Consider the following 71936-nt stretch of genomic DNA (forward strand, 5'->3'; position numbering starts at 1 on the left):
GCAACTCAAATCCCTGCAAAGGTATCTCCAACGCTGCCTCCGCAAGATCCTGCAAATCCATTGGCAGGATAGGCGCATGAATGTATGTGCTCTCGCTCAGGCAACAGCCCCAGTATTGAAGCTTTGACCACGCTCGATCAGCTCCGATGGATGGGCCACATCGTCCGCATGCTCGATACGAGACTCCCAAAACTAGCGCACTACTCGGAGCTCCGACACGGCATGAGAGCCGCAGGTGGGCAGAGGAAACGCTTCAAGGGCACCCTAAAAACCTCCTTGAAAATTTGCAACATCCCCACCGACACCTGGGAATCCCTGGCCCAAAACCACACAAAGTGGAGGAGAAGCATCCGGGAAGGCACCGAACACCTCGAGTCTCTTCAACGGGAGCAAGCGGAAGCCAAGCGCAAACAGTGGAAGGAGCGCACGTCAACCCAGGCACCACACCCACCCACCCCTTCAAGCACTGTCTGCCCCACCTGTGACAGAGACTGTAGGTCCTGCATTGGACACATCAGTCACTTGAGAACTAATTATCAGTAATGAAGCAAGTCATCCTCTGTTCCAAGGGACTGCCTAAGAAGAAGTGAGAGTCTGACAGAGACCGTGTGTGAGAGAGAGACCCAGAGGCTGTGTGTGAGGGAGTAAGTCTGACAGAGACAGTGCGTGAGAGAGTGAGTCTGAGAGAGACAGTGTGAGAGAGAGAGAGTCTGAGAGAGACAGTGTGAGAGTCAGAGAGAGTGTGTGAGAGAGTGAGACTGAGAGAGAGAGTGTGTGAGAGTGTGAGTCTGAGAGAGACAGTGTGTGAGAGAGAGTCAGAGAGACAGTGTGTGAGAGAGTGAGTCTGAGAGAGACAGTGTGAGAGAGAGTCTGAGAGAGACTGTGTGTGAGAGAGGGTCAGAGAGACAGTGTGAGAGAGAGAGTCAGAGAGACAGTGTGTGAGAGAGTGAGTCTGAGAGAGACAGTGTGAGAGAGAGTCTGAGAGAGACTGTGTGTGAGAGAGGGTCAGAGAGACAGTGTGTGAGAGAGAGTCAGAGAGACAGTGTGTGAGAGAGTGAGTCTGAGAGAGACAGTGTGAGAGAGAGTCTGAGAGAGACTGTGTGTGAGAGAGAGTCAGAGAGACAGTGTGTGAGAGTCAGTCAGAGAGATAGTGTGTGAGAGAGTGAGACTGAGAGAGAAAGTGTGTGAGAGAGTGAGTCGGAGAGAGACAGTGTGTGAGAGAGAGTCAGAGAGACAGTGTGTGAGAGAGTGAGTCTGAGAGAGACAGTGTGAGAGAGAGTCTGAGAGAGACAGTGTGTGAGAGCGTGAGTCTGAGAGAGACAGTGTGAGAGAGAGTCAGAGAGACAGAGTGTGAGAGAGAGTCAGAGAGACAGTGTGTGAGAGAGAGTCAGAGAGATAGAGTGTGTGAGAGTGAGTCTGAGAGAGACCGTGAGAGACCAGCTATTCACAATATAAATAAATGAGCTAGACGAGGGAACTAGATGTAATATCTCCAAGTTTGCAGACGACAAAAAGCTGGGTGGGCATGTGTGCTGTGAGGAGGATGCCGAGAATCTCCAGTATGATTTGGACAGGTTGGGTGATTGGGCAGAAGCATGGCAGATGCAGTACAATGTGGAAAAAAGTGAGGTTATCCACTTTGGTGGCAAAAACAGAAAGGCAGATTATTATCTGAATGGCAATAGATTGGGAGAAGGGGAAGTGCAACGAGACCTGGGTGTCCTTGTGCACCAGCCGCTGAAGGTAAGCATGCAGGTGCAGCAGGCGGTTAAGAAGGCAAATGGTATGTTGGCCTTCGTAGTGAGAGGATTCGAGTACAGGAACAAGGATGTCTTGCTGCAGTTGTACCGGGCCTTGGTGAGACCACACCTTGAGTATTGTGTGCAGTTTTGGTCACCTTACCTGAGGAAGGATGTTCTTGCCATGGAGGGAGTGCAGTGAAGATTCACAAGACTGATACCTGGGATGGCAGGAATGACGTATGAGGAGAGATTGGAGCGATTGGGCTTATACTCACTGGAGTTTAGAAGAACGAGAGGGGATCTCATTGAAACATATAAAATTCTAACAGGACCGGACAGACTAGGTGCAGGAAGATGTTCCCGATGGCCAAGGAGTCCAGAACCAGGGGTCACAGTCGAAGGATAAGGGGTAAGCCATTTAGGACTGAGATGAGGAGGAATTTCTTCACCCAGAGAGTGGTGAACCTGTGGAATTCTCTACCACAGAAGGCAGTTGAGGCCAATTCATTAAATATATTCAAGAAGGAGTTGGATATATTTCTTAAGGCTAAAGGGATCAAGGGATATGGGGAGAGGACAGGGACAGGATACTGAATTTGGATGATCAGCCATGATCTAATTGAATGGCGGAGCAGGCTCGAGGGGCCGAATGGTCTATTCCTGCTCCTATCTTCTATGTTTCTATGTGTGTGAGAGAGAGAGTCTGAGTGAGACAGTGTGAGAGAGAGTGAGTCTGAGAGAGAGTGTGAGAGAGAGAGTGAGTCTGTGAGAGAGTGTGTGAGAGAGTGAGTCTGAGAGAGACAGTGAGTGAGAGAGTGAGTCTGAGAGAGACAGTGTGTGAGAGAGTGAGTCTGAGAGAGGCAGTGTGTGAGAGTGTGAGTCTGAGAGAGACAGTGTGAGAGAGTGAGTCTGAGAGAGACAGTGTGTGAGAGAGTGAGCCTGAGAGAGACAGTGTGTGAGAGAGTGAGTCTGAGAGAGACAGTGTGTGAGAGAGTCTGAGTGAGACAGTGAGTGAGAGAGTGAGTCTGAGAGAGACAGTGTGTGAGAGAGTGAGTCTGAGAGAGACAGTGTGTGAGAGAGTCTGAGAGAGAAAGTGTGTGAGAGAGTCTGAGTGAGACAGTGAGTGAGAGAGTGAGTCTGAGAGAGACAGTGTGTGAGAGAGTGAGTCTGAGAGAGATAGTGTGTGAGAGAGTGAGTCTGAGAGAGACAGTGTGTGAGAGAGTGAGTCTGAGAGAGATAGTGTGTGAAAGAGTGAGTCTGAGAGAGACAGTGTGTGAGAGAGTGAGTCTGAGAGAGACAGTGTGTGAGAGAGTGAGTCTGAGAGTGAAATAAATAAAAGCGGTAGGGAGGTAGTGCAACTCTGCCGAGCCTTAGGCCTGTACATAGTTAACGGTAGGTTCAGAGGGGACTCCCTAGGGAGACTCACATACTCCTCAACTCTTGGGTCTAGTGTGGTGGACTATACAATCACTGACCTGGACCCCTGCGATATCAACGCATTCACTGTCAGGCAGCAATCCCCCCTCTCAGACCATAACCAAATAAATGTGTACCTTAAACTTTCTGCCCAAACTACAGACACAAAAAAGGAACCCAGTAAGCTACATAAAATAAACCAGACATACAGATGGGCCCCAGACAGTGGAGATAAATTCATCACAGCACTAAAGTCACCTGATCTCACAAGTAAAATATCAAAATTTAAAGAAAACCCATACGAGATCACCAGAGATGGTGTAAACATGGCCATAGAGGATATAAATATGATCTTCCATGAGGCAGCTGTAAAAGCCGACCTTGTGAAACAGAAGAGGAAGCGTCACAAAAGACAAAATAAAAATAAGAAATGGTTTGACCACGAATGCAAAAATGCCAGAAAAGACCTGAGAAAAATATCAAACCAAAAGCATCGCCAACCAAACAATCCGGACCTACGTACTAGATACAATGAAACCCTCAAAAGATATAAACACACCATTAGGAACAAAACACAAAACTATACCCACAAAATACTCGAAGAAATTGAAAACTCCACCAATCCAAAACAATTCTGGGAAATGTGGAATAACCTGAGTACAACACAACTGCAAGCATTACCAATCCAAGATGGCGACATCTGGAGAACACATTTTGAAAACCTCTACAAAGACATCCCAATAAACGAAACAAACCCAAGTCAACATCAGGTCACAGAAAAACTCCACACATTAGAAGCAACAATTAAAGACAACCAAAACCCTCTAGACTCCCCAATCACATGGAAAGAACTGGCCACAAAAACAAAATCTCTCCACCTAAAGAAAGCCTGTGGCCCAGACAACATCAAAAATGAAATGCTCAAGTTCAGCAATATGGAGATGCAGGGTGCGGTACTCAAATTATTCAACATCATATTACGTTCAGGCTGTTTTCCCGATATCTGGTGCCAAGGACTAATCTCCCCCATATATAAAAGTGGAAACAAATCAGACCCAAATAACTACCGCGGCATCTGTGTCAACAGTTGTCTAGGGAAGTTATTCTGCAGTATTCTAAATAGTAGATTACTTGATTTTCTTAACAAACATAATATCCTCAGAAAAAAACAAATAGGCTTTCTTCTAAAACACCGCACCGCCGACCATATCTATACCCTTCACACCCTCATTGAAAAACATATACACCAAACAAAAAATGGGAAAATATTCGCCTGTTTCATCGACTTCAAGAAAGCCTTTGACTCTATATGGCACGAAGGGCTCTATTATAAACTTCTTCAGTGTGGAATAGGGGGCAAAGTCTATGACCTTATTAAATCAATGTATCTGAAAAACAAATGCGGGGTCAAAATTGGAGACAAACGCACCGATTTCTTCACCCAGAGAAGAGGCGTCCGGCAGGGCTGCAATTTGAGCCCGACCCTGTTCAACATATACATAAATGAATTAGCAGACATGCTGGAGCAAAGCAAGTCACCAGGTCTCCGTCTCCTGGATGGAGAAGTGAAATCCCTGTTCTATGCGGACGACCTGGTTCTGCTGTCTCCCACAGAACAGGGATTACAGCAACAACTAGACCTACTCGACAAATACTGCGTAAATTGGGCTCTAACAGTAAATCTAAAGAAAACCAACATCATGATTTTTCAAAAAAGGCCCAGATGTCAGGAAAACAAATACCAGTTTACCCTCAGTGATACCACTATAGGACACACTATGAGCTACACCTACCTTGGTCTAACTATTACAGCATCAGGGAGCTTCAGCATAGCAGTGAATGCACTAAAAGAAAAAGCCCGAAGAGCCCTATATGCAATAAAAAGAAAATTCTACAACATCCAAATCCCAATCAAAATCTGGCTCAAAATATTTGACAGCATAATCCTGCCCATTGCACTGTACGGTAGTGAAGTATGGGGCCCGCTAAATCACCAAAGCTACACTAAATGGGAAAAACACACAATAGAAGCCCTACATGCAGAATTCTGCCGAAGCATCCTTCGCACCCAAAGAAAAACGCCAACAAATGCATGCAGAGCCGAACTAGGCAGATACCCACTGATAATAAACATCCAAAAATGAGCACTAAACTTCCTAAATCACCTCAAATCTAGCTCCCCAGACACCCTTCATTTCAGAGCCTTTCAGACCCAAGAGCTAAACCCAGAAAAGAGTCCCCTGAGTCAGCTGCTACTGAAACTAAGTACTCAGCCGGACCCTGACCAGCCCCAGACCAACACAGCCGTCCAAACACCAATCCGAGTGAACCAAATCATTAAAAAATGCAAAGAAACCTACCTGGAACATTGGAACAAAATAACTGAAAGCCAAAGCAGATTAGAATGTTACCGGGCCCTAAAAAGAGAATATAAACTGGCAGACTACCTCACGACCATCAGGGACACAAAACAGAGACAGACCCTCACCAGGTACAGACTAAGCGACCACCAACTGGAAATTGAAAAAGGCAGATACAAGAAATCCTGGCAGCCTAGAGAGAATAGAATATGCGATCAATGTCTGGCCGGCGAGGTTGAAACAGAGATGCATTTCCTCCTAAAATGCGAAAAATTCAACACATCAAGAAACATATTATTCAACAAGCTAAGCCAAACAACCCCAGATTTCAAGGAATTGGATGACCTGTCAAAATTGAGATTAGTCCTAGGAGAAGGAGACAGACCATACCTTGGGGCCAAATATGTAACAACATGTCACAACCTGAGGACTGTTTAAAAATTAAGACTGTTTAAAATTAATATTGAGCGTACCAAATGAAGTACAAAGACTGTTTAAAATTAATATTGTTTAAAAGTAATATTGTATGTAACCAACAAATGTCAAATCGATTGACACCTACAGAATGTTGGAAAACTGTACCTTTTTGCTATGTAAGCTTTGGCAATATGCTTCTCTGTAAACTTTCATGCCAATAAAGCATTTGAATTGGAAATTGGAAATTGGTGTGAGAGTGAGTCTGAGAGAGACAGTGTGTGAGAGAGTGTGTCTGAGTGAGACAGTGTGTGAGAGAGTGAGTCTGAGAGAGACAGTGTGTGAGAGAGTGAGTCTGAGAGAGACAGTGTGTGAGAGAGTGAGTCTGAGAGGAACAGTGTGTGAGACAGCGAGTCTGAGAGAGACATTGTGTAACAGAGTGAGTCTGAGAGAGACAGTGTGAGAGAGAGTCGGAGACAGACAGTGTGTGAGACAGTGAGTTTGAGAGACACAGTGTGAGAGAGTGAGACTGAGAGAGACAGAGTGTGAGAGAGTGAGTCTGAGAGAGACAGTGTGTGAGAGAGTGAGTCTGACAGAGACAGTGTGTGAGAGAGTGAGTCTGTGCGAGACAGTGTGTGAGAGAGTGAGTCGGAGGGAGTGAGATGGAGGGAGAGAGTCGGAGGGAGCGAGTCGGAGGGAGCGAGTCGGAGGGAGCGAGTGGGAGGGAGCGAGTGGGAGGGAGCGAGTGGGAGGGAGCGAGCGAGTGGGAGGGAGCGAGTGGGAGGGAGAGAGTTGGAGGGAGAGTCGGAGGGAGCGAGTCGGAGGGAGAGAGTCGGAGGGAGAGAGTCGGAGGGAGAGAGTCGGAGGGAGAGAGTCGGAGGGAGAGAGTCGGAGGGAGAGAGTCGGAGGGAGCGAGTCGGAGGGAGCGAGTCGGAGGGAGAGAGTCGGAGGGAGAGAGTCGGAGAGACAGTTTGTGAGAGAGTGAATCTCAGAGAGACCGTGTTTGAGAGAATGAGTCGGAGAGACACAGAGTGTGAGAGTGTGAGTCTGAGAGAGACAGTGTGTGAGAGAGTGAGTCTGAGAGAGACAGTGTGTGAGAGAGGGAGTCTGAGAGAGACAGTGTGTGAGAGAGTGAGTCTGAGAGAGACAGTGTGTGTGAGAGTGAGTCTGAGAGAGAATGTGAGAGACCAGCTATTCAAAATATATATAAATGAGCTAGACTAGGGAACTAGATGTAATATCTCCAAGGTTGCAGATGACACAAAGCTGGGTGGGCATGTGTGCTGTGAGGAGGATGCTGAGAATCTCCAGTATGATTTGGCAGGTTGGGTGATTGGGCAGAAGCATGACAGATGCAGTACAATGTGGATAAAAGTGAGGTTATCCACTTTGGTGGCAAAAACAGGAAGGCAGATAATTATCTTAATGCCAATAGATTGGGAGAAGGAGCAGTGCAACGAGACCTGGGTGTTCTTGTGCACCAGCCGCTGAAGGTAAGCATGCAGGTGCAGCATGCGGTGAAGAAGGCAAATGGTATGTTGGCCTTCACAGCGAGAGGATTCGAGTACAGGAACAAGGATGTCTTGCTGCAGTTGTACCGGGCCTTGGTGAGACCTCACCTTGAGTATTGTGTGCAGTTTTGGTCGCCTTATCTGAGGAAGGATGTTCTTGCCATGGAGGGAGTGCAGCGAAGATTCACCAGGCTGATACCTGAGATGGCAGGAATGACATATGAGGAGAGATTGGGTCGATTGGGCTTATACTTGCTGCAGTTTAGAAGAACGAGAGGGGTCTCATTGAAATTTATAAAATTCTAACAGCACTGGACCGACTGGATGCAGGAAGGATGTTCCCGATAGTCGGTAGTCCAGAACCAGGGCTCACAGTCTAAGGATAAGGGGAAGGCCATTTAGGACAGAGATGAGGAGGAATTTCTTCACCCAGAGAGTGCTGAACCTGTGGAATTCTCTGCCACACAGGGAAGTTGAGGCCAATTCATTAAATATATTCAAGAAGGAGTTGCATATATTTCTTAAGGCTAAAGGGATCAAGGGATATGGGGAGAAATCAGGGACAAGGAACTGAATTTGGATGATCAGCCATGATCTCATTGAATGGCGGAGCAGGCTCGAGGGGCCGAATGGCCTACTCCTGCTCCTATCTTCTATGTTTCTATGTCTCTATGTGTGTGAGAGAGTGAGTCAGAGAGAGGCAGTGTGAGAGAGTGACTCAGAGACAGTGTGTGAGAGAGTGAGTCTGAGAGAGACAGTGTGGGAGAGAGAGTCTGAGAGAGACAGTGTGTGAGAGAGTGAGTCTGAGAGAGACAGTGTGGGAGAGTGAGTCTGAGAGAGACAGTGTGTGAGAGAGTGAGTCTGAGAGAGACCGTGTGTGAGAGAGCGTGTCTGAGAGAGACAGTGTGTGAGAGAGTGAATCTGAGAGAGACATTGTGTGAGATAGTGAGTCTGAGAGAGACAGTGTGAGAGAGAGTGAGTCTGAGAGAGACAGTGTGTGAGAGAGTGAGTCTGAGAGAGGCAGAGTGTGAGAGTGAGTCTCAGATAGACAGTGTGTGAGAGAGTGAGTCTGAGAGAGACAGTGTGTGAGAGAGTGAGTCTGAGAGAGACAGTGTGTGAGAGAGAGTCTGAGAGACAGTGTGTGAGAGTGAGTCTGAGAGAGAGAGAGTGTGTGAGAGAGTGAGTCTGAGAGAGACAGTGTGTGAGAGAGTGAGTCTGAGAGAGACAGTGTGTGAGAGTGTGAGTCTGAGAGAGACAGTGTGTGAGAGAGTGAGTCTGAGAGAGTGTGTGAGAGAGTGAGTCTGAGAGAGACAGTGTGTGAGAGAGTGAGTCTGAGAGAGACAGTGTGTGAGAGAGTGTGTCAGAGAGAGACAGTGTGTGAGAGTGAATCTGAGAGAGAGTGTGTGAGAGTGAGTCTGAGAGAGACAGTGTGTGAGAGAGTGAGTCTGAGAGAGTGTGTGAGAGAGTGAGTCTGAGAGAGACAGTGTGTGAGAGATTGTGTCAGAGAGAGACAGTGTGTGAGAGTGAGTCTGAGAGAGTGTGTGAGAGAGAGTCTGAGAGAGACAGTGTGTGAGAGTGAGTCTGAGAGAGACAGTGTGTGAGAGTCAGTCTGAGAGAGAGTGTGTGTGAGAGTGAGTCTGAGAGAGACAGTGTGAGAGAGTGAGTCTGAGAGAGACAGTGTGTGAGAGAGTGAATCTGAGAGAGACAGTGTGAGTGAGTCTGAGAGAGACAGTGTGTGAGAGTGAGTCTGAGAGACAGTGTGTGAGAGAGACAGAGTGTGAGAGATTGAGTCAGAGAGAATCAGACAGAGAGAGAGTCTGAGAGAGTCTGAGACAGTGTGTGAGAGTGAGACTGAGAGAGACAGTGAGACTGAGAGAGACAGTGTGTGAGTGAGTGAGTCTGAGAGAGACAGTGTGTGAGAGAGTGAGACTGAGAGAAACCGTGTGTGAGAGTGAGTCTGAGAGAGACATTGTGTGACAGAGTGAGTCTGAGAGACAGTGTGTGAGAGTGAGTCTGAGAGAGACAGTGTGTGAGAGAGTGAGTTTGAGAGAGACCGTGTGTGAGAGAGAGAGTCTGAGAGAGACAGTGAGAGTGTGAGTCTGAGAGAGTGAGTCGGAGAGAGTCTGAGAGAGTGTGTGTGTGAGAGAGTGCGACTGAGCAAGAGTGTGTGTGAGAGAGATTCTGAGAGACAGTGTGTGACAGATTGTGTGAGAGTCTGAGAGAGACAGTGTGTGTGAGAGTGACTCTGAGAGACATTGTGTGAGAGAGACAGAGTGTGAGAGAGACAGTCTGTGAGAGAGTGAGTCGGAGAGAGACAGTGTGTCCATTGAGTCGAATTGTTTCTGGGACAACTTGAAAACACTCCACAAAAAACAACACGACAATTTGTCCATTCAAAATGGGGACACATGGGTAAACCACTTTGAAAAATTATACCAGAAAAACACACTAAGGCCAGAGCAACACCAAATACGCAAAAAACTGGAAAAGCTTGAAATGGCCATAAAAGATAACCAAAACCCGCTAGACGCCATAATAACAGAAAAAGAACTTCTTGAAAAATTCAAGGACCTGCGACCAGGAAAAGCTTGTGGGACAGACGGCATACTAAATGAGATGATTAAACACGCAGACGACAAACTGAAACTGGCTATCCTAAAACTCTTCAACTTGGTTCTGAGTGTCGGTTATTTCCCTGACATCTGGAACAAAGGACTCATAACACCCATATACAAAAGTGGGGACAAAATCGACCCAAACAACTATCGAGGCATCTGTGTAAACAGTAACCTGGGGAAGGTATTCTGTAGCATCATAAACAAAAGACTTATAAACTTCCTTGAAGAGCACAATGTCTTGAGTAAAAGCCAAATTGGATTCCTGCCAAACTATAGAACATCCGATCATATCTTCACCCTACAGACCCTAATTGACAAACACGTTCACCATAACAAAAGCAAAATCTACGCATGCTTTGTAGATTTCCAGAAGGCTTTCGACTCCATCTGGCATGACGGTTTATTCCTGAAACTTATCGAAAGCGGGGTAGGAGGGAAAACATATGATGTAATTAAATCAATGTATACAAACAATAAATGTGCAGTTAAAATTGGAGACAAACAAACAAAATACTTCCCACAGGGGCGGGGGGTGACGCAGGGCTCGCCAATCTCACTGACACTCTTTAATATTTACATTAATGGATTGGCAAAACTACTTGAACAATCTACAGCACCCGGCCTCACCCTATATGAATCCAAGGTTAAATTCCTCCTCTATGCCGACGACCTGGTTCTGCTGTCACCAACTAAGGAGGGTCTACAGCAGAACCTGGACCTGCTGGAGTCATACTGCCAGACTTGGGCCCTGACAATAAATCCCCCAAAAACCAAAGTCCTTGTGTTCCAGCAAAGATCCAAACAACATGGACCCACAATAAATTTCACAGTAGGAACAACCAAAATTGAACAATCCACTCACTACACATACTTGGGCTTAAAAATCAGTTCTACGGGAAACTTCAAACTGGCTGTGAATGAACTGAAAGAGAAAGCAAGAAGGGCTTTCTATGCCATCAAAAAATCAATCCAAATAGAAATCCCAATTAGCATTTGGCTCAAAATTTTCAAATCAGTAATTGAACCAATTGCACTCTATGGCAGTGAGGTCTGGGGACCACTAACACAACAAGATTTTGCAAAATGGGACAAACACCCAATTGAGATCCTACATGCGGAATTCTGTAAAAGTATCCTCCGGACTCGAAGGAAAACAGTAAACAACGCATGCAGGGCGGAACTAGGCCAATACCCATTAATAATCTCTATCCAAAAAAGAGCCACCAAATCTTGGAATCACCTACAAATGAGCAACCCCCAATGCTGTCACTACGACGCCCTGAAATGCCAAGTGCTGACCATAAAGAAGAATACCCTCAGTCAACTAGTCCTGGGACTCAATAAAGTAACTAATAACAATACTAACAATAACCAGTCCCAGGACAGTGACAGGGTAACACAAAGAATTCGACCCAACACAATCGTCGCTAAGCAAAAGGAAAAATATCTGTCATATTGGGCAGAAACAACAAAAACCCAAAGCAAACTCAATTGCTACTTGGCCCTAAACAGACAATACAACATAGCTGATTACCTGACCATGGTAAAGGATAACAAACTGAGAAGAACCTTGACAAGGTACAGACTTAGCGAACATAGCCTAGCGATCGAAAAAGGCAGACACAGGCAGACCAGGCTGCCAAGAGAAGACAGGATATGCTCTCACTGCAGTCAGGGAGTAGTTGAGACAGAGATGCACTTCCTCACAGCCTGTGGAAAATATCAGGGCATCAGAGAGAATTTCTACCAAAAATTCTCACAAATATGCCCTGAATTCAGAAATCTGACTGACAACCAAAAACTCCCATTCCTACTGGGGGAGGAGAGAAGCTGTGTAACACTGGCGGCACACTATGTTACAGCTTGCCATGAACAGAGGGACAACCAGTAAACTAAGACAAGAGTATGTATAAACAAGGCGAATGTATATTTATAAACTCAGGGATATACCTGTTTATACACTGTATGAATGGAACCGCGTTTATGTGTTCAACCATAAAGGTATTTTGATGCTTTGCAAACATAAGATGTACCTTATCATGCCAATAAAGCGATTTGTATTGTATTGTATTATTGTGTGAGAGAGTGAGTCGGAGAGAGACAGTGTGTGAGAGTGAGTCTGAGAGAGACAGTGTGTGAGAGAGTGAATCTGAGAGAGACAGGCTGTGTGAGAGTGAGTCTGAGAGAGACAGTGTGAGGGAGAGTGACTCTGAGAGACAGTGTGTGTGACAGTGAGTCTGAGAGAGACAGTCTGTGAGAGAGTGAGTCGGAGAGAGACAGTCTGTGAGAGAGTGAGTCGGAGAGAGACAGTGTGTGAGAGTGAGTCTGAGAGAGACAGTGTGTGAGAGAGTGAGTCTGAGAGAGACAGTGTGAGAGAGAGTGAATCTGAGAGAGACAGGCTGTGTGAGAGTGAGTCTGAGAGAGACAGTGTGAGGGAGAGTGACTCTGAGAGACAGTGTGTGTGAGAGTGAGTCTGAGAGAGACAGTCTGTGAGAGAGTGAGTCGGAGAGAGACAGTCTGTGAGAGAGTGACTCGGAGAGAGACAGTGTGAGGGAGAGTGATTCTGAGAGCCAGTGTGCAAGAGAGAGAGTCTGAGAGACAGTGTGTGAGAGAGTGAGTCTGAGAGAGCCAGTGTGCAAGAGAGAGAGTCTGAGAGCCAGTGTGTGAGAGAGTGAGTCTGAGAGACAGTGTGTGAGAGAGGGCGTCTGAGAGAGACAGTGTGTGAGAGAGTGAGTCGGAGAGAGACTGTGTGTGAGAGAGAGTCTGAGAGAGACAGTGTGTGAGAGAGTGAGTCTGAGAGAGAGAGTGTATCAGAGAGTGAGTTTTTGAGAGAGACAGTGTGTGAGAGAGTGAGTGTGAGAGAGACTGTGCGAGAGAGAGAGAGTCTGAGAGAGACAGTGTGTGAGAGAATGAGTCTGAGTGACTGTGTGTGACAGAGTGAGTCTGAGAGAGACAGTGTGAGAGAGTGAGTCTGAGAGAGACAGTATTTGAGAGAGTGAGACTGAGAGAGACAGTGTGTGAGAGAGTGAGTCTGAGAGAGACAGTGTGTGAGAGTGAGTCTGAGAGAGACAGTGTGTGAGAGAGTGAGTCTGAGAGAGACAGTGTGTGAGAGAGTGAGTCCAAGAGAGACCGTGAGAGACCAGCTATTCACAGTATATATAAATGAGCTAGACTAGGGAACTAGATGTAATATCTCCAAGTTTGCAGACGACAGAAAGCTGGGTGGGCATGTGTGCTGTGAGGAGGATGCCGAGAATCTCCAGTTTGATTTGGACAGGTTGGGTGATTGGGCAGAAGCATGGCAGATGCAGTACAATGTGGATAAAAATGAGGTTATCCACTTTGGTGGCAAAAACAGGAAGGCAGATAATTATCTTAATGGCAATAGATTGGGAGAAGGGGAAGTGCAACGAGACCTGGGTGTCCTTGTGCACCAGCCGCTGAAGGTAAGCATGCAGGTGAAGCATGCGGTTAAGAAGATAAATGGTATGTTGGCCTTCGTAGTGAGAGGATTCGAGTACAGGAACAAGGATGTCTTGCTGCAGTTGTACCGGGCCTTGGTGAGACCTCACCTTGAGTACTGTGTGCAGTTTTGGTCGCCTTATCTGAGGAAGGATGTTCTTGCCATGGAGGGAGTGCAGTGAAGATTCACCAAGTTGATACCTGGGATGGCAGGAATTATGTATGAGGAGAGATTGGGTCGATTGGGCTTATATTCGCTGCAATTTAGAAGAACGAGAGGGGATCTCATTGAAACATATAAAATTCTAACAGGACTGGACAGACTGGATGCAGGAAGGATGTTCCCGATGGCCAAGGAGTCCAGAACCAGGGGTCACAGTCTAAGGATAAGGGGTAAGCCATGTAGGACTGAGATGAGGAGGAATTTCTTCACCCAGAGAGTGGTGAACCTGTGGAATTCTCTACCACAGAAGGCAGTGGAGGCCCATTCATTAAATATATTCAAGAAGGAGTTGGATATATTTCTTAAGGCTAAAGGGATCAAGGGATATGGGGAGAGGACAGGGACAGGATACTGAATTTGGATGATCAGCCATGATCTCATTGAATGGCAGAGCAGGCTCGAGGGGCCGAATGGCCTACTCCTGCCCCTATCTTCTATGTTTCCATGTCTCGATGTGTGTGAGAGAGTGAGTCAGAGAGAGACATTGTATGAGAGAGTGAGCCAGAGAGAGACAGTGTGAGAGCGAGAGACTCAGAGAGACAGTGTGTGAGAGAGTGAGTCAGAGAGACAGTGTGTGAGAGAGTGGGTCTGAGGGACACAGTCTGTGAGAGAGTGAGTCTGAGAGAGACAGTGTGTGAGTGAGTGAGTCTGAGAGAGGCAGTGTGTGAGAGAATGAGTCTGAGAGAGACAGTGTGTGAGAGACTGAGTCTGAGAGAGACAGTGTGTGAGAGAGTGAGTCTGAGAGAGACAGTGTGTGAGAGAGTGAGTCTGAGAGAGACAGTGTGTGAGAGAGTGAGTCTGAGAGAGACAGTGTGTGAGAAAGTGAGTCTGAGAGAGACAGTGTGTGAGAGAGTGAGTCTGAGAGAGACAGTGTGTGAGAGAGTGAGTCTGAGAGAGACAGTGTGTGAGAGAGTGAGTCTGAGGGAGTGTGTGAGAGAGTGAGTCTGAGAGACAGTGTGTGAGAGAGCGAGTCTGAGAGAGACAGGGTGTGAGAGAGTGAGTCTGAGAGGGACAGGGTGTGAGAGAGTGAGTCTGAGAGAGACAGTTGGTGAGAGAGAGAGTCTGAGAGACAGTGTGTGAGAGAGCGAGTCTGAGAGAGACAGGGTGTGAGAGAGTGAGTCTGAGAGAGACAGTGTGTGAGAAAGCGAGTCTGAGAGAGACAGTGTGTGAGAGAGTGCGTCTGAGAGAGACAGTGTGTGAGAATGTGAGTCTGAGAGAGACAGTGTGTGAGAAAGTCAGTCTGAGAGAGACAGTGTGAGAGAGAGTGAGTCTGAGGGAGACAGTGTGTGAGAGTGTGAGTCTGAGAGAGACAGTGTGTGAGAGAGAGACAGTGTGTGAGAGAGTGAGTCTGAGAGAGAGAGAGTGTGTGAGAGAGTGAGTCTGAGAGAGACAGTGTGTGAGAGAGTGAGTCTGAGAGAGACAGTGTGTGAGAGAGTGTGTCAGAGAGAGACAGTGTGTGAGAGTGAGTCTGAGAGAGACAGTGTGTGAGAGTGAGTCTGAGAGAGACAGTGTGTGAGAGTGAGTCTGAGAGAGACTGTGTGAGAGTGAGTGAGTCTGAGAGAGACAGTGTGTGAGAGTGAGTCTGAGAGAGACAGTGTGTGAGAGTGAGTCTGAGAGAGACTGTGTGAGAGTGAGTGAGTCTGAGAGAGACAGTGTGTGAGAGTGAGTCTGAGAGACAGTGTGTGAGAGAGACAGAGTGTGAGAGATTGAGTCTGAGAGAGAGTGAGTCGGAGAGAGAAAGTCTGTGTGTGAGAGAGAGTCAGAGAGAGAGTCTTAGAGAGTTTCAGAGAGAGAGAGTCTGAGAGAGGCAATGTGTGAGAGAGACAGTGTGTGAGAGAGTGAATCTGAGAGAGACAGTGTGTGTGAGATTGAGTCTGAGAGAGAGAGTGTGTGAGAGAGTGAGTCTGAGAGAGATTGTGTGTGAGAGAGTGAGTCTGAGAGAGAGAGTGTGTGAGAGAGAGAGTGTGTGAGAGAGTGAGTCTGAGAGAGATTGTGTGTGAGAGAGAGAGTCTGAGAGAGACAGTGCGGGAGAGAGAGTCTGAGAAAGACAGTGTGTGAGAGATTGAGTCAGAGAGAGTCAGAGAGAGAGAGAGTCAGACAGAGAGTCAGAGAGAGAGAGAGAGAGTCTGAGACACAGTGTGTGAGAGTGAGTCTGAGAGAGACCGTATGTGAGAGAGTGAGACTGAGAGAGACAGTGTGTGAGTGAGTGAGTCTGAGAGAGACAGTGTGTGAGAGAGTGAGACTGAGAGAAACCGTGTGAGACTGAGTCTGAGAGAGACATTGTGTGACAGAGTGAGTCTGAGAGAGACAGTGTGTGAGAGAGTGAGTCTGAGAGAGACAGTGTGTGAGAGAGTGAGTTTGAGAGAGACCGTGTGTGAGAGAGAGAGTCTGAGAGAGAGTGAGAGAGTGAGTCTGAGAGAGTGAGTCGGAGAGAGAGAGTCTGAGAGAGTGTGTGTGTGAGAGAGTGCGACTGAGCAAGAGTGTGTGTGAGAGAGATTCTGAGAGAATGTGTGTGACAGATTGTGTGAATCTGAGAGAGACAGTGTGTGAGAGAGTGAGTCTGAGAGAGACATTGTGTGAAAGTCTGAGACAGTGTGTGAGAGAGTGAATCTGAGAGAGACAGTGTGTGAGAGTGACTCTGAGAGACATTGTGTGAGAGAGACAGAGTGTGAGAGAGACAGTCTGTGAGAGAGTGAGTCGGAGAGAGACAGTGTGTGAGAGCGTGAGTCGGAGAGAGACAGTGTGTGAGAGTGAGTCTGAGAGAGACAGTGTGTGAGAGAGTGAGTCTGAGAGAGACAGTGTGAGGGAGAGTGAATCTGAGAGAGACAGGCTGTGTGAGAGTGAGTCTGAGAGAGACAGTGTGAGGGAGAGTGACTCTGAGAGACAGTGTGTGTGAGAGTGAGTCTGAGAGAGACAGTCTGTGAGAGAGTGAGTCGGAGAGGGACAGTCTGTGAGAGAGTGACTCGGAGAGAGACAGTGTGAGGGAGAGTGACTCTGAGAGAGCCAGTGTGCAAGAGAGAGAGTCTGAGAGACAGTGTGGGAGAGAGTGAGTCTGAGAGAGATAGTGTGCAAGAGAGTGAGTCTGAGAGACAGTGTGTGAGAGAGTGAGACGGAGAGAGACAGTGTGTGAGAGAGTGAGTCAGAGAGACAGTGTGTGAGAGAGAGTCTGAGAGAGACAGTGTGTGAGAGTGAGTCTGAGAGAGACTGTGTGAGAGTGAGTGAGTCTGAGAGAGACAGTGTGTGAGAGTGAGTCTGAGAGACAGTGTGTGAGAGAGACAGAGTGTGAGAGATTGAGTCTGAGAGAGAGTGAGTCGGAGAGAGAAAGTCTGTGTGTGAGAGAGAGTCAGAGAGAGAGTCTTAGAGAGTTTCAGAGAGAGAGAGTCTGAGAGAGGCAATGTGTGAGAGAGACAGTGTGTGAGAGAGTGAATCTGAGAGAGACAGTGTGTGTGAGATTGAGTCTGAGAGAGAGAGTGTGTGAGAGAGTGAGTCTGAGAGAGATTGTGTGTGAGAGAGTGAGTCTGAGAGAGAGAGTGTGTGAGAGAGAGAGTCTGAGAGAGACAGTGCGGGAGAGAGAGTCTGAGAAAGACAGTGTGTGAGAGATTGAGTCAGAGAGAGTCAGAGAGAGAGAGAGTCAGACAGAGAGTCAGAGAGAGAGAGAGAGAGTCTGAGACACAGTGTGTGAGAGTGAGTCTGAGAGAGACCGTATGTGAGAGAGTGAGACTGAGAGAGACAGTGTGTGAGTGAGTGAGTCTGAGAGAGACAGTGTGTGAGAGAGTGAGACTGAGAGAAACCGTGTGAGACTGAGTCTGAGAGAGACATTGTGTGACAGAGTGAGTCTGAGAGAGACAGTGTGTGAGAGAGTGAGTCTGAGAGAGACAGTGTGTGAGAGAGTGAGTTTGAGAGAGACCGTGTGTGAGAGAGAGAGTCTGAGAGAGAGTGAGAGAGTGAGTCTGAGAGAGTGAGTCGGAGAGAGAGAGTCTGAGAGAGTGTGTGTGTGAGAGAGTGCGACTGAGCAAGAGTGTGTGTGAGAGAGATTCTGAGAGAATGTGTGTGACAGATTGTGTGAATCTGAGAGAGACAGTGTGTGAGAGAGTGAGTCTGAGAGAGACATTGTGTGAAAGTCTGAGACAGTGTGTGAGAGAGTGAATCTGAGAGAGACAGTGTGTGAGAGTGACTCTGAGAGACATTGTGTGAGAGAGACAGAGTGTGAGAGAGACAGTCTGTGAGAGACTGGGAGAGGAGAGAAGCTGTATAACACTGGCAGCACGCTATGTTACAGCTTGCCATGAACAGAGAGCCAACCAGTAAACTAAGAAAAGAATATATATAAACAATGCGAATGTATATTTATACACTCAGGGATATACCTGTTTATACACTGTATGAATAGAACTGCGTTTATGTGGTAAACCATAAATGTATTTTGATGCTTTGGCAACATAAGATGTAACTTATCATGCCAATAAAGCGATTTGAATTGTGAATTGTGAATTGAGAGAGTGAGTCGGAGAGAGACAGTGTGTGAGAGCGTGAGTCGGAGAGAGACAGTGTGTGAGAGTGAGTCTGAGAGAGACAGTGTGTGAGAGAGTGAGTCTGAGAGAGACAGTGTGAGGGAGAGTGAATCTGAGAGAGACAGGCTGTGTGAGAGTGAGTCTGAGAGAGACAGTGTGAGGGAGAGTGACTCTGAGAGACAGTGTGTGTGAGAGTGAGTCTGAGAGAGACAGTCTGTGAGAGAGTGAGTCGGAGAGGGACAGTCTGTGAGAGAGTGACTCGGAGAGAGACAGTGAGGGAGAGTGACTCTGAGAGAGCCAGTGTGCAAGAGAGAGAGTCTGAGAGACAGTGTGGGAGAGAGTGAGTCTGAGAGAGATAGTGTGCAAGAGAGTGAGTCTGAGAGACAGTGTGTGAGAGAGTGAGACGGAGAGAGACAGTGTGTGAGAGAGTGAGTCAGAGAGACAGTGTGTGAGAGAGAGTCTGAGAGAGACAGTGGGTGAGAAAGTGAGTATGAGAGAGACTGTGTGTGAGAGAGTGAGTCTGAGAGAGACAGTGTGTGAGAGAGTGAGTATGAGAGAGACAGTGTGTGAGAGAGTGAGTATGAGAGAGACAGTGTGTGAGAGAGTGAGTCTGAGAGAGACAGTGTGTGAGAGAGTGAGTATGAGAGAGACAGTGTGTGAGAGAGAGTCTGAGAGAGACAGGGTGTGAGAGAGTGAGTCTGAGAGAGACAGTGTGTGAGAGAGTGAGTCTGAGAGAGAGAGTGTGTGAGAGAGAGAGTCTGAGAGAGACAGTGTGTGAGAGAGAGTCTGAGAGAGACAGTGTGTGAGAGAGTGAGTATGAGAGAGACAGTGTGTGAGAGAGTGAGTCTGAGAGAGAGAGTGTGTGAGAGAGAGAGTCTGAGAGAGACAGTGTGTGAGAGAGAGTCTGAGAGAGACAGTGTGTGAGAGAGTGAGTATGAGAGAGACAGTGTGTGAGAGAGTGAGTCTGAGAGAGACAGTGTGTGAGAGAGTGAGTATGAGAGACAGTGTGTGAGAGAGTGAGTCTGAGAGAGAGAGTGTGTGAGAGAGAGAGTCTGAGAGAGACAGTGTGTGAGAGAGAGTCTGAGAGAGACATTGTGTGAGAGAGTGAGTCTGAGAGAGACAGTGTGTGAGAGAGTGAGTCTGAGAGAGACAGTGTGTGAGAGAGTGAGTCTGAGAGAGACAGTGTGTGAGAGAGTGAGTCTGAGAGAAACATTGTCTGAGAGAGTGAGTCTGAGAGAAACATTGTCTGAGAGATTGTCTGCTAGAGTCGTTCTGTCAGACCTTGGCCCTGACAATAAACTCCTAAAAAACCAAAGTCCTTGTGTTCCAGCAAAGATCCAGACATCAGGGACCCAGAATAAATTTCACACTAGGAACAACTAAAATTGAACAATCCACTCACTACACATACTTGGGCTTAAAAATCAGTTCTATGGGAAATTTTCATCTGGCTGTGAATGAACTGAAAGAGAAAGCAAGAAGGGCTTTCTATGCCATTAAAAAATCTATCCAAATAGAAATCCCAATTAGCATTTGGCTCAAAATGTTTAAATCAGTAATTGAACCAATTGCACTCGATGGCAGTGAGGTGTGGGGACCGCTAACACAAAAAGAATTTGCAAAATGGGACAAACACCCAATTGAGATCCTACATGCAGAATTCTGTAAAAGTATCCTCCGGACTCAAAGGAAAACCGTAAACAATGCATGCAGGGCAGAACTAGGCCAATATCCATTAATAATTACTATCCAAAAAAGAGCCACCAAATTTTGGAATCACCTAAAAATGAGCAACCCCCACTGCTATCATTACGAAGACCTGAAATGCCAAGAGAGGACCATAAAGAAGAATACCCTCAGTCAACTGGTCCTGGGACTCAGTGAAGTAACTACTAACAATAACCAGCCCCAGGACAGTGACATCGTAGCACAGAGAATTCGACCCAACACAATTGTCATTAAGCAAAAGGAAAAATTTCTGTCATATAGGGCAGAAACAACAAAAACCCAAAACAAACTCGATTGCTATTTGGCCCTAAACAGACAATACAACATGGCTGAATACCTGACCACGGTAAAGGGTAGCAAACTGAGAAAAACCTTGACAATGTACAGACTTATTGAACATAGCCTGGCCATCGAAAAAGGCAGACACAGACAGACCCGGCTGCCAAGAGAGGACAGGATATGCTCTCACTGCAGTCAGGGAGTGGTGGAGACAGAGATGCACTTCCTCAAAGCTTGTGGAAAATATCAGGGCATCAAGGAGAATTTCTACCAAAAATTCTCACAAATATGCCCTGAATTCAGAAATTTGAATGACGACCAAAAACTCCCATACCTACTAGGGGAACAGAGAAATTGTGTAACCTTAGCGGCACACTATGTTACAGCTTGCCATAAACAGAGGGACAACCATTAAATCTAAGAAAAGAGGATATACAAATTATACGAATGTATATTTATACACTCAGGGATATATCTGTTTATACACTGTATGGATAGATCTGCGTTTATGTGTTCAACCATCAATGTTTTTCGATGCTTTGGCAACATAAGATGTACCTTGTCATGCTAATAAAGCGATTTGAATTGAATTGAATTGAATTGAGTCTGAAAGAGGCAATGTGTGAGAGAGACAGTGTGTGAGAGAGTTAGTCCGAGAGAGACAGTGTGTGAGAGAGTGAGTCTCAGATAGACCGTGTCTGAGAGTGAGTCTGAGAGAGACAGTGTGTGAGAGAGTGAATCTGAGAGAGGCAGTGTGAGAGAGTGACTCAGAGACAGTGTGTGAGAGAGACAGTGTGGGAGAGAGAGTCTGAGAGAGACAGTGTGTGAGAGAGTGAGTCTGAGAGAGACAGTGTGGGAGAGTGAGTCTGAGAGAGACAGTGTGTGAGAGAGTGAGTCTGAGAGAGACAGTGTGTGAGAGAGTGAGTCTGAGAGAGACAGTGTGTCAGAGAGTGTGTCAGAGAGAGACAGTGTGTGAGAGAGTGAATCTGAGAGAGAGTGTGTGTGTGAGAGAGAGTCAGAGAGAGAGTCTGAGAGAGAGTTTCTGAGAGAGAGAGTCTGAGAGAGGCAATGTGTGAGAGAGACAGTGTGTGTGAGAGTGAGTCTGAGAGAGACACTGTGTGTGAGAGTGAGTCTGAGAGAGCCAGTGTGTGAGAGTGAGTCTGAGAGAGCCCGTGTGTGAGAGAGTGAGTGTGAGAGAGTGAGTCTGAGAGAGACAGTGTGTGAGAGAGTGATTCTGAGAGAAACAGTGTGGGAGAGAGCGTCTGAGAGAGACAGTGTGTGAGAGAGTGAGTCTGAGAGAGACAGTGTGTGAGAGAGAGTCTGAGAGAGCCCGTGTGTGAGAGAGTGAGTGTGAGAGAGTCTGAGAGAGACAGTGTGTGAGAGAGTGAGTCTGAGAGAGACAGTGTGTCAGAGAGTGAGTCTGAGAGAGACAGTGTGTGAGAGAGAGTGTGTGAGAGAGAGTGAGTCTGAGAGAGACAGTGTGTGAGAGTGAGTCTGAGAGACAGTGTGTGAGAGAGTGAGTCTGAGAGAGACAGTGTGAGAGAGTGAGTCTGAGAGAGACAGTGTGTGAGAGTGAGTCTGAGAGAGACAGTGTGTGAGAGTGAGTCTGAGAGACAGTGTTTGAGAGAGTGAGTCTGAGAGAGACAGTGTGTGAGAGAGTGAGTCTGAGAGAGCCAGTGTGTGAGAGTGTCTGAGAGAGACAGTGTGTGAGAGAGGGTCTGAGAGAGCCCGTGTGTGAGAGAGTGAGTGTGAGAGAGTGAGTCTGAGAGAGACAGTGTGTGAGAGAGTGAGTCTGAGAGAGAGTGTGTCAGAGAGTGAGTCTGAGATGGACAGTGTGTGAGAGAGTGAGTCTGAGAGAGAGTGTGTGAGAGTCTGAGAGAGACAGTGTGAGAGAGAGTCCGAGAGAGCCCGTGTGTGAGAGAGTGAGTGTGAGAGAGTGAGTCAGAGAGAGACAGTGTGTGAGAGTGAGTCTGAGAGAGACAGTGTGTGAGAGAGTGAGTCTGAGAGAGACAGTGTGTGAGAGTGAGTCTGAGAGACAGTGTGTGAGAGAGTGAGTCTGAGAGAGACAGTGTGTGTGAGAGTGAGTCTGAGAGAGACAGTGTGTGAGAATGAGTCTGAGAGACAGTGTGTGAGAGAGTGAGTCTGAGAGAGACAGTGTGTGAGAGAGTGAGTCTGAGAGCGACAGTGTGTGAGAGAGAGAGTGTGTGAGAGAGAGTCTGAGAGAGACAGTGTGTGAGAGAGAGTCTGAGAGAGCCCGTGTGTGAGAGAGTGAGTGTGAGAGAGTGAGTCAGAGAGAGACAGTGTGTGAGAGAGTGAGTCTGAGAGAGACAGTGTGTCAGAGAGTGAGTCTGAGAGCGACAGTGTGTGAGAGAGTGAGTCTGAGAGAGAGTGTGTGAGAGTGAGTCTGAGAGAGACAGTGTGTGAGAGTGAGTCTGAGAGACAGTGTGTGAGAGAGTGAGTCTGAGAGAGACAGTGTGTGTGAGAGTGAGTCTGAGAGAGACAGTGTGTGAGAATGAGTCTGAGAGACAGTGTGTGAGAGAGTGAGTCTGAGAGAGACAGTGTGTGAGAGAGTGAGTCTGAGAGAGACAGTGTGTGAGAGAGTGAGTCTGAGAGAGACAGTGTGTGTGAGAGTGAGTCTGAGAGAGACAGTGTGAGAATGAGTCTGAGAGACAGTGTGTGAGAGAGTGAATCTGAGAGAGACAGTGTGTGAGAGAGTGAGTCTGAGAGAGCCAGTGTGTGAGAGTGTCTGAGAGAGACAGTGTGTGAGAGTGAGTGTGAGAGAGATAGTGTGTGAGCGAGTGAGTGTGAGAGCGACAGTGTGTGAGAGAGTGAATCTCAGAGAATCAGTGTGTGTGAGAGAGTGAGTCTGAGAGAGAGTGTGTGAGAGAGTGAGTCTGAGGGAGGCGGTGTGTGAGAGTGAGTCTGAGAGAGAAAGTGTGTGTGAGAGTGAGTCTGAGAGAGACAGTGTGTGAGAGAGTGAGTCTGAGAGAGACAGTGTGTGAGAGTGAGTCTCAGAGAGACAGTGTGTGAGAGTAAGCATCTGAATGAGGGAGGATCAGAAAGGGAGGGAGTGCGAGAGATGGTGTGGATACAAGAGTGAGAAGGAGCGAGACTAGGGGCGACAAAGGGGAGAGACTGTATAATTGAGAAGGACAGAGAAAAGGGGAAAAGTGTCTGTTTGTGTCCGAGAACTAAGTGATAAAAAACGTGAGAGTTTGGATAGGAGGGACAGGGAGAGGGAGAGAGAGACAGAATGGGTAAATAACAAAAAACTGAGTTGTGGTTAACAGCTGTTATTTGCACTGGAATGATTTAAACAATAGTGATCCCCAGGGGTCAGTGTGGGCACCATTACATACCTCAATATATGTGGATATGATTGACCTGAATTTGGGTGTTTGGAGCACAATATCAAACATTGCAGCTTCCACAAAGATAAGGAGTGAGGTTAACCATGAAGAGGACTGTAGACAACTTCAGGAGGAGGGAGACAGGTGAGCAGATTGGACAGGTCGATGTCAGATGGAAATTAATGCAGAGATGTGAGGTGAGAAGAATGAGAGGAAATAGACACTATACGGTAAAACTGTAGAAGGAGTGGAGGAGCAGAGAGATTCAGGGATTCAGATACACAAATCTTTAGAAGTGGGAGGCAAGTTGATAAAGCTGTTTTGCAAAATTCCACATGGAATACAAGGAATTATAAATAAGGACACAGAGTATAAATGGAGAGTTAATGCTACACCTGGGCACATCATTGTTTGGGCCACAGTCAGAATATTGTCTCCAGTTTTTGGTGCATTACTTTAGTAAGAATGTCGGGGCCATGGAGAGGTGCAGAAGAGATTCACTGAGATGATCCCAAGGACGGGAGACTTCACAGAACTTTTCTTATGAGAAGAGAAGTTGAAAAGGGGTCAGATAAAAGGGTTCAAAATTTTGAGGGTGTTTTTGTTCAATTAACTGATAAAAAAAACTATCCCCACTGGTTAGTGAGTCGGTAACCAGAGGATATCAATTTAAGACCAAAATAATTAAGTGCCAGGTTGATTTTTCCTTTTCTACACAATGTCTTCCTGAACACATTTACAGTCTCATTACTGTTTGTCAAACCTTCTACTTTTGTGCCATCAGCAAATGTTGAGATTGTGAAAATCCGAACAGTCTCTGCATAGGGAGAAGAAAAGTGGGCCCAGCACTGAGCCCTGGGGTAACCACTTCCAACCCTTCACCAATCTGAGCAACTCCCATTAACACTGAGCCTCTGCTTCCGATCCTCAGCCAACTTTCTCCCCGCACTGTTCCACTTCCTTTTAAACTGCCCACCTGAACAGAGTGGCCATTACCCCGGGGATCCCCAGTTACCTGAACAGAGTGGCCATTTACCCGGGGATCCCCAGTTACCTGAACAGAGTGGCCATTACCCCGGGGATCCCCAGTTACCTGAACAGAGTGGCCATTACCCCGGGGATCCCCAGTTACCTGAACAGAGTGGCCATTACCCCCGGGGATCCCCAGTTACCTGAACAGAGTGGCCATTACCCCGGGGATCCCCAGTTACCTGAACAGAGTGGCCATTACCCCGGGGATCCCCAGTTACCTGAACAGAGTGGCCATTACCCCGGGGATCCCCAGTTACCTGAACAGAGTGGCCATTACCCCGGGGATCCTCAGTTACCTGAACAGAGTGGCCATTACCCCGGGGATCCCCAGTTACCTGAACAGAGTGGCCATTACCCCGGGGATCCCCAGTTACCTGAACAGAGTGGCCATTACCCCGGGGATCCCCAGTTACCTGAACAGAGTGGCCATTACCCCGGGGATCCCCAGTTACCTGAACAGAGTGGCCATTACCCCGGGGACCCCAGTTACCTGAACAGAGTGGCCATTACCCCGGGGATCCCCAGTTACCTGAACACCGTTGTTTGCCATGTCCCTGATTTCACTTTACGTCCTTCACAGTCTCATCGAATTGTCTCGGTGCCGCCTGGCCATGTGATGATCCAAAGCGGTTTCCAGTCGGAATTAAGTATTTTCCAGAACATTTCTTCAACACCGGTGAAAATTCCTTCTCAAAATTCCTGGAAGTTTCAGCAAGACTTCTCCTGTGGAAAAAAATAGACATTGGGTTAGGGGACGGAACAATTAAGGACCGTTCTGAAGTACTCGGTGTCGGCCTTGGCTCATTGGTAACACTCTCTCGCTTCTAGAATCATAAAGGTTGTGTGTTCAAGCCCCCCTCCAGAGAGTTCAGCACAAAATCCAGGCTGACACTGCAGTGCGGTGCTGAGGGAGTGCCGCACTGTCGCAGTTGCCATCTTTTGGATGGGACATTAACGCGAGGCCCTGTCTGCCCTCTCAGGTGGATGTAAAAAATCTCATGGCATCATTTCGAAGAAGAGTGGCCGAGTTCTCCCCGGGGTCCGGGGCCAATATTTCTCCCTTGATCAACATCACTAAAGTGGATTATTTGGCCATTGGCCACAGTGTTGTGTGTGGGACCTTGCTGTGCCCACAGTGCTGTTTGTGGGATCTTGCTCTGCCCACAGTGCTGTGTGTGGGATCCTGCTGTGCCCACAGTGCTGTGTGTGGGATCCTGCTGTGCCCACAGTGCTGTGTGTGGGATCTTGCTGTGCTCAAAGTGCTGTGTGTGGGATCTTGCTGTGCCCACAGTGCAGTGTATGTGATCCTGCTGTGCTCACAGTGCAGTATGTGGGATCTTGCTGTGCTGACAGTGCTGTGTGTCGGATCTTGCTGTGCCCACAGTGCTGTGTGTGGGATCTTGCTGTGCTCACAGTGCAGTGTAAGGGATCTTGCTGTGCTCACAGTGCTGTGTGTGGGATCTTGCTGTGCCCACAGTGCTGTGTGTGGGATCTTGCTGTGCCCACAGTGCTGTGTGTGGGATCTTGCTGTGCCCACAGTGCTGTGTGTGGGATCTTGCTGTGCTCACAGTGCAGTGTAAGGGATTTTGCTGTGCTCACAGTGCTGTGTGTGAGATCCTGCTGTGCCCACAGTGCTGTGTGTGGGATCTTGCTGTGCCCACAGTGCAGTGTATGGGATCCTGCTGTGCCCACAGTGCTGTTTGTGGGATCTTGCTGTGCCTGCCACTTTTCCTGGAGTGAGCTCCCTTCACAAGGCTTCCGTTGTGTGTGAGGCTCTGGGCCGGGCTGAGGCTGTGAAAGACGATGGGGAAATGCAGGTTGTCCCGGGCTCCCGCTATCCGGGCCGCCCTCCCTCTAATCTCAGCGCCCGCTCTCTCTGGCCGGAGACTGGAGCCGCCCCCTCACCCCTGACCTTCGGCCCCGGGACAAACCGCCAATCAGCGGCCTTCTGACGTCAGCCAGCATTGTGGCGTCACTCGCCGCCCGGTCGCCATCTTGCTGTGACCCAGCTCACTGCGCAGGCGCGCTGTTGCGGCCATAAAACCGCGCGATTAAAAGGAAAAGTGTCGTCAGTTTCCTGCAAAATCACCGCTCGCTCTTAACGGAGAGACTGAAAGTTTGTCCCGCGCCGCAGAGAGAAAGTGGCGGCTCATCGGGTGCCTCAGGTGCGCATGTGCGAGCTCTGCCCCCAGAGTGCAGTGCGGCCTGTGTCACAGAGATAGGGACCTTTCGCTGTCGCTCGGCATTGTGGGAGTTGCAGTCCGCCATTGCGCACCGGCTACAATTCATTGCGAAAGCATTGGACTGCAGATCTAAAGGTCCCTGGTTCAATCCAGTGTCTCGCCAATTTTGTTTAATTTGTTTCTGCTTCACCATAAGAGGAGAGATTTTCCGATCTCGAATCCGGCCTCCCAGACCAATAGGAATTAATTTGGTCCCCTCATCTATGATTTGGATGAGGGGACCAAATGTTGTACACAAAGCTGGATGGGAATGTAAGTTGTCTGTAAGCTGATGATACAAAGTTGTTAGGAGGATGCAAGTAGGCTTCAGGGGGATATAAACAGGCTAAGTGAGTGGGCAAGAACATGGCAAATGAATATAATCTAGAGAAATGTGAAGTTATCCACTTTGGTAGGAAAAACAGAAAAGCAGAGTATTTTTGAAATGGTGAGAGATTGGGAAATGTTGTTGTTCAGAGGGACCTGGGTGTCCTTGTAAACGAATCATGGAAATTTAAGCAAGTAATTAGGAAAGAAAATGGTATGTTGGCCTTTATTACAAGAGGATTTGAGTACAAGAGTAAAGACTTCTTACTGCAATTACATAGGACCCTGGTGAGACCATACCTGAAGTATTGTGTACAGTTTTGCTCTCCTTACCTCAAGAAGGATATACTTGCCATAGAGGGAGTGCAACGAAGGTTCACCAGGCTGGTTCCTGGGCTGGGTTTATTGTCCTTTGAGGAGAGATTGAGTAGACTAGGCCTATATGCTCTAGAATATAAGGATGAGAGGTGATCTCATTGAAACATACAAAATTCTTACAGGGCTTGACTGGTTGGATGCAGTGAGGATGATTCCCCTGGCTGCGGGAGTCTAGATCCAGGGGCAACAGTCTCAGAGTAAGGTGTTGGCCATTTAGGGCTGAGATGAGGAGACATTTCTTCACTCAGAGGGTGGTGAATCTTTGGAATTCTCTACCCCAGGGGGCTGTGGAAGCTCAGTCGTTGACTATATTCAAGACAGAGATCGATAGATTTTTGAATATTAAAGGAATCAATTATGTTCTTATGATATGAGGATAGTGCAGGAAAGTGGAGATGAGATAGAAGATCAGCCATGATCTTATTGAATGGTGGAACAGGTTTGAAGGGCCAAATTACTACTCCTGCTCCTATTTCTTATGTTCTTACATGTAAACCACATCTGACCCTCTGGATCCGGCTCCAGCCGCCCGCTGCGTGTTCGAGTCCGGTTGTGGTGACAGCGGCTCAGGGTCGCGCTGGCTGGTTTTATATCAGGACCATGTTTGAGGGGGGGGCGGCTGTTCAGCGGTGGTGTGATACTAACTTTCAGAATTAAGCTTAATAGATTAAAGAGCTCTTTTTCTATTACTTTCGATTTACGCTCTGCCCAGTTTTATATTCAAACAGTTAACAATGTTTAAGCGATGTGGTGTGTTGATTGTTTGTGCAGTAACTCTGCCACCCAGTGTGAGCCTGAAAGACAATCACCCAGCCTGGGCTCGAACCTATCCAAGGGGCACTTGGTTGCCGGTTACCTCAATTGCTGAGAGTGTGGTGCTAATAACGCCAAGGTTGCGGGTTTGATCCCTGCCCGGGTCACCAGAATATTTTCAGCAATTTACGGTTTTTCATGAAATTTAAAATACAAACTTTATAAGGAAACAAATCCACACCGAATCTCAATGGGGAATTATTTGGATGAACATCCATTGCATCTTCGACCCCGGGGCGGAGAGACTCATAGACCATGAAATTATAGATAGATACGGCACAGAAGGAGGTCTTTCGGCCAATCAAGTCAGCGCTGGCACATTGAAAGAGCTCTCCAATTAGTCCCACTCCCCTGCTCTTTCCCCACAGCCCTGGAAATTTCTCCTTTTCAATAGTAAACCAATTCTCTTTTGAAAGTTACTATTGAATCTGCTTCCACTGCCCTTTCAGGCAGCACATTCCCGATCACAATAACTCGCAGTGTAAAAAAATTCTCCTCATCTCCCCTTTGGTTCTTTTGCCGGTTACCTTCAATTAGTGTCCTCTGGTTGCCGACCCTCCTGCCACTGGATTCTCCTTATTTTGAAAACCTCCATTAAATTTCCTCTTAACCTTCTGAGGAAAAGAATCCCAGCTTCTCCATTCTCTCCATATACCTGAAGTCCCTCATCCCTGGGCCCACTCTGTGAGACGTCAAACTGAGGATCTCGCTCTGCGTGTCCCTCTCTCTCTTTGTCTCTGTCTCTCTCTTTGTCTCTTTCTCTCTCTATGTCCGTCCCTTCTGTCCGTTTCTCACTCTGTTCACAGCTCGACTGTTGCTCTGACAGATTTTATATTTGTTAGTTCTCCTTAGTAGAGTTGTGAGTATCTTTGCCTGTCACGATAGAGACCGGGCTTCATAATCCCCGATGGAAAGGATGCTTTTTAACATCCCCAATTTTAAACCTTTTGGATGCTCCTTGGAATAGTTAACAGAAAAAATGAATAGGGGACACAGATTTAAGATTTTGGGCAAGAGATATAGGGGGGATGTGAGGGGAAACCTTTTGACGCAGCGAGTGGTGAGGACCTGGAATTCACTGCCGACGGAAGTAGTGGAAGCGGAGACACTCAGTTTTCAAGGGAAGGCTGGATAGGCACTTGAGGGAAATAAACTTGCAGGGATACTGGGATAGAGCGGGGGAATGGGGCTGATTGGATTGCTCTACAGAGAGCCAGCACAGACTCGATGGGCCGAATGCCCTCCTTCTGTGCCGTGTGACTCTGTGACTCTATGATTCTATTACTTGCATTTGTAGACTGCGGTTCTCTTCTGTGATGTTCCAGTGACAGCTCACGGAGCAGAGTTTCCGCAGTGTAGTGGTTATCACATTCACCTAACACACGAAAGGTCCCGTTAGAAACCGGGCGGAAACATTTTGTAAAATATTTCCCATTAAAACTGAATCAATATGAAAAAGTTGAAATAATTTTGTGATTAAATATCAATAAAGCAAAATATCTCATAAAACACGTGTATTTTCTCTGTACAATTCTGGACCATCAGCAGCAGTAGAATTGTATTCAACCACAATCTGTAGCCTCCTAGCCCGGGAGATCCCTCACTCTACCATTACCGTCAAACCAGGGGAACAAACCGGGGTCAGTGAGATGTGTAGAAGAGCAGGCCAGGAGCGGCACCAGGCGCACCTAAAAATGAGGCCATTCCAAACTGGTGAAACTGGATATGGAACAAAGGCGGGCCAATGCAGTTGAGATACAGGTTATCCAGGATCTAATTGAATGAAGGAACAGGGCTGAGGGGCTGAATGGCCTCCTCATGTTCCTATTAGTCTGTCACCAATAAGAGAATGTTACGAAACGGTTTTTTCGGGTCCCAGTGGATGATCTCATACTCACCGACATTGTACCCAGTGCTACAGTTTATCCCATGATCTTGCAGCCAAAATGCACATTTTGAAAACCTGGAAATGTTAAAACACAGTCTCTGGGTGGGCTCGAACCACCAACCTTTCGGTTAACAGCCGAACGCGCTAACCGATTGCGCCACAGAGACCTGTTGGGAAATTAATTACAACATATACTAAAGCCGGAGATTACAGAGATAAAACCTCAGGTCAGAGAGAGCAAGATAGCGACTGTCCAGTCTCCGTTTACTTGTCCAAATTAAAGAATGTAACATTCATTGTCGGAACATGGAAATAGTCGCTGAAAGAAAATCCGTTAAACAAATTGTTTTGAAAACCCGCTTTGAGCCATTAGATCGGTTCATCAACCAATGGTGACGGTGAGATATTAACATGGTGTCTGGGTTTCTCACAACTGTTGGAATCTTCCCACGAGTTCTTTTGCTGTTGTATTTGTTCATCAATGTGGAGATCAGATATACACGTGGTCGTTTCACTGGGTGCCCTGGGAACCAGATACACCAGAGCACAGGCCAATGATGGGACTCTGCCCTGTCTGCTCTATATGGGGGTCAGTAACACACCGAATGCAGAACAACGAACCTACCACAGACCGTAAAGCCGAAACAGCTTAGTTGGGCGAGCGTTAGGTTGACGATCCTGGGTTTCGGCAGGTTTTAGTTACTTTTTGTCTCTTTCACTATAAGAGGAGCGAATCAGGAAAAAAAATCGCATCTGAACCCGCGTTTACTAAAGCAACCAGCGTGAAACCACATCCTGAGTCGGGGATTCGGCTCCAGCCGCCGGCTGGGGATTCTAATCCAGTCGGGGTCCCGCCGGCTGTTTTTATACCGGGACTGAGTGAGGGGCTGTTCAGCGGTGGTGCGATCATAATTTTTAGAGTGAGGTTTGTTAAACTAAAGAGCTCTTTTTCTGTTACTTTGGATTTACACTCTGCCCAGTTGTATATACGAACAGTTAACAATGTTTAAGCGATGTGGTGTGTTCAATGTTTGTGCAGTAACTCGGTCACCCAGTGTGAGCCTGAACGATAATTCCCCAGCCTGGGTTCAAGCCTGGCCAATATTCCCTGACAATGTTTTCAGACCAAACACTGACCGATCGTTCTTACCACCAAAGTGGATGATCTGACACTTGCCCACATTGAACTCCATTAATCGCAGTTCAGGGGAGAATTAATAGAGGTGATCGAAATTATGGGGAAACAGTTTTCACTGGCAGGAGGGTCAGCGAGGCTATGGGGGAAGAACAGCGGAGTGGGACTGATTGGATAGCTCTTTCAAAGACTCTACATCAATTGCTCATTTTAATCTGCGATTGATAGATTTTTGTTAACCAAAGGTATGATGGGATAATTCAAGTCAGTGAGACTCTTTATAATTGTTTCAATCATCATTAATCAACCCACAACATTGTGTTGCTCACTGAAGGAATTGCTAACAAGTTTACTGGCTGACAGACAATATGTAATAACTTAATATAGAATCATAGAATCAGACAGCACAGAAGGAGACCATTCGGCCCATAGTGCCTGTGCCTCTTTGAAAGAGCGATCCAATTATTCCCACTGCCCTGCTCTTTTCCCAAAGCCCTGCAAGTGTTTCTTTTTCAATTTATTTCTCTTTTGAAAGTTAATATTGAATCTGATTTTACCACCATGTCAGGCAGAAAAATATTGATATTAATGTTATCCAAGTCCCATTTCACACAGTAATTTCCCTGCTTTTACCACTTCTGATTTTACACACTCTATTTTAGGAGTTTGCTTAAAAATGCTTGTGACATCAGCCATTGTTGGATTTAAAATGATTGCAGCCCCTTTCCTTGGAAATCTCTGCCCCAAAGTGCTGTTGATGCTCATTTGTTGAACATATTCAAGGCTGAGGTCGATTGATTTTTGGACTGTAGTGGAATCAATGGATATGTGGATAGGCAGGAAAGTGGAGTTAAGGTCGATGATCAGCCATTATCTGATTGAATGGCGGAGCAGGCTCGGGAGCCATATGGCCTACTCCTGCTTCTAATTCTTTCGTTTTTATGTTCTTATGTCCTTTCACAGGAGAGCAAACTCACCCCTGGACATGCATAAGGAGCAAGTTCCAACAAAATGTTTCCGCGTACCTGATAGCTCCGACACTGCGGAAACGTCTCCACTTTCAGCACCAGTTCAGATGGGAATGTTAAGCGAGCAGGTGAACCGCTGAATCCCACTTTTGAGGGATGTCCCAAAGCGTTTCACAGTGGCGTCAAAAGAAATGAGTTGCACTTAGTAATTAAATATAAGCAAAGTGAGATTTGAACGCACGCTCCCAGAAGAGACTGCGATTTGAACGCAGCGCCATAGACCTCCCGACCAGCCTGACTGTTGGAAAGCTCCCTTGCAAGTTCTCACTTCCGCATTTAAAATGTTTCAGTCCGGGTGCTTGTTTAATGCTGCTCGAAGGCTAAGTGACCGGGTTATAATCTCCCCCGGGGTTTTCCTGAGCCTGTGCTCGGTGTATGGGGAGGTTTGGCCCGGGTCACTGGGATGGACAATAACAACCTGAGCTGTGAAAGAGCGAATAATTAATGGGTTTGTCTCCGTGCCTGAAATGCGGCTTAGATCTGTTGGTGTTAACCGAGGCCGGGGCTCCGAGATATTGCATTTTGTTCACGTTTAATCAGAGGAATATCCGGTCAGGAGCTGAAAAGGACCAAGAGCTGAAAAAACACAAGAAAAAAGATAAGAAATATCAGCAATTGTGATAAACTCTTTAAAGTGTTATCTGGTAGTTTAGTGGTTTAATTCTTTTAATCACCATTCATTAACCGATAGCGTTGATTTAGCAGAATGAAAGAAATGCTCACACTGAGGGACAGTCGAAAATAAATAACTTAACTTTAATAATTTGCGAAACTTTTATTCATTGATGAAATTTTATCACCTATCTGATTTTACACACTGTATATCAATTTACTGTACGTAAATAATACTCTCGACCATAATGTTTCCGCCCGGGATCGAACCGGGGATCTTTCGCGTGTAAAGCGAACGTGATAACCGCTACACTACGGAAACTACTGATGCACGCCGCTTCCAGAAAAATCTGTTCAGGGAGAAGGTGAAATGCTGACTCCCAGATTCTGACTTAATTTCCCATCACTAACATTCTCTGAACAAAACTGCACACTTCAACAATGTTCCTTTCTAACTCATTAAAGTCCCGAAATGTCTTCCCTCGAATCTCCTGAATCTGATGCCTCGAGTTTTCCCACTCAATCAATGTCCCTTTGCAATTTCCTGCGCCCATCTGCACTACTTACTCTGCCACTAACTTAGTGTCGTTAAACTTGGTAATATATGCCTATAGAAGACTTTGGGATTACCTTTTATGTTAGCTTCCATTCTATTCTCAGACCCTCTCTTTGCCCCTCTTATTTTCCTTTTCACTTCTCCTCTGAACTTTCTATATTGAACCTGATTCTCAGGTATATTAGGATAGTTGAAGGCCCCATTATCACTGCCATAGTCATAGAGTCATAACGGCACAGAAGGAGGCCATTCGGCCCATCGAGTTCGTGCTGGTGTTCTGTAGAGCAATCCAGTCAGTCCCATTCCCCCGCTCTATCCCCGTAGCCCGGTAAGTTTATTTACCTCAAGTGCCTATCCATTATTCACTTGAAAGCAGTGTTTGTCTCCATTTCCACCACTTCTGTCGGCAGCGAATTCCAGGTCCTCAACACTCGCTGCGTAAAAAATGTTTTCCCAACGTTCCCCCTGTATCTCTTACCCAAAACGTTAAATCTGTGGCCCCTAGCCCTTTTAACATCAACTAGTCGGAACAGCCTTTCCCCGTCTAGCCTATTCAAACTCACGATAATGTTGTGCACCTCCATCAACTCACCACTCAACCTCCTTTGTCTTAAAATACACCTGTGCCGCGCCTTGGGACGTTTTACTATGTTAAGGGCGCTATATAAATAGAAGTTGTTGTTGTAATGAAAACAAATGCAGCTTCTCCAACCTGTCCTTATAGCTAAGATCCCCCATCCCCAGAACCATTCTGGTAAATCTCCTCTGCACCCTCTCAATGGCCTTCACATCCTTCCTAAAGTGTGGTGACCAGAACTGGACGCAATTCTCCAGTTGTGGCCTAACCAGCGCTTTATAAAGGTTCAGCATAACTTCTCTACTTTTGTACTCAATACCTCTATTTATGAAGCATTATCCTATATGTTTGTTAATCACTCTATCCATATGTCCTGCCACCTTCAAGGACCTATGCACATTAACTCCCAGGTTCCTCTTTCACTGCACACTCTTTAAAACTGCCATTACGTGTATTGCCTCTCGCTGTTCCTTCTGCCAAACTGCATCATCTCACACCTCTCTGTATTAAATTCCATCTGCCATTTATCTGCCCATTCTGCTACCCTTTCTATGCCCTGCTGCAGTCGATTGGTATCATCCTCACTGTTTGTTACACCCCCAAGTTTGGTGTCATCGGCAAATTTAGAAATTATACTCTGTACTCCAATATCCAGGTAATTTATAAATATCACAAAAGCAATGGCCCCAGCACTGACCCTTACGAAACACCACTGTCTACCATCCTCCAGTGTGAAAAACAGCCATTTACCACAACTCGCTGTTTTCTAGCCTTAAGCCAATTCCTTATCCAAGCTGCCACTGACCCACCTATTTCGACAGACTCAATTTTATTAACCAGCCTTCTATGTGGTATTTTAATCAAACGCCTTCCTAAAATCCATGTCGGCACCATCCAATGCATTTCCTTCTGTGCAGACTTCAGTGAACATCCCCATTGCTGGCCTTATTTTGGAGGGAAGGTCATTGATGAAGCAGCTGAAGATGGTTGGGCCTAGGACACTGCCCTGTCTAGGCCCCTCGTGATTTTGAACTCCTCACAATCTTCTCTGCTCTAAGGAGAACAACCCCAGCTTCTCCAGTCTATCCACGGAACTAAAGTGCCTCATCCCCTGAAACATGCTTGTAAATCTTTTCTGCCTTCCCATCCTTCCTAAAATGTTGTGCCCAGAATCCTCCATCTGAGGCGTAACCAATGAGGTAAAGAGACTTAGCAATACTTCCTTGCTTTTGTACTCTATGGCTCTATTAATAAAGCCAAGATCCCGTACGCTTTTTAACAGCCTTCTCAACTTGTCCCACCACCTTCAATGTTAGATAAATACACCCCCAGGTCTCTCTGTTCCTGCACAGGATTTAAAATTGTACCATTTAGATCATATTGCCTCAGTTGAATCTTCCTACCAAAATGGATCACTTCACACTTCTCTGTATTAAATTACATCTGCTGCGTCTCTGCCCATTTCACCACTCTGTAGATGTCCTCATGAAGTCTGTTACTTTCCGTCTCAATATTTACTACATTTCTGAGTTTCCTGCCATTTGCAAACTTTGATATTATGCCCAGTATACCCAAGTCCAGGTCATTAATATATATCAGAAAGAGCAGCGGTCCTAATACCGATCCCTGGGGAACAGCACTTTATACTTCCCTCCAGCCTGAAAAATAACCGTTCACCACTATTTACAAATCGTACTCATTCTATAAACACCCATTTTATATATAAACACCAGACCCATATACACAACAACAACGTGCATTTATATAGCGCCTTTAAAGTAGTAAAACGTCCCAAGGCGCTTCACAGGAGCGATTATCAGACAGAATTTGACACCGAGCCACATAAGGAGATATTAGGACAGGTGACCGAAAGCTTGGTCAAAGTGGTAGATTTTAAGGAGCGTCTTAAAGGAGGAAAGAGAGGCGGAGATGTTTAGGGAGGGAATTCCAGAGCTTAGGGCCTCGGCTCACACACACAGTTTATATTTTTACACAGCCTTGTTTGCAGTTCTGAATATTTTTTTCCCGCTGCAAGTTTAATTGTTTTTCAGAAGCTGCACGACCAGTTGTGTATTTGGAGCAGTTTCCCAGTTTATTTCCCTGTGATGTGATGATTGTGGGGGCTCGGTGTGTGGAAGTGGATTTGCTGCAGTCCGCGGGCAGCAGGTGGTGAAAGCGGGCGTGAGACGGTGAGTGACAGGTTAGCGCTGCTTCTGATGCTGTCTGACACCCGGGGGACTCGAGTGGGCGGGGATTTTAAAGCCCTTTAATTACTCCGAGGCAGGAGAAATGAAACAGTGTTTGTGGTACGTGTATATATACAAACATCGGTGTTTGTACTGTAGACTTCGTGGCGCAACGGTACCGTGTCTGACTCCAGCTTAGAAGGCTGCGTGTTCAAATCACGTTGAGGTTGTCGTTCTTTTGGATAATCCCGGAGTTAATATTTTCTTTGCTGTTTCACAATAACCAGATCCTTGCTCTAAAGTCTGTCTCACTGTTTCCCCAATGTCAGGGAGAGAAGCGCCTGATGCCCTCATGTATTTAATTTTACTATTCACAAATACAGTTATTCGTTCAAAATCAACCTGCAGGTGGCCACACACAGAATAAACAGAGCCAGAGAGACAGACAGAATCGGGAAACACCGGGAAATAGGCAAGAGATATTGACAAGCAGATGTTTCCGAGACCAGAACCTGTCATCATTGATGAAGAACTGGAGCCTGTCCCAAAAACTATCAACACAGAGCTGGATATACTGGGTTTATAAAGATTGCTGCTATTGCCAGCCCACCTGTCCTCTCTCGGCACTTGGTTCTACCCATAGCCCTGAATAAAGGAGGTAATGACCTGGGGAGTGGATTACCTGAAGAAACTGAAGATGAGAACTCTGCTTCTCAGATTGCTGGAAAGATGCCGTAGTTTTGTGTCTAAAGGCGCTTTGCGATCTGAACATTGCCTGGACCCCTGTGGTTAATGAAAGGTCTTTTGATGCTTGATTTTCTTACACACCTTGGAATTCAGGAGAACCTGGTTCATGGTTTGCAGAACAAGTTAAACCCCTGGAGCAGAGCCACCAGGCGCCTGGCTGCAAGCAGCGACAAAGATGCTTAAAGCGATTAAACGCGGTGAGTTCAGTCGCCAGACTGTTAGACTCTTAATTTCAGTGTTCGTTAGTTCGAGCCCCACGTTGGGCGAAAGCATTTTGTTAAACTTTTATGTTGCTTTCACGGGAAAGCATCATTAATTAATCTTCTTTTGCACAATGAAAGAAATGCTAACTGAGGTAGTGTCGATAGTTCAATCATTTGTACCGTTGCCCACATCTCATTATATACACTGAACCTTAGGAGTCTGGTTTAAAAATGGTCATTGCTGATGGCACCATGAATCTGGGGAGCTTTGGTCAAATTTAACAGGACCGGTTATTTCTACCGTGCACAGAAAATAGAATCGGTAGTGAACATAAAATCCCATTGTGCTGAATTGCAGAATCAACGCGATCAGCTTTAAAATAAAGTGAAATAATTTTACAGTGAAAAGATTTGGAAGTAAGTGTTACTTGTATTTGTGCCTTTAATTAAAGTTTGTGGCGTCTGACTCCCTTTCACGTCTCTGACGAAGAAAGGAGGGGCTTGACGTTGACCAGACTTCACGGGCCCTGATATCTGTGAGCTCATCCTTTATATCGAGTTGTTTCCCACTTGTTGCTTGGTGTCAGCTTTAGCTCAGCGGTTACTTCGCTAACACCTGTTTAAATTTAAGCACTGTTCTTGCCGCGGGCGCTGCCCAGCGTTTGTATTGTCAGTTTTAATCCCCTTTTACATCGAAACACATTGTAACCGTGATTTTAATTTAGCAGTGTGAAATTTTTTCAGGACAACTTTAAACGATTCATAACCGATCCCTTTCAACACTGTGACACGGGTTCGATTCCCGGTTAGGGAATTAAATTTGCTATCACCGTTTTTAATTAATTAATGCGAAGTAATTTTATTAAATTAATAACATGCATCTAATGTGATAAAATAACAATTGATTTAATAACCATTATTGAACCAATAACTTTCTTTTGCAGAATGAAATACATTTAAATATGGTTACTGAGGGACAGTTGAAATACAGTGAATTATTTTGCTCTTGCATGTGCTGGACTTTTAACCCATATCGCATTTTACACATCGTATTTTAGGAGAATGCTTTCAAATGTTCATTGCTTGTGAGAGCAGGGATCTGGGGCAACTTCTGTTAAATTAAACAGGACCGGCTATTTCACAGGAAAAAAATATTCTCTGCCAATGTTTTCAGATCATAGACTGACTGATCTTTCTTAGTGGATGACTTGACATTTGCCCACATTGATCTCCATTAACCACATTTCAGGGGAGATTTAAGAGAGTTGTTCAAAATTATGGGGGAAACAGTTTCCACTGGCAGGAGTGTCAGCAGGGCTATGCGGGAAGAGCAGCGTGGTGGGACTAATTGGATAGCTCTTTCAAAGGTACAACATCAATTGTTCATTTTAATCTGCGATTGAGAGATTTTTGTTAACCAAAGGTATTTAGGGATAATTCAAGTCAGTGAGACCCTTTATAAATGTTTCCATCATCATTAATCAACCCACAACATTGTGTTGCTCACTGCAGGAATTAATAACAAGTTTACTGGGTGACAGACAAACTGCAATAACTTATTATAGAATCATAGAATCAGACAGCACAGAAGGAGGCCATTCGGCCCACAGTGCCTGTGCCTCTTTGAAAGAGCGATCCAATTATTCCCACTGCCCTGCTCTTTTCCCAAAGCCCTGCAAGTGTTTCTTTTTCAATTTCCTTCCCCTTTGAAAGTTAATATTGAATCTGCTTCCACCACCATGTCAGGCAGAAAAATATTGACATTAACATTATCCGAGGCCCATTTCGCACAGTAATTTCATGTCATGAATTTTTTCCCTTCTCATTTTACACACTTTATTTTAGCAGTTTGCTCTGCAAACCATGAACCAGGTTCTCCTGAATTCCAAGGTGTGTAAGGAAATCTAGCTCACCTGTCAGTCACTGTCTCTGGCCCGCTTTCACCACCTGCTGCAGGCGGACTGCAGCATATCCAATTAGACACACCGAGCCCCCACAATCATCACATCACAGGGAAATAAACTGTGAAACTGCTCAAAATACACAACTGGTCGAGCAGCTTCTGAACAACAATTCAACTTGCAGCATATGGACAATATTCAGAACTGTGAACCAGGCCGTGTAAAAATAAAAACAGAGTCAAAGAATCATAGATTCAACATTAACTTTCAAAAGGGAAATGTAGTTGAAAAAGAAACACTTGCAGGGCTATGGGGAAAGAGCAGGGCAGTGGGACTAATTGAATAGTTCTTTCAAAGAGCCGGCACAGGCACGATGGGGCTTAATGGGCTCCTTCTGTGCTGTCTGATTCTACAAAAATGTTACTAAAGTTTGACTCTCACCTAGAAAACATGTTAGCGTTCCCTTCAGTGTGCAACAAAAAGCAGTGGGTCGATTAAAAGAATTATTAAGTGTCTCACAGACTTGAATTATTTTATTAAACACTTTTGTAAGAACCAATGGGTCGCGGTGATGAGAGCGCCGAATCCTAACCACTAGACCACCAGGGAACACTTGTACAAACTGCAATATCTCGCAGATCCTTGCTCGCTTACTACCAGCAGATCAAAACCGTATTTCAGTTTTGGTCACCTTACCTGTTGAAGGATATACTTGCCTTAGATGGGGTGCGACGAAGATTCACTGGACTGATTCCTGCAATGAGAGGGCTGTCCTATGAGGAGCGATTGAGTAGATTGGGCCTATACTCTCTGGAGTTGAGAAGAACGAGAGGTGATCTCAGTGAATCATACAATCATACAGCTACTTATGCAACTGCCTTTTGAAAACCACGATTGAATTTGCCTCCAGCACCCTTTCAGGCAGTGCATTCCAGATCCTACGATCGATAACCGTAAACCAAGTCAGACAGTGGCACAGTAATTAGTGAGGATAGGCGCAGAAAATTGCAAAGGGACATTGATTGAGTGGCAATACTGGAGGCATCTGATTCAGAAGATTCGGGGGTGACCTGGAAATTCCAGAGTTTAATGACTTTGAAAGGAACAGGAAAAGTTAGTGAAAGGAAATAAATCCATAATCTGGAATTCAGCATTTCACCTTCTCGCTGAACAGTTCTTTCTGGATGTTTAGCTAAGCAGAGGTTGCCGTAGTGTAGCGGTTTATCATATTCACCTCACAGGCGAAAAGTCTCCGCCTCGATCCTGGGGGGAAACATTATTGTGTTCTAGAAATGGTGCCTGGTTCAAACTGAAAATAAACCTTTCCTATTGCAATTCAATAAATATGAACAATGGAAGAAATCATATTGTAATTAAATATGTATAAAATAAAATATTTCATTATCTGATCCTGAACCATTCTTCACAGACTCAACCTCAGCACGGGTACCGACAGCAATCCCGCCCATTTCAGTCGAAGTCGTCTTAATTTCCACCAAGTAACCTCCCTAGCACTGAAAATTAACTTTTATAAGTGTGGAATCTCATTCCTTCAGATATAAATAGTTGTAGAAGATTTTTTATATTTTAAAAATGTTTTTACTTTTGTCTCTTTCTTTTCTCTCTCTTAATCCAACATTTATTTTCCTCTCCTTATTTCTCTTTCTGTGCCTGATTGGACATTGAATTCTATTCTAATTCTAATTGACTCTTCCTGGTTCAGATTCTGCGCTGCTCATTAACGATTCTTCAATCAATTAATTATGGGGTACGGCGGCACAGTGATTATGTTACTCGACCAGTAATCCAGAGGAAAGGTGGAATGGTGGGGAGAAAATTGTCCAGTGCTTGCTGGTGGGAGAGGTTTGCCTTGAGGGGGCAGCGATGAATCGCCATTGCAGTGCTGGTCCCCGTCACAAACTGTTCCTCAGCCGCAGACTTCATGATGACCTGGAGACCCGAGTTCACAATCCCACCACGGCAGATGGTGGAAGGATTAAAATCGGGGATGTGCAAGAACGCAGAATTGGAGGAGTGCAGAGATCTCAGAGGGTGTAGGGCTGGAGAATGTTACAGAGATAGGGGGAGGCGAGTCCATGGAGAGATTTGAAAGCAAGGAAGAGAATTTGAAAATTCAGTTGTCGCCTGGTTGGGAGCCAATGTAGGTGAGTGAGACCCGGGGTGATGGGTGAACGGGACATGGTGCGAGTTAGGATACGGGCAGCAGAGGATTGGATGAGCTGAAGTTTATGGAGGGAGGAAGATGGGAGGCCTTCCAGGAGTACATTAGAATCGTCAAGTCTGGAGGTGACAAAGGCAAGGGTGAGGGTTTCAGCAGCAGATCAGCTGAGGCAGAGGCGGAGTCGGGCGATGTTACGGAGGTAGAAGTAGACCGTCTTGGGCAGAAGCTCATCTCGGGGTCAAATACCAAGGTTGCAAGCTGTCTGGTTCAGTCTCAGTGGCCAGGGATTGGGATGAAGTCGGTGGCTCGGGAACGGAGTATGTGGCGGGGACCAGCACCGCAATGGCGATACATCACTGCCCTCTCAAGGCTACTTGCAAATCCCGTCCAGCAGCAATATTGAAAGGACTGGACAATTTTAACTTCACCATTACATTTTTGCCCGGCCTTTTCTCATTCAGACCTTCAGCTTCGACACTTTCCCGCTGCTGAGCAGCCAATCACACAGCTGCCATCAAAATTACTTTCACGACAGCTGGGAGCCAAGTTCCACCGAGATTTGAACTCGGATCGCTGGATTCAAAGTCCAGAGTGCTCACCATTACACCATGGAACCCTGATACACTAGCTCGAAGCCAATTCGCTTTTTTCCGACTCACCTGCCATTCACAGCTGCTGAGTATTTTCAGCAAATTCTGTTTTTATTTCAAACTTACATCATCCGCAGCATTTTGTCTTGTGTTGGAAAAGCAAACGGGATCCTGGGCTTTATAAACAGAGGCATAGAGGGCAAAAGGAAGGAAGTCATACCAAACCTTTGGAGTATTGTGTGTAATTCGGGCACTGCGCTTTAGGACGGATGCGGGACTTCAGTTCCGTGGAGTAGTGGAGAAGAAGAGGTTGTTCTCCTCAGAGCAGAGAAGATAAGGGGAGATTTTGTCGACGTGTTCAATATCATGAAGGGTTTTAATAAAGTAAACAAGGAGAACATTTTCCAGCGGCAGAAGTGTTGCTGACCAGAAAACACATATCAAAGTGATTGGATAAAGTATCAGTAATAAGGTTCTCTCGGGCTTTTGTTGGCCGATTTACTGGTAAAGCTGGGAATTGAGGGGAAACTGGTTCATGGTTTGTAACACAAGCAGTGCGCGGGGTCAGACCGGCCCGGCTAGCTCAGTCGGTAGAGCCTGAGACTCTTAATCTCAGGGGCGGTTTGTGTTTCTAATTATTGGGCTGGTTTCACAGGCGATCCCCAGCTCTAAATCCCCCGGCACCTCTCGATCAATGACTCTTTCAATAAATGTGATTCAACAACATTATCAGGAAATCTGAAGTGTTTATAAACACCGGAAGCTGACACACCAGGGAAGACCTCACAGTCTTGGACACAGATTGAAATACACTGAAGTGTTTATAAAAAGTTACAGAACACAACACGTGTGTAAAATTCCCCGTTGTTTTATCGGCCCTGATGGGTTGTGAAGGGAGAGACGGGCCGAAGTCCCACTGAGCCGCACTGACCCCGAGCCAAGGTGAAATTAAAGTCAGTTCAATCTTTAGCAGCGAGCGGCTGGAGAGAGACAAGATTCCGGAATCAAGGAGAGATTTTCTTATTTTATTGAGCCGCATTTATATGAAACACTCATTGACCGAGCTGGGAATCGGCTTTAAAATGAGCCCAAAAATTTAAAACACAAACTCCCCACCCTGGGGATGAAGTATCCGACACTCCACCGACTGGGCTAGCCGGACTGGTCTGTCGCAAGGACCCTGCCTGTGCTCCAGTTTCCTCTCAATTCCCCGGTTTATCAGTAAATCCACCAGCAAAAGCCCGAGGGAACCTTATTACTGATTCATTGTCCAATTACTTGAATAGAAAGCGAGCGGAGGAGAAGAATTGAGAGCCTTCAGTGTGGGATAGAAGTGATGTTGTTTGACGGAGAAGCGACACAATCTCAATCAGTGCAGAGAGAGGTGAGTCAGCGGGTCACCTTCTCCCTTAACACATCCTTCTGACTTGCGGCTGACAAACTGAGCAGAGATTTCGGGACTGCAGCAATTATCACGCTCGCCTTACACCCGAAATGCCCCCGATTCCGCTCCAGGGCGGGATGAATGATTTTGGATCTTGCTCCAGGTGAACCTCCAGGGGTGAGTTTCTTCCCCTGTGTAAAAGCGGCGACAATTGTCGGTTCCTCTTAAACTGAACAACGGCTGCAGCAGATTCCCGGTGTGATAAACACTGAACAGTTTTAATCAACTCCTGTTGAAAATTCTTCACAAGCAAAAGGCAGAACTCTTGTGAAAGTTTTTCCTGTCACTCAGTGACCATGTTTGGATTTCCTTCAGTCTGAAACAGAAAGTTGATTCTTCAATTAGAAGAATTGTCCATCTTTTTACAGAGTTTAATGAGTTTTGTGAAAATCAAATAATAACGTGTATTAATACAAAAGTTAATCCCGGACCTGCATTTGCAGATCGCAGTTCTCTTCTGTGATGTTCTTGCTGCAACTAATTGCGGCAGAGATTCCCGTAGTGTAGTGGTTATCACGTTTTGAAAATCTTCCCCTTTAAAATTCAATTAATATAAGAAAATGGAAGATATTATGTGGTTACATTTCAATAAAGTTAAAAATCTCAAAGAACCCGTCCATTTTCTCTGTCCAATTCTGCACAGACACACACTCAGCAAAGACACCGACAGTGTCCCTCCCTCACTCCCGTTTCCTGCCCTGACGGTGCAGAAAGCCCCTCTCAAAGCTACACATTCCACTGGTTTCAGTGGATCAGCGGGAGATCTTTAAAGGATCCTGCAGCGTCGCCTTGGCTAATAACCATAGATTGTCGCCATATTTCACCCACCGCAGCAACCCCGTCCATTTCAGTCTAAGTCCCCTTTTTAACTCTTTCGCGCCAGGCAAACTGTTTGTACAAAATGACATTTTATAGACGAACACACAAAAGACGTGTTCGCGAAAGAACGGCACCAAGTGCGGTTAGGCATCCACTTGAAATCGATTTCCTCCTGTGTTTTTCTCTGGATGTTGTCTCTCTCGGTGCTGGGCGAACAATTCATTGATGCATTTGTCCTGATGCCTTTCGCCCATCTCGTGGGGTCAGAGGCGCTCTGTCTGTCTCTTACCTGCTTGTGACCAAAGATGTGCGGGTTAGGTTGATTGGCTATGATAAATTGACCCTTAGTGATAGGGGGATTAAATACGTGGGGTTACGGGGATAGGGTGGGGTATGTGTTGGTGACGGGGATCGCGTGGGATATGTGTCGGTGCAGGCTCGATGGGCCGAAATGGCCTCTATCTGCACTGTGGGGTTTCTGTGATTTCTGTGATTTCTGTGACCATTATCGAGAACAGGCCGCCTTTTCAACGTTCATCAGCAAACTCAGAAAGACAAATAAACAGAAAGATGTGTCTCTCATGCCCCGGTGGCAAAGGTGCAATGGATGTTAATCCAAATAAATCCCCCGTGAGATTCTGTGTGCATCGGCTTCCTTATAAAGTTTGTATTTTAAACGTGCGGGAAAAGCGTTAAATTATGAAAGTAATCCGATGGCCCGCACGGGGATCGAACCTGCGACGTTGCCGTTAATTAACACCACGCTCGTACACCAACTGAGACTAATCGGCCACAATGCTCCCGTTGGCCAGGTTCGAAGATTGTCTTTCAGGCTCGCACTGGGTGACCGAGTTACGGCACAAACAGTGAACACACCACATCGCTTAAACATTGTTCCTATATACAACTGGGCAGAGTGTAAATCGAAAGTAACAGTAAAAGAGCTCTTTAATCTAACAAACCTCATTCCAAAAATTATTATCGCAGCACCGCTGAACAGTCCCTCCCTCAGTCCCGGTATAAAAACAGCCGGCGGGACCTCGCCTGGATTCGAACCCGCAGCGAACGGTTGGAGTAGGATCCAGCGGGTCAGATATGGTTGCACTCCCATTCCTTCAGGAGACGCGTGTCCCGGAGAGGAAAATCTCTCCTGATTCGCTCCTCTTACAGTGAAGGAGGAAAATATAACTAAAAATTGCCGAAACCCGGGACCTTTAGAATCTAACGCTGTCCCAACTGAGCTATTCCGGCTTCACATCAAGTTAAATATTCTGCCTTTCGGAGGATTTTCTAACCCCGGGAGGAATTGCCCCTCTCACTCATTCCTCACTTCGGGCAATGTGACCCGACCAGATCTCGTAGCTCAGGTTGTGTTAATGTAAAGCTGGAGTGTTGATAAAGATACAAAGCTGACACAGCACGGGGACCTCACCGTGTTGGACACAGCGTGAAATGCAATGACATGTTCAAATAAAGTTACAGAGCACAACACATGTGTAAAATTCCCTGTGCTTTTCCCCGCACTGGTGGGCTGTGAAGGGAGAGACGGGCCGAAGTCTCACTGAGCCGCACTGATCACGAGACAAGGTGAAATTATATCAAATTCAATCTTCAGCAGCGAGATGCTGAAGAGAGATCAGAGTCCCGAATCAAGGAGTAATGTTCGGATACAAATGTTGAATCTCATTTATATCAAACTCTCGTTGAATTCACTGCTGGGGGATTCAGAGCTGGGGATCGCCTGTGAAATCAGCTTAAAACATTGAAATGACAACTTCAGTCCCTCCGACAATGAAGGTTACATTTATTTAATTTGCACAAGTAAACAGAGACTGGACAGTTGCTATCTTGCTCTCTGTGACCTGAGGTTTTATCTCGGTAAACGCCGGCTTTAGTATATGTTGTAATCAATATTTCAGCCAGTCTCTGTAGCGCAATCGGTTAGCGCGTTCAGCTGTTAGCAGAAAAGTTGGTCGTTCCAACCCACCCAGGGACGGTGCGTTAACCTTTTCCAGGTTTTCAAAATGTATATTTTGGCTGCAAGATCATGGGATGAACTGTAGCACTGGGTACAATGTCGGTGAGTATGAGATCATCCACTGGGATCTGAGAAAGCCATTCCGTAACATTTTCTTAATGGTGACAGACTAATAGGAACATGAGGAGGCCATTCAGCCCCTCAGCCCTGTTCCGTCATTCAATTAGATCCTGGATAATCTGTATCTCAGCTGCATTGGCCCGCCTTGGTTCCATATCCAGTTTCACCACTTTGGAATGGTCTCATTTTTAGGTGCGCCTGGTGCCGCTCCTGGCCTCTCATCTCACATCTCACTGAACCAGGTTTGGTCCCCTGGCTTGAGGGTAATGGTAGAGTGAAGGATACGCCCGACGAGATTGTGGTTGAATGTAATTCTGCTGCTGCTGATGGCCCAGAATTGCACAGAGAAAATATACGTGTTTTAAGAGATTTTATTTTATTCATTGTTAACCACAAAATTAATTAACTTTTTCATGTTTATTCATTTTTAATGGGGAATATTTTACAAAATGTTTCCGCCCCGAAGTGGTGGAACCGGAGTCACTCAAAGTTTTCCAGGGGTGACTGGATAGGCACTAGAGGGAATAAACTTGCAGGGCTACGGGGAGCCAGCGGGGAATGGGACTGACTGGGTTGCTCGACAGAGAGCCGGCACGCACTCGATGGGCCGAATGGCCTCCTTCTGTCCTGTTTTGACTCACTGATCATGAACCAAGCTGAAATGATGTCAGGTTCAATCTTCAGCAGCAGGTATGGTGCTGAGCCCCACACAGAACTGAATATGCCCAGGCTCGATGCCCGGCCTGTGGTCTCTCAGTTCCTCACTCAGCGGGCTACTGAGCAATACAGGAAGGGCTCAGGCCTAATGAATATCTTAATGCTCAGTTTACATTATCACTGCCCAGGCACTCTCTGATTCCAGTCTTGCACACGTTGCTAAGCTTCAAATGTTGCATTTTTCTCACTGGCAATAAATTGATTGATAGCCGTGCTGTGACAATCTAGGTTTGTTAGGGAGATGTTGTGGGAAAGAAGATACATAGAAGACTATTGATAACTGTGACTGTTCTGACACTGTGAGCTGCAGTCAAATGTAGGCAACATGTAAAGTGTCCTGTTCCAAATGTTGATAGAAAGGTCTAGTAATTTCCTGATGACTTTGAAACAGCAGGCATTGTGCAGAAGGCATGGAAGTGAATTTTGTGAAATTCAGATCACTTCCACGCCAGGCAAACTTTTGGTACAAAATGACATTTTTAGGTGAGAATACAGAATACGTGTTCGCGAAACCACAGCACCAAGTGCGGGTAGGCATCCACTTGAAATCTATTTCCGTCTTTGGTTTTCTCAGAGACAGAGAGAAAAACCTTGAGTATTGTGTGCCGCTTTGGTCACCTTATCTGAGGAAGGATGTTCTTGCCATGGAGAGTGCAGCAACGATTCACCAGACTGATACCTGTGATAGCAGGGAAGTCGTATGAGAGATTGGGTTGATTAGGCTTAAATTCGCTAGAGTTAAGAAGAATGAGAGGGGATCGCATTGAAACTGATAAAATTCTAACAGGACTAGACAAACTAGATGCAGGAAGGATGTTCCTGATGGCGGGGGATTCCAAAACCATGGGTCATAGACTAAGCGTAAGGGGTAAGTCAATTAGGACTGAGATGAGAAGGAATTTCTTCACCCAGAGAGTGGTGAACCTGTGGAATTCTCTGCCACACGGGGCAGTTGAGGCCCATTCATTAAATATATTCAAGAAGGAGTTGGATATATTTCTTGAGGCTAAAGGGATCAAGGGATATGGGGAGAAAGCAGGGACAGGGTACGGAATTTTGGTGATCAGCCATGATCTCATTAAATGGTGGAGAGGGTTCGAGAGGCCGAATGGCCTACTCCTGCTACTATCTTCTATGTTTCTATGAAACATACAGAGAGAAGCTGTTGGGGAATTGAATACTCACCGCTATACTGTCAAGGACGTGGTAGAGGAAGTAGTTATGCAGTGTTTGAGACAAATGCTCAAACACACACAGACACAGACATGTGTCTCTTTGTGTGTGTATGTCTCAGATATCCATCTGAGTTTCATTGATTGATGGAGGCTTGCATTACATTGGGAGGCCATTCGGCCCGACGAGCCTGTGCTGTATCTTTGAAAGAGAAGTCGTGCTTAGTCCCAAACCCCTGCGATTTGTGCGTAACCTTGTTAATCTCATTTGGTCTGTCACTCTCTCGCTCCTCCATGCCCCACACAAAAGGGAAAGGGAAACTATACTAACGAGGAAAGGTTGCAGGAAATTGTTATACATTTCTTCATATGCCAGTACATCTTTAAAAATTCATTTCGTTTTTTTTTTCTGTTCAAAAAGGAGCATTTTAAGGTGATGTCCAAAAGTTTATAATTGGGGATGTTAAAAATCATCTGCCCTGTCAAAAATGGAACCACCGGTCTCACGCGTGACATACCACACAACTATCTTAACATATACAGAATCTGTCAGAGCAACAGTACAGCTGTGAACAGAGTGATAAATAGACGGGCATAGAAAGAGCAATAGACAGAGGGAGAGACAGAGAGAGAGGAACAGACGCAGAGAGCAAGAACCTCGGTTTGAAGTCTCAGATTGGTCCCAGGGATGAGAGACTTCAGTTATGTGGAGAGACTGGAGACGCTGGGATTGTTTTCCTCAGAAGGTTAAGAGGAAGTTTAATAGAGGTTTTCAAAATTTCAAGGGGTTTTGATAGAGTAAATCAGGAGACACTGTTTCCAGTGGCAGGAGGGTCGGTAACCAGAGGACACCAATTGAGGGTAACTGGCAAAAGAACCAGAGGGGAGATGAGGAGCACTTTTTTACGCTGTGAGTTATTCTGATTGGGAATGCGCTGCCTGAATGGGCGGTGGAAGCAGATTCAATAGTAACTTTCAAAAGGGGAATATTGATAAGGAGAAATTTGGAGGGCTGTGAGGAAAGAGCAGGTGAGTGGGACTAATTGGAGAGCTCTTTCAATGTAACAGTGCAGACTTGATGGGCCGAATGGCCTCCTTCTGTGCCGTATCAATCTATGATTCTATGGTCTATGTGTCTCTCCACCCTGGTGTCAAAGGTGAAATGGATATTCATCCAAATAATTCCCCCGTGAGATACGGTTTGGATTTGTTCCCTTATAAATTTTATATTTCAAATATTATGAAAATCCATAAAATTATGAAAATATTCTGATGGCCCCTCCGGTGATCGAACCCACGCTCTCAATAGCGGAGGTAACCGGCCACAAAGTGCCTTTTGGATAGGTTCAAGCCCAGACTGGGGAATTGTCTTTCAGGCTCCCACTTCGTGACAGAGTTACTGCACAAACATTGAACAATGCACATCTCTTAAACACTGTTAACGGTTCATATATACAACTTGGCACAGCATAAATCGAAAGTAACAGAAAAAGAGCTCTTTATTCTAACAAACTTCATTCTGAAAATCATCACACCACTGCTGAACAGCCCCTCTCTCAAACACTGTCCTGATATAAAACCAGCCAGCGCGACCCTGAGCCGCTGTCACCACAACCGGACTCGAACCTGCAGCGGGCGGCTAGAGCCGGATCCAGAAGGTCAGCTGTGATTTACATATAAGAACATGAGAAATAGAAGCAGGAGTAGTCCATTTGGCCCTTCAAACCTGCTCCGCCATTCAATAAGAACATGGCTGATCTTCTACCTCATCTCCACTTTCCTGCACTTTCATTGAATCCTTTAATATTCAAAAATCTATCGATCTCTCGAAGGTATTGGTGAGACCGCACCTGGAATACTGCATACAGTTTTGGTGTCCATACTTAAGAAAAGTCATACTTGCTCTCGAGTCAGTACAAAGAAGGTTCACTCGGTTAATCCCGGGGATGAGGGGGTGGTCATATGAGGAGAGGTTGAGTAGATTGGGACTCTACTCATTGGAGTTCAGAAGAATGAGAGGCGATCTTATTGAAACATATAAGATTGTGAAGGGGCTTGATCGGGTGGATGCGGTGAGGATGTTCGCAATGAAGGGTGAAACTAGAACTAGGGACCATAATCTTAAAATAAGGGGCTGCTCTTTCAAAACTGAGATGAGGAGAAACATCTTCACTCAGAGGGTGGTGGGTTTGTGGAATTTGCTGCCCCAGAAGGCTGTGGAAGCTACATCATTAAATAAATTTAAAACAGAAATAGATAGTTTCCTAGAAGTAAAGGGAATTAAGGGTTACGGGGAGCGGGCAGGAAATTGGACATGAGTCTAGGTTCGGAATGGTCATGGCCCTGTGGGTAGTGGAGTGGGCCCAAGGGCCGTGTAGCTTGGTTCTGCTCCTACTGTGTTCTAATTCTGTGTTAGATTTCAGGAGATAGTTTTATTCCTGTTCCTGGCTGGGGTGGAGATCGCCTTTACAGAAGGTAAGTACTGTAGAAAATATAGGGACAGTGATCTCCTGGAAGAATTTCGATTGCCTAGATGGGTCGGAGAGGAATTTCCCAGATTTTTTTCTCCCAAATTTGCCATTGGGTCTTTATCTGGTTTTTCGCCTCTCCCAGGAGATCACATGGGTTCGGGTGGATGCAGAGTGATAGAAGATTTGAGGTTAGGATCAGATCAGCCATGATCTTATTGAATGGTGGAGCAGGCTCGAGGGGCCGATTGGCCTACTCCTGCTACTATTTCTTATGTTCTTATGTTATTATGTTCTCTCGCTACGAAGGCCAACATACCATTTGCCTTCTTAACCAGCTGCTGCACCTGCATGCTTACCTTCAGCGACTGGTGCACTAGAACGCCCAGGCCTCATTGCACTTCCCCTTCTCCCAATCTATTGCCATTCAGATAATAATCTGCCTTCTTGTTTTTGACACCAAAGTGGATAACCTCGCTTTTATTCACGTTATTTTGCATCTGCCATGCTTCTGCCCAATCACCCAACCTTCCCATTCATACTGGAGTTTCTCAGCATCCTCCTCACAACACACACGCCCACCCAGCTTTGTGTCGTCTGCAAACTTGTAGATATTACATCCAGTTCTCTCGCCCAGATCATTAATATATATTGTGAATAGCTGGAGTCCAAGGACTGATCCCTGTGGTACCCCACTAGTCACTGCCTGCCACTTGTAAAAAGAGACGTTTATTCCAACTCTTTGCTTTCTGTCTGCCAACCAGTTCTCTATCCAAGTCAATACCTTGCCCCCCAACCACATGTGCCTTAACTTTACACGCTAATCTCTTATGCGGGACCTTATCGAAAGCCTTCTGAAATCCAAATACACCACATCCACCTGTTACATCCTCAAAAAATTCCAGTGGATTAGTCAAGCATGAATTACCTTTTGTAAATCCATGTTGACTTTCTCCGATCCGGTCACTGTTTTACAAGTGCTCTGCTAGTTCATCTTTTAAAATGGACTCTAGCACTTTCCCAAATACCGATGTCAGGCTTACTCCCCGTTTTCTCTCTACCACATATTTTGAACAGTGGGGTAACATTACATAACCTCCAATCCATGGGTGCTGTTCAAGAGTCTATCGAATTTTGGAAGATGAACAGCAATGCATCTATAATTTCTAGGGCCAGTTCCTTAAGTACCCTAGAATGTAGATTAGCAGGCCCTGGGGATTTATCGGCCTTCAATCCCGTCAATTTCTCTAACATAATTTCCCTACAAATACTGATTTCTATCAGTGCCTCCCTTTCATTAGACCATATGTTCCCCGACAGCTTTGGGAGATTATTTGTGTCCTCCTTTGTGAAGACAGAACCAAAGTATGTATTTAATTGTTCTGCCATTTCTTTGTTCCCCATTATAAATTCCCCTGATTCTGACTACAAGGGACTTACGCTTGACTTCACTAATCTTTTTCTCTTCACATGTCTTTAAAAGCTTTTACAGTCAGTTTTTATGTTCCCATATAAGCTTACTCTCATACTCTATCTTCCCCCTCTTAATGAATCCCTTTGTCCTCCTTTGTTGAATCCTAAACTGCTCCCAATCCTCAGGTTTACTGCTTTTTCTGGCCAGTATGACCTCTCCTTGGATATTATGCTATCCTTAATTTCCCTTTTTAGCCACGGTTGAGTCACCTTTTTTGTTTTATTTTTATGCCAAACTGGGATGAACAAATTCTGTAGTTCATCCATGCGACCTTTGAATGTTTTGCATTGCCGATCCACCGTCAACCCTTTGAGTGACTTTCCCCAATCAATCCTACCCAACTAGCGCAGGATGACAGGACATCAGCCTGAACCATTAACTGTGTTTCTCTCTCCACAGATGCTGCCTGACCTGCTGAGCATTTCCGAGATTTTCTGTTTTTGTTTCGGATTTCCAGCATCCGCCGTCTTGTGCGTCTATTGTCTGTAAAGTTGTCGGCTGCAGGTTTAATATTTGCTATTCATCCACTTGCACGGGGAAAATTGCATTTTAAACTGAGAGTGATTTTTCTACTCGCGTTGTTGTTTTACTTTTTCTGTCCCTCGTTACTTCGCACACTGCCTCCATTTTTCTCTGATAATTTCTCTCTCTCTTTCTCTGTTTCTCCCTCTGTTTCTTTCTCTTCGTATTTCTCTCTCCCTGTCGCTCTCTCGTTCAGTCTCAATACCTCTCTGTCTAGGTCTATCTCTCTGTCTTTCTGTCTCTGCGTGTCCGTCTTTCTCTACTGGCCCATCTTTTATTCCCTCTTGCTCTCCTATCGAATGGTCTCTCCCTTTCTTCCTCACACTGTGCCCGTGTCTTGTTTGTTTAATGGAACTATGTCTTTGAAAAACTAACATAACCGTTTCGAGATTTCCATGACTTTTTCATTGCAACTGCTAATGCTACGTAAGTTTATCAACCTTTGATTCCATGATCCCTGCCAGAACACAGAAACAGATCTGTCACCTACACCCGTATTAACATTGAACTAAAAGTATTTGAAATATGCTTCGGCTGCTAGAATGGCCGATTGTTTAAGGCGTTGAACTGTAAAATCCAATGGGCATGTGTCTGCTGTAGGTTCGAACCCAGCTCCTGGGTAACGTTCCAATTTAACCTTTATCTCTCCCACTACCACCACATTTTGCTTTGCACCATCATCCATTTTGTCGTTTATTCACTCCTGCCCCTCCACCCAATCACAGATTCCTATAATTTCCTCACCCGCACACTTTTCCTCGGGTCTGCACTGCCTTATAAAATGTTAAATCTCTAGCTTATTCCATTTCTGACGAAAGGTCAACGACCTTAAAGGTGAACTCGGTTTCGCTCTCCACAGAAGCTGCCCTTACCTGCTGAGCGTTTTCCAGGTTTTCTGTTTTTATTTGGATTTCCAGCATCCACAGTAGTTTGCTTTAATTTAAGCAGCGGCTTGACTTTCACTTTCTTTATGCTCTTAGCCTTCCGTTCCTTTTCCAATTGCCCCGACTGGATTACCGCCCCAGACATGGGTGACGCTGTTGAAGCTGAATCTGAAGGAAGAATGTTGTGATGTGAACAGATGGATCGACAATGAGGCAGATCAGCAGATAACCCTCCCCTGGAAGGTGTGAAACTTTAAAATAAAAGTTAAAACTGATATACCTGATGACAATTCACACTATTCTTTCCATAAAGGATGAGCTCCCAAATAACAGGCGCAGGGCAGTCTGGTCAACGTCAGCCCTCCTTTCTTATTCAACAGAGGAAGAAGCGACATGTACGAGAATCAGATCCAACAAACTTTAATAAAGGCACAAATACGAGTAACACAGACTCCCAAATCGTTTCACTGAAAAAATCTTTCACTTGGTGTAGAAGCTGACTGCGTTGAATCTGAAAATGAGCATCTTGAGATATTTTGTTCACGATTGATTCTATTCTCTATGAGCAGTGAAACAGAGGTTTCCGTGGTGCAGCGGTTATCACGTTTCCCTTACACATGAAAGGTCCCTGATTCGAGCCCAGCGGAAACATTCCATTTCTCAGGATTTTATTCTGTGCAGTGACCAGTCCTGTTAATTTTAACAAAAGTTGCCCCAGATTTCTGCTTTCATAAGCAATGAGAATTTTAAACAAGCCTACCAAAATAAGTTGTGTAAAATGATATATGGGTAACAGATCATCAATTACAAAGGGCAAAATGCGTTATTGAAGTGTGTTTCGCCTTTCTTTCATTCTGTAAATTATGGTAATCGTTTATTTAATGGTGATGGTAAAAAAGTCAACTGCAAGTCCAATAGTGGCGGCAAAATAAGGGCTCGTTTGTGATTTGAACTGCGGATTTCTCGGAAATTTAAACAACCACCGAAGCGAAAATCGGACACCGAGAACGCCAGTTCAAACCTAGCCGAGTGAGGAGGTAACCATTGTAAAACTATTTAATAAGTGGCTATTCTAAATGAGCTGTTAGGACGTTAATGTATCCGGGCTGCAGGAGGCCACCCTAGGCGCAGCAGTGGAGTCTCTGCATTAGTTCTGCGAGGAAACAATATTTTTCCCTACTCTCATCCTCTTCTCTATATCCTTGTGTTTTGATTTCTATAGTTATTCCCCCTGTCTCAGTTTCCTGAATCATAACACGGTGTTGTCATTTTTGGAGACGCACTTACTTTGTTACTTATTGAAAGGACACCCAGACGGACCGATTGAAACAAATATTTTGAATCCTGTCGCTGCCCCTGTGTTTTCTGATTAATCTGTGTTGTTCTGCGTCCAAATTCTTAATGACAAAGGCGTAAGTCCCACCGCTTCAAATAGTGACACGCGAGCGGGAGATTCCCTAAATCAGTGACACATTTCCCCAAATCCTCCTTACAGTACCGTAAGCCAAACTGTGTCCTATATGGGAAATATCATTGAGAATGACTTCACGCACTGTAACGCTGCCATTTGAATGGCATAATTCACCTGATAATGCCCATTTTATTTATATTAACAAATATGCAAATTATTCCAGTTTTCATATTTACTAATCTTGAATGGGGAAAAGGTATTAAATTGCTTCCACCCACTTTCGAACCGTTGAGATTCCGTGTGCTGGTGGAATGAGATAACCACCACACACCAGAAATCCTCCAGCACTCGGTGCATTCCATTGCAGCGACTCCATAGGAACAGGAAGAGTCCATTCAGCCCCTCGAGCCTGCTCCGGCATTCAATTAGATCCGGTCTCGTCTGTTTCTTCACTCCATCTACGCACTTTGTTTCCGTAACCCGTAATCACCTTACCCAACAAAAATCTATCGACACTAGCGGCAATCTTGAGCCTGAAAACAGCTGCACTCCCGGATCCAGCGAGAAAAGGCTTGTTACTGACGGCCACCCTGCAGATCAATGAATTACATTTCTGAACTTCAGGGCTTCAGAGATTCCAGGGCTTAAAAGGGAACAAAGGATGAAATGGGCCTCACTGTGGATCACTTTACTCTCACTCAAAGGTATCTGATTAGTGAAGTTAAATAAAGAACAATTAAAAAGCCGCTGTAGCCCTATTAACAAGAGAATAAACTACCCATACATCTCTCTCAGTTCCCAGTTCTATAGAAGGGTACTTGACTTGAAACGTACACTCTGTTTCTTTATCCACAGATACTGCCTGAACTCTTGAGAATTTGCAATAACTTTCTTCTGTCATTTGGAATGAACCAGCTGGTTGTTCATCCAATTTCAATTTCAATTTCAATTTTATTTGTCACATAACCAAATAAAGCAAGTGAAATCCAATCAGTGAAATGCTTTTTTCTTAACGAGCCGAGCGCACCAAGCAGCAAAGGACACCTAGCTGCCTGGTACGCACGGAGCCCGCAAGGACGGCAGCCATCTTTATCGGTGCCATCACAATAGGGTCCGCTCTCGCCCCGCTCCGCCTTTCCCGCATTCCTGCCCGACAATCTTCAGCCGCCGTACCGACGTCACGGGGCCTGCTTCTCCCTGGCTCTCCTTCTACCCGGTCTGACCTCCAAGCCTCCCGCGGTGTCCGACCTTCCAGGGCCTGCTTTTCCCACCCTTGGTCCGCTGGCCGCCTCCCCTCCTACCGGTTCGACCTCCGAGCCTCCCGCTGAGGAGCTGCCAGCCGCCGTGCTACAGCGGGTCGTCGTGGCCTCCGTCGCTGCTTCTGCTGCCTCCCCGCCGACCTCATCAGCGCCGATGCACAGCATCTGACTACACTTCAAAAAGTGCTTAATTAACTGTAAAGCGCTTTGGAACTTTCTGAGGTCGTGAAAGTCGCTATATAGCAAGTTTAATCAATAATGTTCCCACCCGGGATCGAGGCGGGAATTTTTCACGTGTAAACCGAACGTGATATCCATTTCACTACAGGAACCGCTTTGCGCACCGCTTCAACACAGGGGAACTGACCAGTGAACCCCCTCTGTGCTGATTGGTTCACCTTAAACATCATCACTCAATATAAAGGAAGCGCTCAAAAATATCAGCCGCAGTGCAGTCTGGTCAACGACAGCCCTCCTTTCTTTATCAACAGAGGAAGAACAGACATGAATGGGAGTCAGACGCCACAACATTTAATTAGAGGCACAAATACGAGTAACACATACTTCCACATCATTTCACAAAAAAATTATTTCACTTCGATGTAAACGTTGACTGCATTTTATCTGAAAATGAGCACCGTGTGATATTTTGTTCACTATTGATTCTATTCTCTGCGAGCAGTGACGCAGAGTTTTTCATAGTGTAGCAGTTGTCACGTTCACCTCAGAAGCGACAAGTACCCGGTTCGGCTGCTGGCGGAAAAGTTACATTCGCCAGCAGTTTATGCTGTGCATTGACCAATCCTGTTTTTTAAAAAGTTGCCCCAGATTTCTGATTTGAAAAGCAATGAATATTTTAAACGAGGTTCCTAAAATGCAATGTGCCAAATGAAATATGGTAAACAGTTCATGACTTACAAAGGGTAAAATGCATTATTGAAGTGTGTTTCGCCTTTCTTTCATTCTGTAAATTATGGTAATCGGTTATTTAATGGTGATTGCAAAAGATTCAACTTCCAATAGTGGCGGCAAAACGAGCGCTCCTTTGTGATTTAAACCGCGGACTTCTCGGAAATTTAAACAACACCGAAGTGAAAATCGGACCCCGAGAACGCTGGTTCAAACCTAGCCGAGTGAGGATCTAGCCATTGGTAAAATAATTTGTGTATGTGGCTATTCTTCATGATCAGAGCATTGAGACGAGAAAGTGTCTTTGCCTTTTCGACCTGTCTTCTGAAGCGCCGCCCAGTCCCACTCCTACAGTTAATGAGCTGTTAGGACTTTAATGTATCCGGGCTGCAGGAGGCCGCCCCAGGCGCAGCAGAGGAGTCCCGGCACTAGTTCTGCGTGGAAACAGTATGTTTCCCCTGCTCGCTTCCTCTTCTCTATATCCATGTACTTTTATTTCTCTATTTCTACTCCCGTCTCAGTTTCCTGAATCATAACATGCTGCGGACATTTTTACAGACGCGCTTTTATATTACTTATTGAAAGGACACACAGTTGGAACGATTAAAACTGCAATTTGAATCCTGTCGCTGACCTTGTGTTTTCCTATTAATCTTTATTGTTCTGCTTCCATTCTCAATGAGAAACTTCTCAACCACATTTTTTAAATAAAATATGACCGACCTCTTTAGTCAGCGACACGCGAGGGGAGATTCCCTAAATCAGAGTCAACTTTCCCCAAATCCTCCATAAAGTCCCGCTATCTGTGTCCTATATGGGAAATATCATTGAGAATTACTTCACTCACTGTAACGCTGCCATTTGAAAGGTATAAGTCACCTGTCAATGCGTATTTTATTTAGACTTAACCAAACATGCAAATTATTCCAGTTTTCATATTTACTAAACTTGAATGGAGAAAAGGCATTAAATTGCCTCCACCCACTTTGGAACCGTTGAGTTTTCGTGTGTTAGCGGAATGCGATAACCACTACACACCGGAAACACTCCAGCACTCGGCTGCATTTCTAATAATTCATTGATGGTATGTGGACGTCGCTGACTAGTCCTGCATTTAGTGCCCATCCCTAATTGCCCTTGAGAAGGTGGTGGTGAGCCGCCTTCTTGAACCGCTGCAGTCCATATGGTGTAGGTACACCCACAATGCTGTTAGGAACGGAGTTCCAGGATTTTGGCCCAGTGACAGTGAAGGAACAGCGATACAGGTCCAAGTCAGGATGGTGTGTGGCTTGGAGGGGAACTTGTAAGTGGTGATGTTCCCATGCGTCTGCTGCCCTTGTCCTTCTAAGTGGTAGAGGTCGCGGGTTTGGAAGGTGCTGTTGAAGGAGCTTTGGCGAGTTGCTGCTGTGCATCCTGTAGATGGTACACACTGCAGCCACAGTGCGCCGGTGGTGGAGGGAGTGAATGCCGAATGTGGATGGAGTGCCAACCAAGCGGGTTGCTTTATCCTGAATGGTGTCGAGCTTCTTGAGTGTTGTTGGAGCTTCACTCATCCAGGCAAGTGGAGAGTATTCCATCACACTCCTGACTTGTGCTTTGTAGATGGTGGAAAGGCTTTGGGGAGTCAGGAGGTGAGACAATCGCCGCAGAACACCCAGCTTCTGGCCTGCTCTTGTAGCCACAGTATTTATATGGCTTGTCCAGTTCAGTTTCTAACACCCAGGATGTTGATAGTGGGGGATTCAGCGCTGGTAATGCCATTGAATGTCAAGGGGAGATGGTTAGAGTCTCGCTTGTTGGAGATGGTCATTGCCTGGCACTTGTGTGGTGCGAATGTTACTTGCCACTTGTCAGCCCAAGTCTGAATGTTGTCCAGGTCTTGCTGCATATGGACACGGACTGCGTCAGTATCTGACGAGTCTTGAATGGTGCTGAACAGTGTGCAATCATCAGCGAACATCCCCACTTCTGGCCTTATGATGGAGGGAAGGTCATTGATGAAACAGCTGAAGATGGTTGGGCCTAGGACGCTGCCCTGAGGAACTCCTGCAGTGATATCATGTGATTGAGATGAATGACCTCCAATAACCACAGCCAACTTCCTTTGTGCATCGACTCCATAGGAACAGGAGGAGGTCATTCAGCCCCTCGAGCGCCATTCAATTAGATCAGGGCTGGGCTGTATCATCACTTCATTTACCAGCTTTGTTTCCGTAACCTTTAATACACTTATCCACAAAAATCTATCGACAGTAGCAGCAATCTTGAGCCTAAACGCGCTCCTCTCCCGGATCCAGACAGAAAAGGTTTCTTACTGACGGCCACCCTGCAGCTTAAAGAAATACGTTTCTGAACTACAGGGCATCAGAGATTCCAGGGATTAAAAGGGAACAAAAGATGAAATGAGACTCACTGTGGGTCAGTTTTCGCTCACTCACATGTATCTGATCAGTGCAGTGAAATAAGAGAGAAGCCGCTTTGCCCTATTGACAAGAGAATAATCTCACCATACATCTCTTCCATTCCCAGTTCTAACGATGGTTAATTGACCTGAAAGGTTCACTCTGTATCTTTTTCCACAGATACTGCCTGACCTCTTGATAATTTCCAGCATTTTCCGTTTCTATTTCAGATTTACAGCAATTTTCTTTTGTCATTTGGAACAAACCCGCTGGCTGTTCATCCACAGCAAGTTTAAACAAAATGTGCCCGCCCGGGCTCGAACCGGGCACCTTTCGCATGTAAAGCGAACGTAATAACCACTACACTGCGAGAACCACTGTATGCATGCATTCTACACAGGGGAACTGACCAGTGAACTCCCTCTGTGCTGATTGGTTCATCTTAAACAGCATCACTCAATATAAAGGATGAGCTCACAAAGTGAGCCGCAGTGCAGTCTGGTCAACGACAGCCCTCCTTTCTTTATCAACAGAGGAAGAACAGACATGAACAGGAGTCAGACGCCACAACATTTAATTAGAGGCACAAATACGAGTAAGACATACTTCCACATCATTTCACTAAAAAATTATTTCACTTGATGTAAACATTGACTGCATTGTATCTGAAAATGAGCACCATGTGCTATTTTGTTCACTATTGATTCTATTCTCTGCGAGTAGTGATGCTGAGTTTTTTGTAGTGTAGCGGTTGTCACGTTCACGTCAGAAGCGTCAAGTACCCGGTTCGACTGCTGGCGGAAAAGTTACATTCGCCAGCAGTTTATGCTGTGCATTGACCAATCCTGTTAATTTAAAAAAAAAGTTGCCCCAGATTTCTGCTTTCATAAGGAATGAATATTTTAAACGAGGCTCCGAAAATACAATGTGCAAAATGAAATATGGTAAACAGTTCATTACTTACAAAGGGCAAAATGCGTTATCGAAGTGTGTTTCGCCTTTCTTTCATTCTGTAAATTATGGTAATCGGTTATTTAATGGTGATTGCAAAAGGTTCAACTTCCAATAGTGGCGGCAAAACGAGCGCTCCTTTGTGATTTGAATCGCGGACTTCTCGGAAATTTAAACAACCACCGAAGCGAAAATCGGACCCCGAGAACGCTGGTTCAAACCGAGCCGAGTGAGGATCTAACCATTGATAAAAGCATTTGTGTGTGTGGCTATTCTTCATGATCAGAGCATTGAGACCGAGACAGAGTCTTTGCCTTTTCGACCTGTCTTCTGAAGCGCCGCCCGGTCCCACTCCTACAGTTAATTAGCTGTTAGGACGTTAATGTATCCGGGCTGCAGGAGGCCACCCCAGGCGCAGCAGAGGAGTCTCTGCATTAGTTCTGCGTGGAAACAGTATTTACCCTTCTCTCTTCCTCTTCTCTATATCCATGTGCTTTTATTTCTCTATTTCTACTCCCGTCTCAGTTTCCTAAATCATAACATGGTGTGGACATTTTTACAGACGCGCTTTTATATTACTTATTGAAAGGACACACAGTTGGACCGATTGAAACTGCAATTTGAATCCTGTCGCTGACCTTGTGTTTTCCTTTTCATCTTTATTGTTCTGCTGCCACATTCTCAATGAGAAACTTCTTAGCCTCAATTTTAGCTAATGTTACCCCACTATTTAAAAAAGGTGGTGGAGAAAAGGCGGGGAATTATCGACCGGTTAGCTTGACATCGGTAGTGGGGAAAATGCTAGAGTCCATTATAAAAGATGTAATAGCAGAGCACTTGGAAAGCAGTGACCGGATCCGACAAAGTCAACATGGATTTACAAAAGGTAAATCATGCTTGACTAATCCATTGGAATTTTTTGAGGATGTAACTGGTAAAATAGATAAGGGAGAGCCAGTGGATGTGGTGTTTTTGGATTTTCAGAAGGCTTTCGATAATGTCCCGCATAAGAGATTAGCGTGCAAAATTAAGGCACATGGGATTGGGGGCAAGGTATTGACTTGGATAGAAAACTGGTTGGCGGACAGAAAGCAAAGAGTTGGAATAAACGGGTTGTTTTCCGAGTGGCAGGCAGTGACTAGTGGGGTACCGCAAGGATCGGTCCTAGGACCCCAGCTGTTCACAATATATATTAATGATCTGGACGAGGGAATTGGATGTAATATCTCCAAATTTGCAGACGACAGAAAGCTGGGTGGGTGGGTATGCTGTGAGGAGGATGTCGTGAAACTCCAGTACGATTTGGACAGGTTGGTTGATTGGGCAGAAACATGGCAAATGCACAATAATGTGGATAAATGTGAGGCTATCCACTTTGGTGGCAAAAAAAGGAAGGCAGATTATTAGTTGAATGGCAATAGATTGGGAGAAGGGGAATTGCAAAGAGACCTGGGTGTTCTTGTGCACCAGTCGCTGAAGGTAAGCATGCAGGTGAAGCAGGCGATTAAGAAGGCAAAAGGTGTGTTGGCCTTCGTAGCAAGAGGGTTCGAGTACAAGAACAAGGATGTCTTGCTGCAGTTGTACAGGGCCTTGGTGAGACCACACCTTGAGTATTGTGTGCAGTTTTGGTCGCCTTACCCGAGGAAGGACGTTCTTGCCATGGAACGAGTGCAGCAAAGATTCACGAGGCTGATACCTGGGATGGCAGGAATGACGTATGAGGAGAGATTGTGTCGATTGGGCTTATACTCACTGGAGATTAGAAGATTGAGAGGGGATCTCATCGAAACCTATAAAATTCTGTCAGGCCTGGACAGACTAGATGCAGGAAGGATGTTTCTGATGGCCGGGGAGTCCAGAACCAGGGGTCATAGTCTAAGGATAAGGGGTAAGCCATTTAGGACTGAAATGAGGAGGAATATCTTCACCCAGATAGTGGTGAACCTGTGGAATTTTCTGCCACAGAGGGCGGTGGAGGCCAATACATTAAGTATATTCAAGAAAGAGTTGGATATATTTCTTGAGGCAAAAGGGATCAAGGGATATGGGGAGAAGGCAGGGACAGGGTACTGAATTTGGATGATCAGCCATGATCTCATTGAATGGCGGAGCTGGCTCGAAGGGCCGAATGGCCTACTCCTGCTCCTATCTTCTATGTTTCTATGTTGAAATAAAATATGACCGACCTCTTTAGTCAGCGACACACGATGGGAGATTCCCTAAATCAGCGCCAACTTTCCCCAAATCCTCCTTAAAGTCCCGCTATCTGTGTCCTATATGGGAAATATCAATGAGAATTACTTCACTCACTGTAACGCTGCCATTTGAAAGGTATAAGTCGCCTGTCAATGCGTATTTTATTTATACTGAACCAAACATGCAAATTATTCCAGTTTTCATGTTTACTAAACTTGAATGGAGAAAATGCATTAAATTGCCTCCACCCACTTTCCAACCATTGAGTTTTCATGTGTTAGCGGAATGCGATAACCACGACTCATCGGAAACACTCCACCACTCGGGTGCATTGCATTGCATCGACTCCATAGGAACAGGAGGAGGCCATTCAGCACCTCGAGACTGCTGCGCCATTCAATTAGATCAGTACTGGGCTGTATCATCACTTCCTTTACCCGTTTTGTTTCCGTAACCCTTAATACCCTTATCCACACAAAAATCTATCGACAGTAGCAGCAATCTTGAGCCTAAACGCGCTCCTCTCCCGGAACCAGGCAGAAAAGGTTTCTTACTGACGGCCACCCTGCAGATCAATGAATTACATTTCTGAACTTCAGGGCATCAGAGATTCCAGGGTTTAAAAGGGAACAAAAGATGAAATGGGCCTCACTGTGGGTCAGTTTTCTCTCACTCAAATTTATCTGATTAGTGAAGTGAAATAAAGAAAAAATTAAAGAATAAGAGACAAGCCGCTTAGCCCTATTGACAAGATAATAATCTCACCATGCATCTGTCCCGTTCCCAGTTCTAACGATGGTTAATTGACCTGAAAGGTTCATTCTGTATTTAATCCACATTACTGACTGACCTCTTGATAATTTCCAGCAGCTCCATTTCTACTTCAGATTCACAGCAATTTTCTTTTGTCATTCGGAACAAACCCGCTGGCTGTTCATCCACAGCAAGTTTAAACATAATGTTCCCGCCTGGGTTCGAATCGGCGACCTTTCGCGTGTAAAGCAAACGTGATAACCACTACACTACGGGAACCGCTGCCGACAGGCCTCCCGCACAGGGTAACTGACCAGTGAATTTCCTCTGTGCTGATTGGTTCACCTTAAACAGCATTACTCAATATAAAGGATGAGCTCACAAAATCAGCCTCAGTGCAGTCTGGTCAACGACAGCCCTCCTTTCTTTATCAACAGAGGAAGAACAGACATGAACGGGAGTCAGATGCCACAACATTTAATTAGAGGCACAAATACGAGTAACACATACTTCCACATCATTTCACTAAAAATTATTTCACTGGATGTAAACGTTGACTGCATTGTATCTGAAAATGAGCACCGTGTGATATTTTGTTCACTATTAATTCTATTCTCTGCGAGCAGTGACGCAGAGTTTTTCGTAGTGTAGCGGTTGTCACGTTCACGTCAGAAGCGACAAATACCCGGTTCGACTGCTAGCGGATAAGTTACATTCGCCAGCAGTTTATGCTGTGCATTGACCAATCCTGTTAATTTTTAAAAAAGATGCCCCAGATTTCTGCTTTCATAAGCAATTAAGATTTTAAACGAGGTTCCTAAAATACAATGTGCAAACTGAAATATGGTAAACAGTTCATTACTTACAAAGGGCAAAATGCGTTATTGAAGTGTGTTTCGCCTTTATTTCATTCTGTAAATTATGGTAATCGGTTATTTAATGGTGATTGCAAAAGATTCAACTTCCAATAGTGGCGGCAAAACGAGCGCTCCTTTGTGATTTAAATCGCGGACTTCTCGGAAATTTAAACAACCACCGAAGTGAAAATCGGACCCCGAGAATGCTGGTTCAAACCTAGCCGAGTGAGGATCTAACCATTGATAAAATAAAGTGTGTGTGTGGCTATTCTTCATGATCAGAGCATTGAGACGAGAAAGTGTCTTTGCCTTTTCGACCTGTCTTCTGAAGCGCCGCCCGGTCCCACTCCTACAATTAATGAGCTGTTAGGACGTTAATGTATCCGGGCTGCAGGAGGCCACCCCAGGCGCTGCAGAGGGGTCCCGGCATTAGTTCTGCGTGGAAACGATTTTTTCCCCTTTTCTCTTCCTCTTCTCTATATCCATGTGCTTTTATTTCTCTATTTCTACTCCCGTCTCAGTTTCCTGAATCATTACATGGTGCGGACATTTTTACAGACGCGCTTTTATATTACTTATTGAAAGGACACACAGTTGGAACGATTGAAACTGCAATTTGAATCCTGTCGCTGACCTTGTGTTTTCCTATTAATCTTTATTGTTCTGCTTCCACATTCTCAAAGAGAAACTTCTCAGCCTCCACTTTTAAATAAAATATGACCGACCTCGTTAGTCAGCGACACGCGAGGGGAGATTCCCTAAATCAGCGCCAACTTTCCCCAAATCCTCCTTAAAGTCCCGCTATCTGTGTCCTATATGGGAAATATCATTGAGAATTACTTCAGTCACTGTAACGCCGCCATTTGAAAGGTATAATTCGCCTGTCAATGCGTATTTTATTTATACTGAACCAAGCATGCAAATTATTCCAGTTTTCATATTTACTAAACTTGAATGGGGAAAAGGCATTAAATTGCCTCCACCCACTTTAGAACCGTTGAGTTATCGTGTGTTGGCGGAATGCGATAACCACTGCACACCACGGAAACACTCCAGCTCTCGGGTGCATTGCATCGACTCCATAAGAACAGGAAAAGGCCATTCAGCCCCTCGAGCCTGTTGCGCCATTCAATTAGATCAGGACTGGGCTGTATCATCACTTCATTTACCCGCTTTGTTTCCGTAACCCTTAATAGCCTTATCCACAAAAATCTATCGACAGTAGCAGCAATCTTGAGCCTAAACGCGCTCCTCTCCCGGATCCAGACTGAAAAGGTTTCTTACTGACGGCCACCCTGCAGATTAATGAATTACATTTCTGAACTTCAGGGCATCAGAGATTCCAGGGATTAAAAGGGAACAAAAGTTGAAATGGGCCTCACTGTGGGTCAGTTTTCGCTCACTCAAATATATCTGATTAGTGAAGTGAAATAAAGCTACATTAAAGAATAAGTGAGAAGCCGCTTAGCCCTAATGACAGGAGAATACTCTCACCAAACATCTCTTCCGTTCGCCAGTTCTAACGATGGTTAATTGACCTGAAAGTTTCACTCTCTGTATCTTTGTCCACAGATACTGCCTGTCCTCTTAACAATTTTCAGCACTTTCCGTTTCTATTTCAGATTTACAGCAATTTTCTTTTGTTATTCCGAAGAAATCCGCTGGCTGTTCATCCACAGCAAGTTTAAACATAATGTTCCACGCCCGGGCTCGAACCGGGTACCTTTCGCGTGTAAAGCGAACGTGATAACCACTACACTACGGGAACCGCTGTACACATACATTCTACACAGGGGAACTGACCAGTGAACTCCCTCTGTGCTGATTGGTTCACCTTAAACAGCATCACTCAATATAAAGGATGAGCTCACAAAACCAGCCTCAGGGCAGTCTGGTCAACGACAGCCCTCCTTTCTTTTATCAACAGAGGAAGAACAGACATGAACGGGAGTCAGACGCCACAACATTTAATTAGAGGCACAAATACGAGTAACACATACTTCCACATCATTTCAGAAAAAGAAATTTTCACTTGATGTAAACGTTGACTGCATTGTATCTGAAAATGAGCACCGTGTGATATTTTGTTCACTATTGATTCTATTCTCTGCGAGCAGTGACGCAGAGTTTTTCGTAGTGTAGCGGTAGTCATGTTCACGTCAGAAGAGACTGAAATGGACGGGGTTGTTGCGGTGGGTGAAATATGGTGACGATCTATGGTTATTATAGTGAGGGAGGGACACTGTCGGTATCTGGGCTGAGTGTGACTCTGTGCAGAATTGTACGGAGAAAATATACGGGTTCTGCGAGATTTTTAACTTTATTGAAATTTAACCACAAGATCAGTTGTTCCTTTTTTATATATTATGGGGAACGTTTTCAAAATGTTTCCGCCCGGTTTCAAACGGGGGAACTTTCGCGTGTAATGCGAACGTGATAACAACTACACTCCGGAAACTCTGCCATTGGTTGGGCCAAGAAAATCACAGAAGAGAACTGCGATCTGCAAACGCAGGTCCGGGATTAACTTTTGCATTAATGCACTTTATCATCTGAATTTGACAAAGCTCAATAAACTCTGTAAAAAGATGAACAATTCTTCTAATTGATGAATCAACTTTCTGTTTCAGACTGAAGGAAATCCTAACATGGTCACCGAGTGACAGGCAAAACTTTTATAAGTGTTTTGTCTTTTGCTTGTGATGAATTATCACCAGTTCTCATTTTACAGCCGATATGTGAGGAGTTGGTAAAAAATGTTCAGTGTTTATCACACCGGGAATCTGGTGCAGCCGTTGTTCAGTTTAACAGGAACCGACAATTGTCACCGCTTTTACACAGGGGAAGAAACTCGCCCCTGGAGGTTCACCTGGAGCAAGTTCCAAAATAATTCATCCCGCCCTGGAGCGGAACCGGGGGCATTTCGCGTGTAAGGCGAGCGTGATAATTGCTACAGTCCCGAAACATCTGCTCAGTTTGTCAGCCACGAGTCAGAAGGATGTGTTAAGGGAGAAGGTGACCCGCTGACTCACCTCTCTCTGCACTGATTGAGATTGTGTCGCTTCTCCGTCAAACAACATCACTTCTGTCCCACACTAAAAGCTCTCAATCCTTCTCCTCCGCTGGCTTTCTATTCAAGTAATTGGACAATGAATCAGTAATAAGGTTCCCTCGGGCTTTTGCTGGTGGATTTACTGATAAACCGGGGAATTGAGAGGAAACTGGAGCACAGGCAGGGTCCTTGCGACAGACCAGTCCGGCTAGCCTAGTCGGTGGAGTGTCGGATACTTCATCCCCACGGTGGGGAGTTTGCGTTTTAAATTTTTGGGCTGATTTAAAAGGCGATTCCCAGCTCGGTCAATGAGTGTTTCATATAAATGCGGTTCAACAAAATGAGAAAATCTCTCCCTGATTCCGGAATCTTGTCTGTCTCCAGCCGCCCGCTGCTACAGATTGAACTGACTTTAATTTCACCTTGGCTCTGGGTCAGTGCGGCTCAGTGGGACTTCGGCCCGTCTCTCCCTTCACAACCCATCAGGGCAGAGAAAACAACGGGGGATTTTACAAACGTGTTGTGTTCTGTAACTTTTTATAAACATTTCAGTGTATCTCACTTTGTGTCCAAGACTGTGAGGCCTTCCCTGGTGTGTCAGCTTCCAGTGTTTATAAACACTTCAGATTTCCTGATAATGTTGTTGAATCACATTTTTTGAAAGAATCATTGACCGAGAGGTGCCGGGGGTTTAGAGCTGGGGATCGCCGGTGAAACCAGCCCAATAATTTGAAACACAAACAGCCCCTGAGATTAAGAGTCTCAGGCTCTACCGACTGAGCTAGCCGGGCCGGTCTGACCCCGCGCACTGCTTGTGTTACAAATCATGAACCAGTTTCCCCTCAATTCCCAGGTTTACCAGTAAATCGGCCAACAAAAGCCCGAGAGAACCTTATTACTGATACTTTATCCAATCATTTTAATATGTGTTTTCTGGTGAGCAACACTTCTGCCGCTGGAAAATGTTCTCCTTACTTACTTTGTTAAAACTCTTCATGATATTGAACACGTCGACCAAATCTCCCCTTATCTTCTCTGCTCTGAGGAGAACAACCTCTTCTTCTCCACTACTCCACGGAACTGAAGTCCCGCATCCGTCCTAAAGCGCAGTGCCCGAATTACACACAATACTCCAAAGGTTTGGTATAACTTCCTTCCTATTGCCCTCTATGCCTCTGTCTGTAAAGCCCAGGGTTCCGTTTGTTTTTCTAACACAGGACAAAATGCTGCGGATGCTGGAAGTTTGAAATAAAAACAGAATTCGCTGGAAATACTCAGCAGCTGTGAATGGTAGGTGAGTTGGAAAAAAGCGAATTGGCCTCAAAAATGCTGTATAAGGGTTTCATGTTGTAATGGTGAGCATTCTGGACTTTGAATCCAGCGATCTGAGTCTCGGTGGAACCAGGTTTCTTCTTGTCCCAACTGGGGACGAATAAAATAAATATTGATAGCAACTGTGTGATTGGCTGCTCAGCAGCGGGAAAGTGTAGAAGCTGAAGGTGTGGATGAGAAATGGCCGGGCCAAAATGGAATGGTGGAGTTAAAATTGTCCAGTTCTTCCAATATTGCTGCTGGACGGGGTTTACAAGTAGCCTTGAGAGGGCAGTGATGTATCGCCATTGCAGTGCTGGTCCCCGCCACAAACTCCGTTCCCGAGCCACCGACTTCATCCCAATCCCTGGCCACTGAGACTGAACCAGACAGCTTGCAACCTTGGTATTTGACCCCGAGATGAGCTTCTGCCCAAGACGGTCTACTTCCACCTCCGTACCATCGCCCGACTCCGCCTCTGCCTCAGCTGATCTGCTGCTGAAACCCTCATCCTTGCCTTTGTCACCTCCAGACTTGACGATTCTAATGTACTCCTGGAAGGCCTCCCATCATCCTCCCTCCATAAACTTCAGCTCATCCAATCCTCTGCTGCACGTATCCTAACTCGCACCATGTCCCGTTCACCCATCACCCCGGGTCTCACTCACCTACATTGGCTCCTTTCAGGCGACAGTTCAGTTTTCAAATTCTCGTCCTTGTTTTCAAATCCCTCCATGGACTCGCCTCCCCCTATCTCTGTAACCTTCTCCAGCCCAACACCCTCTGAGATCTCTACACTCCTCCAATTCTGGGTTCTTGCACATCCCCGATTTTAATCCTTCCACCATCTGCCGTGGTGGGATTGTGAGCTCAGGTCTCCAGATCATCATGAAGTCTGTGGCTGAGGAACAGTTTGTGGTGGGACCAGCACTGCAATGGCGATTCATCGCTGCCCCCTCAAGGCAAACCTCTCCACCAGCAAGCACTGGACAATTTTCTCCCCACCATTCCACTATTCCTCTGGAATACTGGTCGATTAACAAACTCACTGTGCCGCCCTACCTCATAAATAATTGATTGAAGATTTGTTAATGAGCAGTGCAGTCTGAACCAGGATCTGTTAGAACTGTGAATTCAATGTCAAATCAGGCACAGAAAGCGAAATAAAGAGAGGGATATAAAGGTTGGATTCAGAGAGAGAGAAAAAAAATAGAAAAATGTAAAAACATTTTTATTATATAAAAAATATTCAACAACAATTTATATCTGAAGGAATGAGATTCCACACTTATAAAATATATTTTCAGTGCCAGAGAGGTTATTTGGCAGTAATTAAGACTGTTAAAAAGGGGACTTAGACTGAACTGGCCGGAGTTGCGGCGGTGTGTGAAATATGGTGACGATCTATCATTATTCGCAGAGGCGACGCTGCAGGATTCTTTAAAGATCTCCTGCGGAGCTACTGAAACCAGTCGAATGTGCAGCTTTGAGAGGGGCTTTCTGCACCATCAGGGCAGGAGACGGGAGTGAGGGAAGGACACTGTCGGTATCTGTGCTGAGTTTGAGATTGTGAAGAATGGTGTGGGCTCAGATAATATACGGGCTCTATGAGATATTTTATTTGATTGATATTTAATTACAATATGAATTCTTCCATTTTCATATTTATTCAATTTTAATGGGGAAGGTTTCTTTCCAGTTTTGAACCAGGGACGATTTATCGAACATAATGCTTGCACCCGGGATTGAATCGGGGACTTTGCACTTGTGAGGCGAACGTGATAACCACTACAATATGGAAACCTCTGTTTAGCTAAATATCCAGAAAGAACTGTTCAGCTAGAAGGTGAAATGCTGGATCCCAGATTCTGGGTTCATTTCCTTTCAGTAACATTTCTCTGACCGAAACTGCACAAGTCAAAAATGTTCCTTTCAAAGTCATTAAACTCTCGAATTTCCGCATCGCCCCCGAATCCTCTGAATCAGATGCCTCCAGTTTTTCCACCAATCAATGTCCCTTTGCAATTCCCTGTTCCCATCCACACTAATTATTGTGCCACTGTCGATCAGTGATAATAGATAGTCAAAGTGATCAGGCCATGCGAGCTCAGTCGGTAGCAGGTTCCTGGGTTCATGCCCACGTTGGTTGAACGTTTTTGTTAAACTTTTTGTTTCATCCTTTTACGGTAAAGCCTCTTGAATTAACTGATAGTTTTCTTTGTCACAATGAAAGAAATGCTAACTGAGGGAGAGTCGACAGTTCAATCATTTGTACTGTTACCCATATCTCATTTTACACACTGTACTTTAGGAGTCTGGTTTAAAATGATCATTGCTCATGACACCAGGAATCTGGGGAACTTCGGTCAAATTGAAAAGGACCAGTTATTTCTACAATGCGCACAAAATAGAAACAGTTCTGAACTTAAAATCCCATGGTGCTGACATTCAGGTTAAACGCAGTCAGCATTGAAATAAAGTGAAAGAATTTTACAGTGAAAAGATTTGTCAGTAAGTATTTGTGCCTTTAATTAAAGTTTGTGGCTTCTGATTCCCGTTCATTTCTCTTCTTCCTCTGTTGAATAAGAAACAAGGGATTTGACATTTGACTGCACTGCGCCTGATATCTGTGAGCTCATCCTTTATATTGAGCGGTTTTTCACTATTTGATCGGCGTCAGCTTTAGCTCAGCGGTTACTTTGCACAAACTTAATTCTAAGTTCGAGCCATGTTTCACCGCGGGCGCTGCCTGGCGTTTTTTTTAGTCATTTTCAATCCCCTTATTTTACACCGAAACAAATTGCAGCCGTGATTTTAATTTAGCAGAGTGATATTTTTCGAGGGCACCTTTACATGATTCAATAAGCTATTCTGATCCGTAAGTGTGACCGCGTTCGATTCCCGGTTAGGGAAGTAACTTTGACATCACCGGTTTTAATTAATTAAAGCGAAGAAATTTGAGTAAATAAATAACATGCAACTAATGTGAAAAAATAAGAAATGTTTTAATCACCATTAATTAACCGATAGCCTTATTTTGCAGAATGAAAAATATTATAACATGGTGACTGAGTGTCAGTCGAAACTTCAGTCATTTATTTTGCACTTTGCATGTGCTGAACTGTTAACACATATCTCATTTTACACATTGTAATTTAGGAGAATAGGTTAAAATGTTCATTGCTTGTGAGAGCAGGGATCTGGGGAAACTTCTGTTAAATTAAACAGGACCGTTTTTTTCACAGA

At 45.5% G+C, this 71936-nt stretch overlaps 4 non-coding genes across 4 annotated transcripts; all 4 read right to left on the reverse strand.

The window, feature by feature from the left end:
• Positions 1-30367: 30367 nt before the first annotated feature.
• trnan-guu (transfer RNA asparagine (anticodon GUU)) lies at positions 30368-30441 on the reverse strand. The gene has a single exon. It is a non-coding gene; the product is annotated as a tRNA-Asn (tRNA).
• A 2857-nt stretch (positions 30442-33298) lies between these two features.
• Positions 33299-33371, reverse strand: trnav-uac (transfer RNA valine (anticodon UAC)). The gene has a single exon. It is a non-coding gene; the product is annotated as a tRNA-Val (tRNA).
• An 8574-nt stretch (positions 33372-41945) lies between these two features.
• On the reverse strand, positions 41946-42017 carry trnaq-uug (transfer RNA glutamine (anticodon UUG)). Its single transcript has one exon. It is a non-coding gene; the product is annotated as a tRNA-Gln (tRNA).
• Positions 42018-66021: 24004 nt separating this feature from the next.
• On the reverse strand, positions 66022-66095 carry trnav-uac (transfer RNA valine (anticodon UAC)). The gene has a single exon. It is a non-coding gene; the product is annotated as a tRNA-Val (tRNA).
• Between the last annotated feature and the right edge of the window lie 5841 nt (positions 66096-71936).

This window comes from Somniosus microcephalus, unplaced genomic scaffold (assembly GCF_052327205.1).
Source record: "Somniosus microcephalus isolate GS21.2 unplaced genomic scaffold, FLI_Smic_1.0 unresolved_chr4, whole genome shotgun sequence".
Taxonomy (NCBI): Eukaryota; Metazoa; Chordata; class Chondrichthyes; order Squaliformes; family Somniosidae; genus Somniosus; species Somniosus microcephalus.